Below are 72089 nucleotides of genomic sequence, written 5' to 3'. Positions count from 1 at the left end.
GTATAAACAGTGAGGCATATAATTATGAAAAGGACAAAGAAGGAAAATATCTGCCTTTGTCGTATGACGGTGTCATTGGAGTGGCACCAATTAAAGTAGCAGTTGGGCCCAGACCCCTGGATGCCCAAGGCCAACCAGGACCAGTCTGCCTAAGAACAACATATGTCCTGTTTCCCCACGTGACAAAATCAATTTATTGGAAATGTTGACAAAACTGACCCCCCGCCCCCCCCCAACACCCCCCCCCCCCCCCACCCCACCGCCCCCCACCCCCCCCACCCCCCACCCCACCAGAGCAATGAACTCTTTTGAGACAAATTGAGAGAAATGCGAATAACCCACCAATTACATAATCAGGACATAGCCGGTCTAGTACCAGCTAAAATGTCTGAGACAAAATGGCAGGAACTAGGTGATGGCTTACAGGACGGCATCTGCGACTGGTGCCAGTGAATTGGGGAATGAGAATGGGAGTAACACAGAATAAAGGGGAACCAGCACACGACAATGGGGAGAGAAAGTGGACATCCTATATAGTACAGTCAGACGTACGAGACCCAGCAAGAAATGATGCAGCATTCTTAAAAATGCTTAAAGATGGACTGAGCAAAGCACATCAGGATGTAATAGGGACAGGACTAGTCATGATGCAGGATTACGACTCCGAAATTAGATGGGCTACGGACATGGACAATCAACAGAAGGTTAAACTAGCCACAGCAGAGTCAGTGGCAGCGAGAGCAAAAACAGGAGGAAAAGGTGAGATTTGCTATAATTGCAACCGTCCAGGGCATAGGCACAATGAGTGCCCATACCCCGAAAAATGACAATAGGAGAAAGTGTGGGAACTGTAACAAGACTGGCCATGAGGCCAAGGCCTGTTGGTTGACCCGGGGAGGCAAAGCAACACAGGGTCCCAAACAACAATCGGTCCCTCCAACTGGACAAACATCCAGTATGGAGGACATGAACAAAAACCAACTGAGCGGGATAATCAAAACCCTGAGTCAGAAACAATAGGTAGCAATGGGTATGTGAGAACCTTGAAGGGACAATCTTAGGAATAGATATACTGAGTGAACTAAACTTATTAATAGATGTTCAAGACAAGAGAGTAATATGGAGGGACCTAGGGGAAAAGACCCAAAGTCCAGGTGCCCAATATGTGGCACAAATATCCAGCACGAAACCCCTAAGCCGGAATTGGAGCAAAGACGGCAAGTGGAGACCACCATGTGAGACGATAGACGGGGTTTGGGCAGAATCTAAACAAGACTGCGGACTGGTAAGGGTGGAACCGATTAAGATACCAGGGCCGGAACACCGAGCTCATAGGTAATACGCAATAAAACTAGAGGCAAGGGAAGCCATGCAGAATATAATGGTAAATCTAATAGAGCAAGGGGTGTTGAGAGAAACCATATCGACAACTAATTCCCCTATATGACCTATAAGGAAACCAGACTGATCATATCGACTGACAGTCGACTATACTGCCCTTAATAAAGTAACCCCACGAGAACACCCCACAGTGGAGAGTCCTTCCACGATATTTAACAGATTAAAACCCGAACACTGAATGTTCACAGTCTTGGACATTGCCAACAGTTTCTGGTCCATACCGTTGGATGGCGAGTCACAAGAAAAATTTGTTTTCACAGTGGAAGAGAAACAATGCACTTGGACCAGAGTCACACAGGGATTCCATGACAGGCCTAATATATTCCACCGTGTAATGAGTCAAGCCCCAGAATGACTGGATTTGGCAAAGTGCCAAAGTGCATGACAACAATATGTTGATGATATACTGACAGCCTCAGAGGATGAAAAGGGACACATGGGCGCTCTAATATGCACTTTGCAGACCCTAAAGGAAGCAGGATTTAAAGTAAATCTGAAAAAGACATAATTGGGACTACCACAAGTTAAATACCTGGGACATGAAATTCGTCAGGGTTGTAAGATAGTCCCCCAAGAAAGAAAAGCCACCACCAAAAACATGCCAAGACTGATAACCGTCAGAGGAGTGAGGAAGGTGTTGGGGCTATTTAATTACTGCAGAAACTTTATACCAGACTTCGCGGCAACCGTGGAGCCAATACAGTGAATAGTAAATGGAGGAAGGCCGACAACAGGAAAGGTAGAGTGGGGACCAGGAGAGGATAAGGCCTACACAGAGTTGAAGGCCGCCCTGGTATCAGCCTCGGCCCTTAGATTGTCCAATATGTCCCGACCATTCCACGTTCATTATACTGTGGATGGAAAATTCTACAATGCAGGAGTGTTACAGGAGTATGGCGGGGACATGAGGCCAGTAGCTTATTATTCCTCCCAGCAGTCCCCGGTAGCCCGAGGTATGGCAAGATGCATAGCCGCATTAGACTGTGCAGCATGGGCGGTCCGAACCTGCAAGCCGATAACCATATCAGGACAGACAGACACGCGATGTACACTGGTAGAGTTGCTGAACACAGGGAAATTAAAATCTGTCTCAGACAGTGGAAGAGCTGCATGGGAAGCAGTCCTAATACATAAAGATAGGCCAGTTCAGATAGTAAGGGATATTAGAGTAAAAGGCATATTAACGGAAGGGGACACACACGAGTGTCAGGCCACAATAGACAAAGAAGAACAAGAGACAGTCTCAGAAGAACTCCTGGGAAACCCCGACTACACTCTTTATGTGGACGGATCTCGACGATATATATATACAGAGAACCACATACAGGTTGGGCAGTGGTAACAGGAAATGGTGAAGTGGTAGCCAAAGCGGGGCTGGAGGGAAGCGTCTGAGCCCAGGTGTCCGAGCTGGCTGTGCTCACAGCAGCCTTGAAACTGGTACAAGGAAAAAGGGTTAACGCCTATACAGAGGGCCGATATGCTCTCGGGGTGATAGGTGATCACATGATAGCTTAGAGTAGGAGAGGATACATCACCTCAGCAGGAGGACACATAAGGCATGAGAATGTGGTGAGAAGATTGGTGGAGGCAGCACAAGGGCCGGCAGAGGCGGCCGTGATTAAAATAAGAACCCACCGACAGGGAGGAGCAGAGAGGAAATATGCTAGCAGACGAGACAGCCAGACCAGCAGACGAGAAAGAAACACCAACTCCAGTTGCCGCTGCAGCAGTGGGACCATGTGAAATAAATATTACAAATATACAGGATGAAGCTAGTGTGGAGGAGCAAGAACGATGAGCTAAGAAAGGAGCAGTTAGAGGAGAAGATGGGGTATGGAAGGAAGATATCTGAGTAATAGCCCCAGATTGTATCCAAACAAACCTACTAGAAATCTATCACAGCCCTGTGGGTGCCAGGCAATGTATGATAAGCTAACAAAAGATTGGTGGTGGAATTGAATGGGGAAGGATGTGTCCAAACACTGCCAGTGATGCATAATATGCAGACACTACAACCCCAGAAAGCTAAACAAAGTTAAAATGGCCCACAAATCAAGACCTAAAGGCCCATGGGAAAACCTGCAAATAGATTTTACCAGGCCTCTGTCTAAGAGTAGGGGCAAGAAATACTGCTTAGCAGTAATCGATCAATTTACCAGGTGGGCAGAGGCATTTCCCACCCGAGACTGCAGCCCAAATATGGGCATATGAAATAATTCCCCACTGGGAAAATTCACTTACAGATGGACTCAGACCAAGGTACTCACTTTACAGGGAAGGTTATGAAGGAAGCCTGTAAATTGTTAGGAGGCCAACAGAGATTCCATGTCCCATATCACCCACAAAGCTCAGGTATGGTCGAGCGAATGAATAGAACTTTAAAAACTGCTCTGGCAAAAGCTATTGCAGAAGCAGGACAAGGATGAGTAGATGTCCTCCCCTGTACACTCATGTGCCTACGTGCAACACCCAACTGGACAACTGGACTGACCCCATTTGAGCTAATGATGGGATATGCTATGTAACCACCAGAAGGAATATGGGCTGGTGCAGAGAAAGTAGAACCAGTAAGGGACCGTATTAAGAACTATGTACAACAATTAGATAACCAACTACGTGAGTTGAGACAGGAGGTGAAAGCACAACAAGACTTCCAAGATCAGGAAAGGAAGAATATGGGCAGTAATAAACCCAAGGTAGGGGAGAGAGTATATGTACGGGTGGCCCCCGAATGGGTAGGATTCACCCCTAGGTGGATAGGCCTGTACTAGGTGATGATGACCAGCGATACATGCGCTTGTGAGGATATGAAAGGAAAAGGGAGATGGAAACATTGATCGCAACTAAAACGTTTTACTGATCCACAGGACCAAGGAACCATGGACCCGGCACGACAAAAGACGAAGCCGTGTAGCCTATCATGTGTGCGTCGGCTATTTATCGAATACAATTTTAGCTGATTTTGTTTTACAGAACTGACTAACCGACTGGTGATGGCCAGAGTTATGCTTATCGCCAAACAGTATGGCCGCCATGAAAGCAATAATTTGGCGAGTCTGATAATCGGAACAATTCTCACAACAAGGGCAACAGAATGGGAAGAAATGGAATGCAGACCGAGATCCCCCAAAGGTGACTCTAAAATGGGTTTCACCTTGTGAACCAGTTACAAGTGTGAAAAGCAGGAGAAAGGGTGTTATACATGTAATGGTGCATGGGTAAGCTTAAGTCCAACACCATGTGGGCCGTGTAAACTGGCTAATGCTATCAGTATGATGAGATGCACATGAATGCAGCACGTACAGGGCCAAGTAGCGGGGGGATATGCTTGGGCTGCGAGGACGGGGTTATAAGATGGACTAATGTATACCGTGTTACAACATCCACCCCTCGACAATAACGTGGGAGCACACATCATCAACCATGACTATACCAATGATTACATCATGATGAGGACAGTACCGTTATGGTGCCCAGAATTGACTCTTAGCCCACTAAATGGACTGGTATTATTTATGGATAATGAGTAACTGTATAACAATGTAAAACATGAAATTGTACCGGTATTGCGGAGCCTAACAATGTTACAATGGCCTAGGTGTGGCGAATTTAACAGTATTAAGAAATTGTATGAAAGACTAGCAAAGGATATAATCAATAAGGCAGCTGATGCCACGGGATCAGCAAGGTTTAGAGGGCATGATGTTTTGACAGGAGTAAATAGAGGAATGTCCTTTGTGAATGTGTTAGACATACAAACTGTTCAGTCTAGTGGGGAATGACTAAAATGGGTACTACAGGGGTTAATGGAGAGAGGAAATCAAGCTGCCCAGACAGGAGTATGGTCAGGCACCTGGACAGTTACAGACTTGTTAAAGGGATAAGGGTAATAGAAAGTCATGCTGAGATTATTAACCAACTGAATGACAGAAACCTGGAACAGACTGGGGCGGGAGAAAAGAAAGACCTATGACACACTTGTGGCCAATGGGTAATAGGACAACTAAGACACAGCAAGGCTCAGATCAAATAAGGTGAGGTGCCCAAATGGATCAACAGTTCCTACCTCCATGACCTTGCAAAACAACCAGGTTTGGTGAATGCCTGCATTCTCAAAGGTATGACCAAGGTCTACCCGGTGGTCCAAGGCTGCACAGCAAGTACTAGCCCAATGGTGAGGGTGGTACTCATTACCCTCGTGGTCGAATCAGGCGTTCAACCATATCCTCTGCACCAAGTGGAAAACATTGGCCTGATCCAAGGGGAAAACTATTTTAGGTATCACACAATGGACATGTATGCCATTCAGAAGAATGGTATAATTAGAGGAGTATCCCTAAGTGGAGCTCACCGGAAAGGCAGCTTAACCACATGGCCACATCCCGCAGGCCAGGGCACAAAGGATGAACATGGTTATAACAGGACAAAGGGATGTATGCTGCAAGTATCCCACACCGATCATCACAATGCCCGCTCAGGGTACAAAGGCCAAGGGGAGGATACTGTGTCACTACTACTGAAGTCAAATGTCAATACACAGAACTTAGTGTAATATCACGATGCCAAATTTCTGCTTTAAACCCCAGGTCCCTGTTACTATTGGACAAACTAGACTGGTGTATATAAAATCGAGGGAGCTAGTTACTATAAATGTTACAGATCAGATAGGCAAGGGCCTGGAACAATATGAAGACCCCATGGGGACACCTATCCCCCACTTACCTGAACAATTACAAGAAATTAAGACTTGAGGCAGATTAGTGCAATGATACCATGTTTTGAAACATGCCCTAACGATTTTGAAGAAAGTTATGGAAAAGGCTCTAAGGGCCAGAACTTAGTGGGACCAACTGTAGAACTGGGCAGTAAGTGTTGAAACCCACCCTTGGATACGAATTATCTCCCACATCTTGGTAGTGTTACAGTTACTGTTAGCTATAGGTTGGGGAATTGCAGCCTGTGCAGCATGTAGGAAGAAACAGGCAAAGGAAAAAGCAAAGGCCTTGCTTAAGGAACAGCAAAACTTGTTGTTCGAGAACCAGTATCCAGGAGTATTGTAAGATATAGGATACATCCCAAGTCCTCCAAACTGTGTGCCTGATCACCACAACAGCGCAGAGGACCCAGGACATCATAGGATTAGGTTGGTTTACTTGGGCAGGGTAGCCAAGTGCCAAAAGAGGGGCCTGAAGTAGGCCTTTCAATCTTTACAGCAATTATGGGGTTATAATGGGTCCTGGATACTAAACTTATAGAGTATCACAAACATCTCCTGAGGACATCTTGCTGGATGATTGGTGCTTAGCACCCACTTTGATCCAGCAAGCCTGTTCTGGACAGACCTGCTCAATGCTGATGTTACTTCCACAACTGAAAACAATGGATCCTACCAAGATGAGCTGTCCCTGGTTCCCAAGTTGATCTTTGTGTGGAGGACTTCTCTCCTTCTGTGACAGGGGTGAATGGATGTTGTCTGGGGCCATTTGGTTGTGACAAGGGCCTCCTCCATTTCCTAATGAGATTACATGATGCTGGTTATCCTGTGTCATTGTTGTGATGTCCTAAATTCCAGTCCTTCCTAATGGTATCAGTTCTGTTGTAGACAGCACTGTGATTGCAACACAATTAGAATAGTATCTAAACTTCTTGAAACTCTGTATTGTTAGAGAAGTCTACTGGTTTACCATTAGAGATTGTCTCCCCACTGGTGTAAAAAATAAAGGCTGCTTGATGTTTGAACAAAAGGCCCTGTGTTGAGTGTTGCTTTAAAATACTCCACAACAACATTTCAATATTTACACATGTCATGAAATTACAAGTTCAGTCTTTCAGTTGGTTTCCTGATCCGTGTGGAACGCCGCATCTCCATGACTTCCGATTATTTGGCAGGAAACACATTCTCTGGAACCGTATTAACTTCAGGTACCTCATTAGGACTTGCAGTTCAGTGTCTTCCACTCCGACAGAGACATCGGGCAGCCTGTCCTTGGTTGACAACTTCAACAGGAACCACTGGTTACAGGTGGAACATCATTTTGTTGGGGTACCTCCCTTCATCTTGATCCACATGCCTATAGGTGATCCAGCCCTCCACTTCCACGTGGTATGGTAATGGTCCGGTCACAAAACTCACTTTATCAGGTAACCGTTTCAGTCCTCCACCAAAATTCCTTACATATACTGCTTCTCCAACAGTAAATTGTTGCTCACGGCTATGCAAATCATGTGTCACTTTTTGGTTCCCTTGACTTTCCTCCACCTTCCCCTCCAATTTAAGAAGTATGAGGTTTAGTCTTGTTCAAAGAGGGTGCCTCATCAGTAACTCAGCAGGTGTCATTCCTGTCGTAGTTTGGGGGGGGTTGTTGTAGTGAAATAGGAAAGAAGCAATTTTAGTTTCCAACGATTCACCTGTTAACTTTTTCATTCCCATCTTAAAAGTTTGTACTGCTCTGTCCGCCTGTATATTAGATGACGGTTGGTACGGTGCAGTCTTCACATGGTTGATACCATTCTAGCTGACAAGGCTTTGAAATTCAGCACTAGTCAATGCAGTGCCATTATCTGAGACGATTACTTCTGGCAATCCATGGATAGCAAAGCTTTGGCATAGTTGTTTCTATAGTAGCACCTGACGTTGGCAACTTAACCTCATGAACATCTAATCACTTGGAATGAGCATCTATGATCAGTAGAACAATGGTTCCAAGAAAAGGACCGATGAAATCTATGTGCAATCTCACCCAGGGTCTACCAGGCCACTCCCATGGGTGTAATGGGGCTGCCACCAGCAACTTTTGTAGCTGTTGGCATTGCACACAGTGTTTAACCACCCTTTCAATATCGCCGTCCATTCCCAGCCCCCAAAGATTCCCAGCCACTGACTCGAGACAGGACTGGATCACGATTCATTCAGTTTCTTATCTGCCTGGCACAGTCTGGTGAGGGATCCAGGAAATTCATCACCAATACGAGCTCTTGGGGCATTGGGACATTGCTCATTGTTCTCCGGTAAAGGAAGCTAACTGAGGGAATCGGCGTTTGCTATATGAATCCCTGGTCTATGCACAAAGGTGTCTTTATATGCCGCCTAAATTGGGGTCCATCTTTGAATTCATGCAGAAGCTATGGGAGGGATAGCCTTTTCCACACTAAACAGATCCAAAAGTGGTTGGTGGTCTGATGCTATCGTGAAATGTCACCCATGAAAGTATTGGTGGAGTTATTTTGCACCAAAAATAATCGACAGGTCTTCCTTTTCGATCTGAGAATATCCTTTTTCAGCTGTGGTAAGTGTCCTGGTACACACAGCCTTTCGGCCTCTCTGTACCATCATCCATCTTGTGAGATAGTATCACTTCCATTACATAGGGGGACACATCGAAGGTTAGCACCAATTCCTTTGTCAGGTCATAGCGCATTAACAAATTTGAAGAGTACAGGAGCTGTTTTACTTTGATGAAGGTTTCTACTTGGGGTGACTTCCAAACCCAACGCTGGTTTTTCTTTAGCAGTGAATGTAGAGGGGCTGGAACCTTTGATAAGCTTGGTAGAAATCAGCCATAATAAGTTACCATCCCGAAAAATGATTTAGGTTCTGAGGTGTTCTTGGGTGTAGGTGCCTCTCAGATTGCCTTAACCTTCTCTTCAACAGGGTGTAACCCTTGGGCATCTACCCGATGGCCCAAATAAATAACTTCATTTGCCTACAAAGTGTATTTTTCCTTCTTTAGGTGTACTCCTGCTTCTAAAAATTGTTTCAGGACTTCCTCTAGATTAGCCAAGTGTTCCTTTTCCAAGATCCAGTTATTAGTACAGCATCCAGGAAGACCACAACTTGAGGTAATCCTTATAGCAAGTTCTCCATCGTCCTCTGAAAAATGGCACAGGCCAAAGAAACACCAAAGGACAGGCGTGTGTATTGATAAAACTCTTTGTGGGTGTTTATGGTCACAAATTCTCAGGAGGCATCATTCACTTCCACTTGACTCATGTCAAGCTTTGTATACATTGTCCCTCCTGCTAGTTTGGCACAGAGGTCTTCAATCTTGGGAATCGGGTACCTGTCCAGTTCGGCTGCTCTGTTGACCGTTAGTTTATAATTCCCACAGATCCGGGCGGTCTGTTCTGGTTTTAGGACAGGAACTATGGATGCTGCTCACTCTGAGAACTGAACCGCTTTTATGACACCCAGCCCCTCTAGCCAGTTTAACTCAGCGTTGACCTTCTCTCTCAGAACGTATGGTACCAATTTTGCTTTCAAGAAGCGTGGAGTTGCTTCTGGGGCTACGTAAATCTTGGCTTGTAGGCCTTTGATTTTCCCAGTTTTTCCTTGAAGGCGGTGTCATTTTTTTAGCAGCTCAGGCAGTCCTCCTGCTCACAACTGGAAGATTTTGGACCAGTTTAATTTAATCTCTTTCAACCAATCATGACCTAGAAGGCTTGGTCCTTCACCTTCTGCCACCATCACTGGTAGTTGTGTTACTTGGTGTCTATAAACAGTTACTCTGGTGATACCTTTTACTTGGATTTCCTCACCTGTGTACATTTTCAGCTTGGCAGAACTTTATTCCAAATTTAATTGTTGAGCACCTTTATTTAAATATCTGAAAGTGTGTTCTCCTATTACAGTGGTAGAAGCACCTGTGTCTACTTCAATTTTTAAGGGTTTAACATTCACTTGCAATGTGACAGTAATTGGCTCTGTCTTCATAACTTTCATGCTGAATAAGGAATAAATGTCAGAACTGATTGTTTCTGGTCATCCACACGATATACCTCATTGAACTTTGTTGCCTGGAAGCCTATTTCAATCTCGTTTCTCAATGTTTCAATATGTATACTCTTCTGTGACAAAAGTAACACACCACCTTTTTAAGTTGCCGAATGTTAGGAGTATTACTGTTTCCATGTCGATAAAAATTATTTTTCAAATTTGTTGCTAAACAATTCCCTCTAAATTTTCGGTTAGAAGGGCCTATTTCCCGCTTTGCGGCAAAATCCAGCTTTTCGTGCCATATTTGGTTGACTGTTCCCACCCAACTAGGAAAACAGGACCATTTTGTGCACCTTAGATCGCTTGAGAATCCAACATTTTCTCTAACGCTTTCTTAAAATCAAGATCCACTTCAGCCAGCAACCTTCGCTGAATAGCATCCTCTTGCACGCCACAGACCAAACGATCCCTGAGCATATCATTCAAGGCTTCACCGTAATCATAATATTCCATTAGTTGTTTTAATTTCACCACATAGGTAACAATGGTCTCCCCTGGGGCACTATTCCCTGAATTGAACCTGAACCTCTGCATTGTGACTGAGGGCTTGGGTTGGAAACATCCCTTAACAAGGTCTACTAATTCACTAAAGGTCTTCGAATCAGAGGCACTGGGGGTCATCAACCTTCAAATTAAACTGCAGGTCTTGATCCCGCAAATACTCAGGAGAATTACTCTCCTCTTTTTCTTCCCCGGTGATTTTGTTGGTTTGAAAGTAGAACGCAAGACATTCTATATATTGAGGCAAGTGATCTCTGGCTGGTTCAAAGGAATCAAATCTGCCATACTATGGTATCTCAGATGAGTATACCTTCCTTTCTTTTTAATTATCTTAGATACTCACAATTGCTGGGCAAGGGACAGCACCGGATCTGATTTATCCTCGTCGCCAGTTTGTTGCAGAGTTGATTTTCTAAGCAGCTTTTCTTGGTGGAAACATTGAACTTTATTTACAAGACAGCAGCAGCAACTACATGTGTGCATCAAACTCTATGGGCAGAATTTTCTCGTCGGCGTGCAGGGGTGGGCCCCACACGCCAACCCATAAAATGACACGTGGTGATGTCGGGCGTGTGTCCTGACATCATCAAGTGCCATCATGATATTTCAGTGGGTGGGCACGTGAAGATCTCTGATGCGCACCCGCCATTAATTAACGGGCCAGTTAAGACCCTTGAGCCACTAATTGATTGCAATTTTTGGGGGCCCATGCAATATGCAGATCGTCACACAGACACAACAGGCAGGCGGGTAGGCCACATTTTTAAAAACCTCACCCATGGGCGGGATAAGAGGAGTGAGTGGAGTCGCAAGTGGACTTTGGTAGGTATTTAATGTTTAATCTTACTCCTACTTGCCTGTGTGAGCAGGAGTACTTCAAATCCCTTCACAGCTGCTTGGGCAGGAATAGCAGGCTTCAGGTCAGGACTCTGGAGTAAACATCATTCTTGGGGCCTTGCTGGTTTCAGGAAGCCTGCCCTTACCCTGGAAACAGGAGTTGTGCTTTCCACTGGAGGCACCTCCTCTGAGGAAGAAGGGAGGGCCAGAAGGTGGAGGAGGCCAGGAATCTATATTCAGCCTCCAGGGGAACCACCTTTGGGAGGAGAGGTGCAGGCACAAGGGGCACAGGGCCAACAAGAAGTGCAAAGTGGAAGGGGCCACAGAAGATGCCACTATCCTACTGCCAGGGTTTACAGGTGGTGATGCAGCTACCTCAATATGCCTGAGGTCCAGTGCCAAAGGAGGTTCCATCTCTCAAGGGAGACAGTGACTTTCATTTGTCAGGTGATAGGCCCTGAGATCTGCGCCAACAGTGTGGATGGGCGGCTCATGCCAGTGGCATTGAATGTCATGGCTGCCCTCAACCTCAATGCCTCCAGCTTTTTCCAGGGGCCGGTGGGTGATATTTGCGGAGTCTCCCAGTCAGCTGTCCACACTGTGTCAAGCAGGTGACAGACGCTCTGTTCAAGCATGCATGGACTTTCATTCACTACCACTGGGACGAGGCCAGCCAGACCGAGTGAGCCAATGGCTTCGCAGTGATTGCTGGGCTCCATTGCGTCCAGGGTGCAATAGACTGTACACATGTGACCATCAAGGCGCCAGCAGGTGAGCCCGGTGCCTTCATCAACAGGAAGGACTTCCACTCCATGAACGTGCAGATAGTGTATGATCACTGGATGCTGATTCTACAAGTCTGTGAAAAGTAACCTGGCAGCTCCCATGACGCTTACATCTTGAGGCATTGCCAGGTGCTGAGGCTCATCAGTGCTCCAGCCCGAATGGATGGATGGCTGCTGGATGACAAGGGCTCATGATACCTCTCCGCCATCCAAGAACAGAGGCCGAGCAGCGTTACTACAGGAGTCATGCCTCCACAAGGGCTGTGGTAGCTAGAACCATCGAGCTTCTCAAGATGTGCCAAATGAAACATCGTGAGACAGCGCGATGACTCAGGATGCACGCCAGTGTATCGGGCCCACCCCAGCATGCCGACTGAAAAATCCTGGCCTAGGGAAAGAGTTCGGCCAATTAGGGACCATAGAGGCAATTTGTGTGTGGACCCAGGAGACATGGGCACAGTCGTCAATGAATACTTTGCATTGGTCTTCACAATGGAAAAGGACAATGCAGATACAGACATCAGGGTGGGGAACTGTGAAATATTAGAGGAAATTAACATAGAGAGAGGTGGGGTACCAGCAGGTTTAGCGGGCTTAAAAGTGGATAAATGCGCAGGCCCTGATGAGATGTATCCCAGGCTGTTGAGGGAGGCAAGGGAAGAGATATCAGGGGCCCTGGCAGTAATTTTCAAATCCTTTCTGGCCACAGGTGAGGTGCCAGACAACTGGAGGGCTGCTAACATTGTCCCATTATTAAAAAAGGGAGGAAGGGTTAGACCAGGAAATTACAGGCCAGTCAGTCTAACCACAGTGTGAGGAAGTTACTGGAAAGAATTCGGAAGGACAGAATACATCTGCACTTGGAGAACCACGGATTAATCAGGGATAGTCAGCATGGATTTGTTAAGGGAAGGTCGTGTTTGACAAATTTGATTGAATTTTTTGAGGAGGTAACCAGGGGTGTTGATGAGGATAATGCATTTGATGTCGTCTACATGGTCTTTAGCAAGGCTGTAGATAAGGTCCGTCATGGCAGACTGGTCAAGAAAGTAAGAGCCCATGGGATCCAAGGCAAAGTGGCAGGTTGGATCCAAAATTGGTTGAGAGGCAGGAAGCAGAGGATGATGGTAAAGGAATGTTTCTGTGACTGGAAATCTGTTTCCAGTGGGGTTCTGCAGCGGTCAGTGCTGGGGCCCTTGCTGTTTGTGGTGTACATAAATGATTGGACTTAAATGTAGCAGGTATGATCAAGAAGTTCACAGATGACACAAAAATTGCTAGCGTGGTAATTAGTGAGGAGGATAGCAGTAAACTGCAGGAGGATATCAATTAACTGGTCTGATGGGCAGAGCAGTGACAATTGGAATTCAACCCGGATAAGTGTGAAGTAATACACTTGAGGAGAGCTAACAAGGCAAGGGATTACACTATGAATGGTAGGACCCTGGAAAATACTGAAGGTCAGAAGGACATTGGTGTGCTTTTCCACAGATCCCTGAAGGTAGCAGGGCAGGTAGATAAGGTGGTTAAGAAGGCATATGGGATACTTGTCTTTATTAGCTGAGGCAGTTCAAGAAGGCAGATCCCCACCACCTTCTCAGGGGCAATTAGTGATGGGGAATAAAAATGCTGGCCTATCCAGTGACTCCCATTTCCCATGAAAGAATTTTAAAAGTGTCCAGTTCAATTCCAGTGTAAATCCAGGCCATATCCCCACCTGTCACTGCAAAAGGCATTAGGAGGCAAATTCTGCTTCATCAGCTGATCAACTGTAGTGGCAGTACCTCAGGCTGTCCTTCTTCTGCACATCCATCAGATTACACAAAAGCAGGTCTCCTTGGCACTGCAGGGCCTGGCCAGGAATTGTCATTGGTGAAGAAGTCTAAACCTACTTAAAGGTTTATTTCCTAACTTCTTGTAATTTTCACAAATAATTAATTGTGAAACAAGTGCCTTGTAAATTTCAAACACTCAAAACTATCTATTGCAAACTCATGAAGTGGAAGCACAGCAGGGAGAAAAGGAGCAGCAGAGACCCCAGATAATAATGGCAAAGGGAGGGAGCACAGTGAGAACAGCAAAGGAAGAGAGCACAGCGATAGCAGCAGTGGCCCAAGAGCACAATGTGGATAAAAGGGGCAGCAGAACTAGTGAATCCAAGCACAACAAAAAATATTCAAGGTGTGAATTTTTGGAACAGATTCGAGGGGATTGGTTGGCATGTACTACTATTTGGATTTGCTTTTCCATCTCTACATTAACTAAGAAATTTAGTTTGTAGTCTATTAAGTTTTGGCTTGGTAAGGTTTAAGTAGGATTAAGACTAAGGTAAGTAATAAATTTTTATTTCTGGTAAGTTTAGATGGTAGTCCAAAAAATAGCTACATGGCAGGCCACCTCAGTCCCTTTGAAAGCACATCCTGTTTCATGTGGGAACTCCAGGACACTACTCCCAGACAATCACATGTGAAAGAAGTGTCATCAGCTGACCGAGCTCCAGGTTTTGGAGCTTGAGCAGCTGATGGTATTATTGAAATGCATACGCGAAGCTGAGAGATATGTGGATAATATATTTCAGGAGAGCACCCTGCAGCTCAAGGGGGCAGGCAGAGAGCAAATGGGTGCCAAACAGACAAAGAGGACTATGCAGGAACTGCAAAAGTCACCTGAGTACATCTCAGTCTCTAACTGATTGGTGAGGGTGCTGGTTCCCCTGGGGAGTGCAGCCAGACCCAAGGCTACTACACTCTAGGGGTGGAATCGTCCCAGATTTGCACTAAGTGCAGTAGCGGGCGGGTAAAACAACATCTTACCCACTGGCCACAATGGCGGGTTTTCATGCCATATCTACCCAAACCTGCTGCATTAGTTATGCATTCGCCAGAAACACTCTGTTTAGAGCCTGCCCACCACGCTTTCACCTCGTCGCTTCATCATGCCGGGCACCATATTTAAAGTCCAGTCATGTGCGCACATCTACATGCTTCCAGCCCATGACTACTGCAGGGAAGATGTCCACGAAAGGCAAAAAGAATCCAAGTTTAGCAATGCATCACTGGAACGCCTTTTGGATGCCGTGGAGGCCCACCGCAATATCCTCTAACCCCGCTCTGGCTGCAGGAGAGGTAGCAGCGTGACCAACCAGGCTTGGGAAGAAGTGGCACTGGTGATCAGTGCCAATGTTGCACAGAAGAGGTTGGCCACCCAAAGCAGATAGAGGATGAATGATCTCATCCATGCAGCCAGGGTATGACAACCATCTCATCATTCTAAACTCACACACTCAAGCCCATCACACATTTACTGGCATCTCACCTGCAGCCAGCTCAAGGGACATCACCACCCATTCTCACACACACACTCTCACATGTCTATCTAGCGTCTTCTCCTCGGGACACTGCCTCCTCAGCCCTCACCATCTTGAGGCCACTTGCACAGGTCAACATGTTTTTTTTTATTCATTCATGGGATATGGGCATCGCTGGCTAGGCCAGCATTTATTGCCCATCTCTAATTGCTCAGAGGATATTTTAAGAGCTGTGGGTCCAGAGTCATATGTAGGCCAGACCAGTAAGGATGCCAGATTTCCTTCCCTAAAGGACATTAATGAACCAGATGGGTTTTTACAGCAATCGCCAATGGTTTCATGGTCATCATCTGACTTTTAATTCCAGATTTTTATTGAATTCAAATTCCACCATCTGCCATGGGTCCGGGTCCCCAAAGCATTACGCTGGGTCTCTGGGTTACTGGTCCAAAGACAATACCACCATGACCCCATAACACCCTGGGTTACATTCCTTCCTCTTTTGTGCTGCAGCTTTTTCCCTTACCTGGGCCACTTCTCCCCCTTCACCAAGCAAGCCCTAGCCCGGCAGCCATTGAAAAGCCACCCCAGTATGACTGATCTGGTAGGTAAAGACCGTGCTGTAAACCCCCCTAAAAGTGATGTGGTGCTGTCTGTGAAGCCTGGCGTTGATAATTGCGAGTGCTGACCGAAGCAAGGTAGGCAAACCAACCCTGAAGTCCTGAGTGAAGTGCAGTTCGCGAGGTGCACATCATTTATGTGCTGCTGTGAAACGTGTCGGCGTGTTTTCCTGCTGACGGAGTGAACGATCCAGTGGTGGGGCACGATTCCAGCGGGTAGACCTAATAATGATGTGTTGCAATGAGATCCCCAACATCCAATGGTGGAAGATCGCGAACTGGTTTTATGTCGTCATGAAGCCAATCGCACTATATTGTCCACTCATGCCACCAAACACACTCAACGCCGGTGGGCATGAAAAATTCCGGCCTAGGTGGTTCAGCTGGTCAAGGGCAGGTATGCTGGGGTGTTGGCGGGTGGTGTTGAGGAGGCTGTGCAGGACAGGAGTGTTGGAAGGTGTTGAGGAGGCTGGTAAAGAAAGCAATAGTGATCAATATTTAGGTGAATTGGTAGGTATATCTGCAGCCACATAAGTAACTCCAGTATACCATGATGCCTCCCCGGTGCCGGGTATAGGATGCCAGTTAGTAGGTGTGGAACATTTTGTTTTGTAAGGACAGCAGTTCTTTGGATTAATAAGTTGAGGTCTGTTTCACTAAGACACTGATGAGACAGAGCAGCCAAACCAGAGATTAAGGATAAGTATGATTCCAATCACCTTCTAGTGTACATCAACTGAACTGGTTTTATTGTAGTTAAAGCTTGCCAGTTAATGACAGATATAACCGACCAGTTCGCAGATCAGGTCCAATACAAATATTTATTGAACAAATCGTATTAACAGACATCTCAGAATCACAGAATCACAGAATCACAGTGCAGAAGAGGCCCTTCAGCCATCGAGTCTGCACCAACACGTGAGAAACATCTGACCTACCTACCTAATCCCATTTACCAGCACTTGGCCCATGTTATGAATGTTATGACGTGCCAATTGCTCATCCAGGTACTTTTTAAAGGATGTGAGGCAACCTGTCTCCACCACCCTCCCAGGCAGTGCATTCTAGACCATCACCACCCTCTGGGTAAAAAGGTTTTTCCTCACATCCCCCCTAAACCTCCTGCCCCTCATCTTGAACTTATGTCCTCTTGTGACTGACCCTTCAACTAAGGGGGACAGCTGCTCCCTATCCACCTTGTCCATGCCCCTCATAATCTTGTACACCTCGATCAGGTCGCCCCTCAGTCTTCTCTGCTCCAATTAAAACAACCCAAGTCTATCCAACCTCTCTTCGTAACTTAAATGTTTCATCCTAGGCAATATCCTGGAGAATCTCCTCTGCACCCTCTCCAGTGCAATCTCAACGAATTGTTCAAGATGTTTAACAGGCTCAAAGCAGGATATATTTTAATTGAAATAAACTTCCCATAAACAGAGCAATTTTCTTCCCTCAAATTGTATTATAAAGTACTCAACATGACGATGACATTCTTGGGAATATTTTACAGGCCTGTGCAAACACAGCCCAGTTTCTCAGTGATACTTTATCATACGCGGAGGTCATGGGGTTGGATATCCTATCAGCTACTTGCAAATGTCAAAAGTGTCAAAAAGAACTGTCAAAAGCAACTGACAAGCTCCTGCCCTTTAAATCTTAGAAAAAATTTCTGGCATGTTTAAAAAAAAATTGCTTGCTATTTCACTCTGTTGACTTAAGCTTGAGGGTTACCATTACTAGATTAGTGACTTTGCAACCTTTATTATCATAGTGTGGTGCCTTCCATTTTACAATTTGATTGGCAGCTGCAATAGACACATGGACTTAATTTTATTTTATCTCAGCATGAGTCCTGATGTCTGCCCATTGTAGATGCTGGGTGATTTGGCATGGTAGGTGTACTAAAGGGTAATGGGTGGGAGTTGTGGGTTGGCATGAGTTGGCACTATGTGGCATAGGGGTTATAAAGGGTTGTTTACAGGGGCATAAGTTGTCATGGAGGATAAGAGAGGCATTGGAGTGTGTGGAGGGGTGAGGGGGTATGAAGGTGAGGGCTAGAGGGCTGTTTGGTGTTTTATTGCCTTTTCTAAAATCTTGGACACAGTGCCCGAGTACAGAGGTAGGCATTCTGCCCAGTCCACTGCCACACCTGGCAGCATCTGCCCTCATTCCCAGGGTTGTGGACATGACTCCCAGAGAAGCTCTCCGCCCTGGAGTGAAAATCCCCACTTCCAGGGCACTTTCTCCTGGGTTTGTGGAGCCAGAAATGTCCCAACTCTGCTCTCTCAACCCAGGAGCAAAATAACAGGCCATAGTAGTTAAAGAGGAGGAGCATGAAATATTGGATGGGATAAACATAATGAAAGAGGTAATATTAAGGGGTTTAGCATTCTTGAAATTGGATAAATCACCAAGCCTGTATGGAATATATCCCATGCTGCTAAGAGAAACAAGGGAAGAAATAGTGGAGACTCTGACCATTATTTTTCAATACTCTCTAGGTACAAGTGTACCGCTGCAGGACTGGAGGAATGCTAATGTTGGGCTGTTGTTTTAAAAAGGAGTAAGTGATAGCCAGAATAGTTACAGGCTAGTCAGCCTAGCCTCGGCAGTGGGAAAATTGTGAGAAACACTTCTGAGGGACTGTATAAATTGTCATTTAGAGAATCGTGGATTAATCAAGAACAGTGAGAATGGGTTTGTTAAGGAAAAGTTTTTTCTGACTGACCTAAACAATTTTTTTGAGCAGGGTAACAAGGAAAGCCAATGAAGGAAGCTTGTTTATAGTCCACATGAATTTTAGTAAGGTTTCTACATACGAGCTTACGAATTAGGAGCAGGAGCAGACCACTCAGCTCCTCGAGCCTGCTCCACCAATAATCATGGCTGATCTGATTGTAGCTTCAACACCACATTCCACATGCCCGCGATAACCTTTGACTCCCTTGTTAGGCAAAAATCTATCCCCTTGACTTAAAATAATCATTGACCCTGCCTCCACCACTCTCAGGGGAAGAGAGTTCAAAAGATTCATGACTCTCTGAGAGAAAATATATCTTCTCATTTCTGTCTTTAATGGGAGACCCTTTACTTTTAAACTGTGTCCCCTAGCTCTTCTTTCGCCCACAAGGGGAAACATCCTTTCAGCATTCACCCCGTCAAGTCCCCTCAGGATCTTTTGTTTCAATAACATCACCGCTCAATCTCATAAGCTCCAATGGTTACAGGCCCAGACTGTACAACCTTTCCCTGTAAGATAACGCACATCCCCATCCCAGATATCAGTCAAGTGAACCTCCTCTAAACTGCTCCTAACACACTTATATCTTTTCTTCAATAAGGAGGCCAAAACTGTACACAGTACTCTAAACGTGGTCTCACCAATTTGTACAACTTTGGCAAAACATCTCTACTTTTCTATTCTATCCCTCTGCAATAAACAACAACATTCTATTTTCCTTCCTAAGCACTTACTGTACCTGCACACTAACTTTTCCTGATTCATGTACCAAGACACCCAGAACCCTCTGTACTTCAGAGATCTGCAATCTCTCTCCATTTAAATAATGGGCTGTTTTTCTAAACTTCCTGCCAAAGTGGTCAAGATCACATATTTCACAATGTACGTCATCTGCCAGATTTTTGCCCACTCACTTAACCTATCTATATCCCTTTGCAGGCTCCTCATGTCTCCTCTTAACAACTTACTTTCCTACCTACAGTATCTTTGCATCATCAACAAATTTAGCAACCATACATTCAGGGCAGAATTTTGCCCCTGATGGGTGGGGGGGCTCAACCTTCTCGGCAGAGGCGGGGCAGCCGATCGCCACCGCCGAAAGGGGCTCCACCGCCATTTTAAGTGGGTGGGCCAATTAAGGCCGCCCGGCAGGCCACCCAACGGGAAGGGCTATGCGCTTCCTGTGCGGGGGGGAGGGAGGGATTCTCCAACTGTCAAAGTGCGCTCTTTCGCACATGCTTGTAAAACAGTGCACTGCTCCCTGAGACTAAGTGCTGTCTCAGGGAGATCGGTGAAAGCTTTATAAATGTCAAAAATAGAAAAATTAAGAAATTATTAAAATGTCCCCCTCATGTGAAATTTCACACGAGATGGGACAGGTTAATAAATCTGACTAAAACTTTATTAAACTTTTTAAAAACAGACATGAAACCTCATCCCGCCAGTGGATGAGGTTTGATGTTTCTTCAGAAGCCCGCAGGGGCTCCTGGCCTGCCCACCAACCTTAAGGTTGGACGAGCAGGGCCTTTAATTGGGTTAACTATCCTGTCAATGGCCTCAATTGGCCATTGAAAGGTCAGCGGGCTGACAGCTGATCGCGCTGTCCGCCTGCCTTCCTGAATATTTAAATGGACCGGGATGATGTCGGAGTTTCCTCCCAACGTCATCCTGCGTCATTTTCATGTCGGCGAGTGGGCCCGGCCCCCAACTCACCGATGGAAAAATTCTGGCCTCGGTCTCTTCATCCAATTCATTGATATAAATTGTAAATAGTTGAGGCCCCAGCACTGGTCCTTTGGCTCACCACTCATTACATCTTGCCAACCCGAAAAGACCCATTTATCCCCACCCTCTGCTCCCTATGAGCAAACCAATCCTCTATCCATGATAATATGCTACCCCTTGCACCATTGTAAGGTTTCAGAGCTTGGGGGCCACAGATATCTAAATAGGCAGTCGCCTAGTCATAAGCATGGTTTATTAAGTTTATCAAGAAACAACAGTTTAGATATGATTCATTAACTAATTCGACAGAAAAAAGTATACGGCCCATGACAGTTGTGGTTTACTAGTTCCAGACAGCAGACAACAGTTGGTGCGGAGTGTGTTGATGCCACCATCCTCCTCCTCCTTGTTCATCTTAAGAAGGTGGCTACCAATGAATATTGCAACCTCCTCGGCACCTCAGCAGTATACGATCCCTCAACAGTATACAATCCCTCAACAGTATACGATCCCTCAGCAGTACACCACCAGGACTTCCCCAAATATACCCTTTCTGGGGAGCTGGTAATTTACCCAGTGTCAGTCACTTATTCAAACTATTCTGACCAATGGACATAGAACAGGTAGGGTGTCAGGGTGGTTACCACCCACACCTCCTCTCCCTTCTACGTCATACTGCTTGAGATCAGCTTTTTGGGTTACATCATGTTGAGGCTCATTTTCTCATGCTTTCTGAATACTTGCATAATAAGGGGATATACAGGACACCATCTTAACAACAGAGATAAAAACAAAAACACTGCGGATGCTGGAAATCCAAAACAAAAACAGAATTACCTGGAAAAACTCAGCAGGTCTGGCAGCATCGGTGGAGAAGAAAAGAGTTGACGTTTCGAGTCCTCATGATCCTTCAACAGAACACTGTATATCCCCTTATTATGCAAGTATTCAGAAAGCATGAGAAAATGAGCCTCAACATGATGTAACCCAAAAAGCTGATCTCAAGCAGGATGACGGAGAAGGGAGAGGAGGTGTGGGTGGTAACCACCCTGACACCCTACCTGTTCTATGTCCATTGGTCAGAATAGTTTGAATAGATGACTGATACTGGGTAAATTACCAGCTCCCCAGAAAGGGTATATTTGGGGAAGTCCTGGTGGTGTACAGCTGAGGGATAGTATACTGTTGAGGGATCGTATACTGCTGAGGTGCTGTCGAAGGGTCATGAGGACTCGAAACGTCAACTCTTTTCTTCTCCACCGATGCTGCCAGACCTGCTGAGTTTTTCCAGGTAATTCTGTTTTTGTTTTACCATCTTAACAACGTTGGAATGTCAACATGGCAGTCTGAACCAAGTGACCTTGTCTGTTTCTATGGACTGTTTAAAAACTGTTGCCTTTTTTGAAAGCTTTTTAGGGGGTGTTTATTTCATGCAGAAAATATCTGTTTATTCAAGGCCTCAATTTCTTACATCATGAACTCTTATTTTACGTGGTAAGCTTGGATGTGGCACGTTGTCAAATGCCATCTGGAAATTTAAGTACTGCACATCCACAGGTTCCCCTTTATCCATGTTGCTTGCTACTTTCTCAAAGAATTCCGATAAATGAGTCAAACATGATTTTCCTTTCACAAAACCATGTTGGCTCTGCTTGATTGCATTGAGATTTTTAAGTGCCCCGCCATAACATCCTTAATAATAAATTCCAACAATTTCCCAATGTCAGATTTTAAGCTAACTGGCCTGTAATTTCCTGCTTCTGCCTCCTTCATTTCGTGAACAAAGAAGCCAGGAAAACAAGGAGATGGCTGAGACTTTGAACAAATATTTTTACCTGTCTTCTTGGTAGAAGACACCAAAGGCATCCCAATAATAGTACAAAATCAAGGAGCAATAAAGAGGGTGAAATTTAAAGCAATCACTATCACAAGAGAATAAGTACTGAGAAATCCAAAGGGATTAAGGCTAACAAGTTCCCTGGAGTTGATGGCCGACATTGAAGGACCTTTAAAACAAGTGGCTGCAGAGATGGTGGATGTGTTGGTTGTAATCTTCCAAAATTCGGTAGATTCTGGAAAGGTCCTAAAGGGTTGGAAACCACAGGTGTAACACCACTATTCAGGGAAGGGGGAGAAAGCAGTTAACTATAAGTCAGTTAGCCTAGCATTTGTCAATGGGAAAATTCTGGAATCCATAAGGAAATAGTAGCAAGATATATAGTTGGAAAGTGGGATTAGGTTGGATACCACTTTTTTGGTTGAGACAGGCAACACAATGGGTTGAATGGCTTCATAGAAATAATAGAAATTTACAGCATCAAAGCAAGCCACCTCATATTGTCTATTCCTAATTTCCCTTGAGAAGGTGGTGGTCCGGAGCCTTCTTGAATTGGTGCAGTCCACGTGGAGTGGTTGCACCCCCCCACTGGTGTTAGGAAGGGAGTTCCAGGATTTTAATCCAGCGACAGTGAAGGAACAGCGATATATTTCCAAGTAGGATGGTGAGTGACTTGAAGGGGAACTGGCAGGTGGTGGTTTTCCCATTTGTCTTCTCCCTTGTTGTACTTGGTAAAAGTTGTAGGTTTGGAAGGTGCTGTCTAAGGAGGCTTGGTGAGTTGCTGCAGTGCATCTTGTAGATGGTACACACTGCTGCCATTGAGCATTGGTTGTTGAGGGAGTGAATGTTTGCGGATGTGGTGCCAATCAAGTGGGCTGCTTTGTCCTGGATGGTGTCAAGTTTCATGAGTGTTGTGGGAGCTGCACTCATCCAGGCTAGTGGGGAGTATTCCATCACACTCTTCACTTGTGCCTTGTAGATGGTGGACAGACTTTGGGGAGACAGGAAGTGAGTTATTCACTGCAGGATTCCTAAACTCTGATCTGTTCTTGTAGCCACAGTATTTATATGGCTAGTCCAGTTCAGTTTCTGGTCCATGGTAACCCAGGATGTTGATAGTCGGGAATTCAGCGATACTAATGTTTTCAATGTCAAGGGAAGATGGTTAGGTTCTGTCTTGTTGGAGATGGTCATTGCCGGGTACTTGTGCGATGAAAATGTTACGAGCCACTTACCTACCCAAGCCTGAATGTTGTCCGACCTGGACAACCTAGACAGAGCTTCACTGTATATAGGCACAGACTGCTTCATTACCTGATGAAGTGCAAACAGAACTGAACATGAAGGCCAGAATTTTCTGGCTCCGTTGGCGCCAGCATCATGGCGCCAGGGAGGGGTGGGGGGACAATATGACGAGAAGGCCAAAAATCGGTTTCACGCTGGTGTGTAAGCCCAGTGGGATCATCCAATGGTGTCCGCCATGGTGGAATGCCAATCCCACGGGAGGCCAGCATGAACCCACTTTGCATCCCGCTGGTGGAAAGTAAAGCAAGGCCTGACCAGAAAACCATTATGCCACTGGGAAAACATGTCAGCCCAGAACATGTCTGGACAAGTGTAACGTGCAGAAGTCAAGACTGACCATTAGGGCCTTGCTGAGACCGCGGACATCCGAGGAGCAGAAGATGATGGAGACCTAAAGATACCGAACCCTGGAGGGACACCTGCATTGCATGCTGGGTGGATTCTCATGGACACGGCTCTGCCGTGAAGCAGCTCTTGGAAGGTGGGAGCTCTTCTCTGACGTCTGGGGTCTGCTTTGGGACATCACAGTCTTGGCCATGGGCCACGGTGAGGTGGTGGAGAGGAAGGTCCAGCTGTGAGTGGGAGAGGGAGGTGTACCAGAGGGGGCGGGGGGGTGAGATTGGGTGGTGGAGGAGACAGTACGGGGAGGAGATGTAATGGGGGGAAATGTGGAAAATGGGGAGGTAGGTGTAGGGAGGAGGAAGGGGTAAGGGAAGGAGTTTGTAGTGAGGAAAACATTCGGGGGGAGTAAGGAGATTGGATCGGGAAAAGGGGCCAGCAGGAGGAAGGAGTCTGGGGAGAAGGAGGAGTTTGCAGGGGGGAAGGATTAAGAGTGGAGTGGAAGTAAGGGTGGAGGAGGGAGCGGGGGGTGATGTCCAGGTGAACATGCAAGGGAGGGCTCTGTGGAGTCAATGACTGCCTCCTGGGGAGCGAACTGAGGGTGGGCGTGGTAGGAGGGAATGGTGAGTATGAGAGAGGACAGAATGAGCTCGGAGGGTGGGAGCGTGAGGGTGCAATAGTAACGGTAGAAGGGAAGGTGGAGACTTGGAGGCAGACACAGACCCTGAGGGTGGGAAGGTGGAGGTCGTGGAGGTAGATGTGGCTTGGGGTCGGATTCTCAGCGAGGTAAGGAGTGTGGACGTTCAGCTGTACATCCTGGAAAGACAAGGGTCCTGGTTGGTAGGTGATGGTGGGGATGTGGAAGGTGATGCCGGTGGGTCAACAGTGATGGGGTAAAGGACATGGTTGACCGGGGGAGGGGAAAGGATTGGGGAGCTGAGCAGAAATGTGACGACTACCATTTTTCTCAAATCAAGGGGAGGGGCCTCGTGTTGGATGGGCACAGGTGCAGCATGGGAGTGTGATCACTGGGTGGGCAGAGATGCAGCTCAGCTCAGATGAAGAACTGAAAGAGAACCCCAGCAGGCAGCATTGAAAATGCTCGGGACATTGGGGTGAAAATGAGGAGGAAAGCTCCACATGCGTGGGAGAGTGCTTGCATGAGACTCTGAAAGGCCCTGCTACACACACACTTCTCCCTCCAGAATCACTTGTGGTCTGGCTGTGCGCAGCTGAACTGCTTGTGGTGGGGGGAGGGGTGGGGGATGCATGGGGAGGCGTCGCGAAACCTGTAAATGAAGCTGAAAGACACCATTACACATTATTCAGTGTAAGTGAATGTATTTTCAGATTATAATGTGACAAAATGTCTTCATCCATGCAACCACTTGTAATCATACAGTCTTAACTTTTCTAGGCCTACTACCTCTTCTAGGTGCTGCTCTGACATCCACAGGAGGGGTAGAGACCGCCTGTTATGACTTCAGCGTAGGTCCTCTGGAGAGCTGAGGCCTGGAGGGCCCCGGTTTGCTTTGGCTGTCCTCCTGTGGCCCAGCTGCTCTCTCTGTGGTGACAGAGGATGAGGTTGAGGGGGTCACAGGCAAAGGGGACTCGGAGGGAGAGGACAGCCTCTGAGATTCCTGAGTGGATGGCCCGGTTCTGTCCAGCTGCGCTCCTCCTCCCTTTCAGTGCCTAAGGGCCCTGGCCTGACTCCTTGAAGGGGAGGAGCACCTGGAAGGACATCGACTCGCGTGCCACTCTGTTGAGGGCTTCCAACAATTCTGCGTGATATTAACCCGCCTTCTGCTAACTCTCCACAATGAGTTGGAAGGCGGAATCCAGAGGCTCGTCATCTGACTCGGACCTCCCAGGATGTAAAATCAGTAAGAACTGGTAAATAAGAGTACTGACGCAAACTGTTTCTCCCTTTGGGCTCACAGACACCTCTTCCCCAGCAGTCCTCCGAGTGCCGGGGAGCTCAGCTGAGCCTGCCTCCTCCTGCTGCAGGCTGCTTATTTCCAGCTCTTCAGTGGAGGAGGTGTCCTCTTGGCTGGTGGCAAGAACCTGGATGGAGCTGAGGGACTGGCAGGCTGAGGGCATCAGTCACTTGGCAGAGCTCCCTGAGAAGCATAGTAGAGATAATTAGTGAATAGCAGCAGAGACAATAGCAGGAGAGAGACCACTCACATTGGCATTGAGAGAGGATATAGGATCCTCACGTCGATTTTCACTGCAAACTTCACTATCGCCGCAGGCACTTTCCACATCCTCAGCAGTTAGCACGATGGCATGCTCCTCAAAGTATGTGAGCGGCCTAAACAAAAACAGAAAGAGAAATACCTGGAAAAACTCAGCAGGTCGCAGCATTGGCGGAAGAGAGCACAGTTGACTCAGACTAATGTGAGGGGCCTAACGTGGGCCACTCCATCCCCAGTCTGGGACCTCTCCCTGCTGTTGTAAGTCAGCTTTTCCTGCATGAAAATAGGTGGAGAAAGTGTGAGCAAGTCACATGGTACAGTGTGGAGTGTTTGTGTGGTGAGTGGAGACATGGACATGATGAGGACATGAGCTCCAGAGGATATGAGCCTGATGGACATGTGAGGGTGTGTGTGAGAGTTAGTGGTGTTGTCCCTTGAGGTGTGGGGTCCCTGTGGATGTGTGATGGGTTTTGAGTGTGTGGGTTGAGAGTATTGAGGTGGTTAACTTGCCCTGGTGGAATGGATGAGAGCATCCACGCTCTTCCTGCACTGGCTGGCTGACCTCCTCTGTGCTCTGGTGGTGCTGACCGCTGCTGCAACTGTCTCCCAGGCCAGATTGGTGACTCTGGTGGAACTCCTTTGGCCAGAGCGATGTTGGACGACATTGTTGCAGCTTTCTAATGCATCCAGCAGGTGCCCCAGAGAGGCATCCTAAATATTGGGGGGCTGCCATCTTCTTTCATTTCGGGGCTATCTGCCACCTGGAACAGTCCAGGTCTGTAGACATGGAGTAGGCTGCGCTCTGGTGCGCTTTGGATACAGTGCCCAGAGTGAGGAAACCATAAGACCATAAGACCATAAAACATAGGAGCAGAAATTAGGCCATTCGGCCCATCGAGTCTGCTCCACCATTCAATCATGGCTAATAAGTTTCTCAACCCCATTCTCACGCCTTCTCCCTGTAACCTTTGATCCCCTTACCAATCAAGAACCTATCTATCTCGCTTTTAAGTACACTCAATGACCTGGCCTCCACAGCCTTCTATGGCAATGAATTCCATAGATTCACCACTCTCTGGCTAAAGAAGTTTCTCCTCATCTCTATTCTAAAAGGTCTTCCCTTTACTCCGAGGCTGTGCCCTCGGGTCCTAGTCTCTCCTACTAATGGAAACATCTTCCCCACGTCCACTCTATCCAGGCCTTTCAGTATTCTGTAAGTTTCAATCAGATCCCCCCTCATCCTTCCAAACTCCATCGAGTATAGACTCAGAGTCCTCAAACGTTCCTCATATGTTAAGCCTTTCTTCCTGGGATCATTCTCGTGAACCTCCTCTGGACCCTCTCCAGGGCCAGCACATCCTTCCTGAGATACGGGCCCAAAATTGCTCACAATATTCTAAATATGGTCTGACCAGAGCCTTATAAAGCCTCAGCAGCACATCCCTGCTTTTATATTCTAGTCCTCTCGAAATAAATGCCAACATTGCGTTTGCCTTCCTAACTACCGACTCAACCTGCAAGTTAACCTTAAGAGAATCCTGGACTAAGACTCCCAAGTCCCTTTGCACTCCAGATTTCTGAGTTCTCTCTCCATTTAGAAAATAGCCTATGCCTCTATTCTTCTTAACAAAGTGCATGATCTCACACTTCCCCACATTGTATTCCATCTGCCACTTCTTTGCCCATTCTCCTAACCTGTCCAAATCCTTCTGCAGCCTTCCCGCCTCCTCAATACTACCTGTCCCTCCACCTATCTTTGTATCATCTGCAAACTTAGCCAGGATGCCCTCAGTTCCTTCATCTAGATCATTCATGTATAAAGTGAAAAGTTGTGGTCCCAACACTAAACCCTGTGGAACTCCACTAGTCACCGGCCGCCATCCTGAGAAGAACCCCCTTATCCCCACTCTCTGCCTCCTGCCAGACAGCCAATCTTCTATCCATGCTAGTACCTTGCCTCTAAAACCATTGGCTCTTATCTTACTGAGCAGCCTCCTGTGCGGCACCTTGTCAAAGGCCTTCTGGAAGTCCAAGTAGGTAACATCCATTGTCTAACCTAAACTCGTTACCTCCTCAAAGAATTCTAACAGATTTGTCAGGCATGACCTCCCCTTGATGAAACCATGCTGACTTTTTCCGATTTTACCATGCACTTCTAAGTATTCTGAAATCTCATCCTTAATAATGGACTCTAAAATCTTACCAACGACCGAGGCCAGGCTAATCGGCCTGTAATTTCCTGTCTTTTGCCTCACTCCCTTCTTAAACAGGGGGGTTACATTAGCAATTTTCCAATCCTCTGGGACCCTCCCTGACTCCAGTGATTCCTGAAAGATCACCACTAACGCCTCCACTATCTCTTCAGCTATCTCCTTCAGAACTCTGGGGTGTAATCCATCTGGTCCAGGTGATTTATCCACCTTCAGACCTTTCAGTTTTCCTAGCACCTTCTCCTTGGTAATGGCCACCATACTCACCTCTGCCCCCTGACTCTCTTGAACTTTGGGGATGTTACTCGTGTCTTCCACTGTGAAGATTGATGCAAAGTACCTATTCAGTTCCTCCGCCATTTCTTTGTTCCCCACTACTACTTCTCCAGCGTCATGTTCCAGCAGCCCAATGTCCCCTTTTGCCTCTCTCTTACCCTATATATATCTAAAAAACCTCTTGCAATCTTCTTTTATATTACTGGCTAGTTTACCCTCATATTTAATCTTCTCCCTCCTTATTTCTTTTTTAGTTGTCCTCTGTTGGTCTTTGTAGGCTTCCCAATCCCCTGGTTTTCCACTGCTCTTCGCCGCGTTGTATGCTTTCCCTTTAGCTTTTATGCTGTCCTTGACTTCCCTTGTCAGCCATGGTTGCCTCATCCTCCCTTTAGTATGCTTCTTCTTCCTAGGGATGAATTTTTGCTGTGTCTCCCAAATTACTCCCAGAAACTCCTGCCATTGCTGTTCCACTGTCTTTCCTGCTAGGCTCATCTCCCAGTCAATTCTGGCCAGCTCCTCCCTCATGCCTCTGTAGTTGCCTTTATTCAACTGTAATACTGTTACATCTGATTCCAGCTTTTTCCTCTCAAATTGCAAAGTAAAATCTACCATATTATGATCACTTCCTCCTAAGGGTTCCTTCACCTTAAGCTCCCTTATCAAATCTGCCTCATTACACATCACTAAATCTAGAATTGCCAGTTCCCTAGTGAGCTCCACCACAATCTGCTCCAAAAAGCCATCTCGTAGACATTCCACAAATGGAATGAGGTTCCCAGGGTGGGGGGAATGGGCCTGGAGGTGGGGTTGTCCAGGTGAACATGCAAGGGAGGGGCCTGATAAGTCCATGTCTGCCTCCTGGGGTGCGAACTGAGGGTAGGTGTGGTATGGAGAAAGGGTGAGAATGACTGATGGAAAAGTGAGGCGGTAGAGTGCAAGAGTGAGGGTTTGCCTGTAGCGATAAAAGGGATGGTGAGGGCGGTTGGTGGAGACTCGGAAGCAAACATGGACCCTGGGGGTGGGAAGGAGCAGATCGGGGAGGTGAATGTGGATTGGGGTGAGATTTTCGGGAAGGAAGGGAACGTGCACATTCACCAGGACATCCCCGAAGGAAAAGAGTTGTAGCTGGTAGGTCACAGAAAGGAGGTGAAAGGTAATGCCATGGGGGTCAATTGTGATGGGGGAAAGGGAATGGGTGACTGGGGGAGTTTAAATGACTGAGGAGCAAAAGTGAAACTGAAGGAATACCATGCTGTCCAAATTGAAAGTGAAACGAGAGTCGTTGTGGGCGAGGTCAGGTGCTGCATGGGACTGTGATCATTGGGTGAGCGGAGATACAGGTCAGCTCAGGTGGACAACTGAAAGCGAACCCCAGCAAGCAGTATTCAAAATGCTCAGGATGTTGAGGTGAGTATGATACATGAAGGATCCGCATGCATGGGAGAGTGCTTGCACAAGACTCCGAAGGCCCTGTCATACACACTTCTCGCTCCAGAATCATTAGTTGGCTAGCTGTCCCCTCTGCAGTGACAGAGGACGAGGTTGAGGGGCTCACAGGCAAAGGGGTCTCGGAGGGAGAGGACAGCCTCTGAAATCCCTGAGTAGGTGACACAGGGATGTCCAGCGGCCGCCCTCCCTCCCTTTGGTGTCCAGGGGCCCAGCTTGACTCCTTGAGGGAAAGGAGCTCCTGGAGGGACATCGAGGTGCAACATTTCCCTCTCGCGTTGCCATGGCAGGAACTCACCCATGATTCCTGTGATGAAGTGCAGATTTACACACCTCTCCACATTCTGCTGGACCAGGGTCTCCATGGCGCCCGCCATCCTCCCCAAGAAGGCCTCCATACTTGCACATGTGGGCACCACTTCATCGGAGAGCCTGTGGACGCACTCCTCCAACTGATATGTCACTCTGTTGAGGACTTCCAACATCTCTGTATGATGTTCCCCCGCCTTCTGCTGACTCTCTAGGCCCAAGTTGGAAAGCCAAATCTCAAGGCTCATCATCTGATTCGGACCTCACAGATGTCTCATCTCCAGCAGTGCTAGGGAGCTCGCACAAACCTGCCTCCTGCTGCTGTGGACGTGTCGGTGCGGTGACCACCAGATTGTGACCCCAAGCCTGCTCTAGATCTGGATCCCACTGAGGTGTGTGTCTCTGCGCTGGTGGAGGGTGCGGGTAAGCGCTGTGAGAATTAGTGATGATATCCTTTGATGTGTGAGATCCCTGTGGATGTGTGATGTGTTTGTGAGTGTGAGAATTGAGAGTGATGTGAAGAGTGAATTACCCTGGCGGAACGGATGAGACCATTCATCCTGTAGTGGCATTGGGTGGCTGTCCTCTTTTGCAGGACATTGCCACTGACCACCGCTGCCACTGCCTCCCATGCTGGATTGGTGATGCCGCTGCACCTCCTGCAGCCAGAGCGGGGGTAGAGGACATCATGGTGGGCCTCCATGGCGTCCAAAAGGTGCTTGACAGATGTGTCACTAACAGGGAGCTGCAGCCTTGTTGCCTTTTGGCGTCATGTCTTCCAAGCAGCAGTCGTGGGCTGGAAGCACTGAGAGGTGTGCACGTGGCTGCACTTTAAATATGGAACCCGGCGTGATGAAGTGGCGAGGTGATGGTGTGGCGGGCAAATGAGAGCCTGTCCATCATGTAAACAGTATGTTTCTCGGGAATGCATAATTAAAACGGCGGGTTTGGAATGATGCAGTGTGAAAAGCCGTCATTGTGGCTGGCGGATAAAGCATCATTTTACCTGCCCACTCCTGCACTTAGTGCAAATCTGGGACGATTCCGTCCTATGGCCTGAATTGCAGAGTCAGGACAATTCCTGGCTCCACAAACCCAAACCTGCAGAAAGTGCCCCGGAAGTTTGGATTTTTGCTCCCAGGGTAGGGGGCCCTGAAAGAGTTCGGAGGCAGCTGGGTGTAGAGGTCTCGGTACTTGTCAAAGCTTGAAAGAAAGACATAAAGCAAAAACACCCTTTCAGCCTCACCCCTCCAAACTCTCCCTATGTACCATTCATGCCAACCCATGCGATCTCTTGCCCTTCTACTCAACACCATGGCACCCCTACCATTCGTGCCAACATATGCCTTCTACCCATCCTGCATGCCCCCATACTCTCCATGCCAACCTATGCCCATCTACTGACACCCCATGACCCTCATACCCTCCATGTTAAATCATACCCCCTACTTATCCCCATAGTCCTATATAGCCCCAATGTCATCTCAGTGCCAACTCATGACAACCTATGCCTCCCACCCAACACACTTTGCCTTTACACACTCCATGCCAACTCATCCAGTATTCACAATGTGCAGACATCAAGACCCATGCTGAGATTAAATAACTTTCTTAATGCCTATCGATAAATTCACTACTTTTCAAAAAATCTCACATTGATAAAAACCCATTCACTATATTTACCTTCTTTTAATCCCGTATAAAAACAAGCATTTATATTCATAGTCCCACTTCAAAGACTTTGCCAGCACTTGGAGCTGTCAATCAAACTGTGAACTGATAGGAACCCCACTATGATAATGATAGGTTGAAACATTGGTCTTGCAGCACTAATCCTATAATGGTAACCCTCAGGCTTGTGTCAATAGACAGAGTGAAATAGCAAGCACTGAATTTTAACACTGCAAACAGTTTTTTTACAAATATTTCAAGGATGGCAGATTTAAATTCTTTGACACCTTTCCTTTGACAATTCTCTTTGGCAGTTCCTTTGACGGTTGCAATGAGCTTGACAGTTCCAATGAATTTATGCACTTTTTACGCACATTCCTGTCCATTATTGACTATCCCAAAGCAGCTCATGGAAGGAGGAAAGTGACCATTGAGGTTCTGCTCACAACGGATGATCATCGAGGGGTGGAGAGGGAGGTTGATTTGTGCTTGGGAGAGGAAGATGTACTAGGGGGCGGGAGAGAAAGGTTTAGCTTCGACTTGGAGAGGAAGACATATCAAGGGGGTGAGGAAGTGAGGGGGTTAATGATGTGTAAGGGTTGTGTAAGGCAGGGGGAAGTGGAATAAAGGTGTTGAGGGGAAGTTGGGTGGAGGAGGGACAATGGAGAAGGAGAGGGTAACTGGGGAGAAGATGGCAATTTGGGAGGTAGGTGTAAGGGGGGTGGGGGGTAGAATGTGTAAGGGAGCAAGTTTGGAAGGGGAAGGAGTGTGGAAAGGGGAAGGAGTCCAAGGGGGGGAGGAATGTCCATGGGTCAGAAGGGGTACAGAGAGGGGAAGGAGTAAGAGTGGAGGAAGAAGTAAAGGTATCTGAATGAGTCGGGAAGGGGAAAGGACTCAGTGCAGTGGGGGGGGTGGAATTCTGGTAGTGAGAGAGGAGTCTGGTGGGGGGGAAGAACTAATGGGCAGGAACCTGGTGGGGGCGGGAGTGATCAAAAGGTGTTCCAAGGGAGGAAAGAATTCGGAAGGGGTTGGATGTCCAGCTGAAGGTGCAAGAGAGGGGTCTGTTGAGTCCATGACCACCTCTTGGAGAGAGAACTGAGGGTGGGTGTAGCACGAGGGAATGGTGAGAATGACTGAGGGCAGAGTGAGATGGGAGGATGGGAGGGTGAGAGTTCCATGCTATTGGCAGAAGGGATGGCGAATTGGTGGTTGGTGGGGATTTGGAGGCAGACACAGACCCTGGGGGGTGCTGGGAAGGTTAATTTGGATGGGTGTGGGATTTACAGGAAGGAAGGGAACATGCACCTTCACCTCCACATCCTTGAAAGAAAAGAGTTGAGGGTGGTAGATCACAGAGGGGAAGTGAAAGATGATTCCAGGGGGGTTGGCAATGATGGGGAAAAGGAAATGGGTGACTGGGAGAGGGGAAAAGACTGAGTAGTGAAAGACAAATTGTAGCATACCATGCTGCCTAAATCAAAAGTCAAATGAGAGTCAGGGTGGGTGAGAACATGTGCTGCATGGGAGTGTGATCAGTGGGTGGGCGGAGATGCAGGTCAGCTCAGACTGACAACTGAAAGTGAATCCCAGCAGGCAGCATTGAAAATGTTCAGGACATTGAGATGAGTGTGATGTAGGAAAGATCCGCATGTGTGGGAGAGTGCTTGCATGAGGCTCTGATGGGACCTGCCCAACGCACACACACACACACATACACACACAAGCTCTCCCTCCAGAATCACCCATGGGCTGGCTAAGTGCAGCCGAACTGCTACTGGGGGTGGGGGTTTGCAGGAGGAGGACTCGCAAAGCCTGAGAATGAAGCTGAATGACAACATTACACAGTATTCAGTGAAGGCAAATATATTTCCACCAGACAAAACATGTTCACCCGTGCAACCAACTGTGATCAGAATTTCTTAACTTTTGAACACCTTATAATTCAGGTTGCTGCCCTGACATCCACAGCAGGGGTGGACACAGCCTATGCAATGGTTGGTCCTGTTGGTTCTGATGCCTACAGTATGGGTCCTCTGGAGAGCAGCGGCCTTGGGGCTTGTTCTTCTCTGGAAAGCCTTGGCTTGCTTTGGCTGTCCTCCTGTGGGCCAGCTGCTCCCTCTGCGTGACAGAGGATGAGGTTGAGGGGGATAACAGGTACAGGGGACTCAGAGGAAGAGGACAACCTCTGAGATTCCTGACCAGGTGACACAGTGGTGTCCAGCTGCCACTCCTCCTCCCTTTGGGTGTCCGAGTGCCTCAGCCTGACTCCTTGAGGGGAAGGAGCACCTGGAGGGATGACGAGGTGCCCTGTTCCCCTTTCGTGTCACCACTGCAAGTCTGCACATATCTTCACGTTCTGGTGGACCAAGGTCTCCATGGCGACAACCATCCTCCCCATGGAGACCCCCATATGCGCACATGTGGGCACCACTTCATTGGAAAGCAAAGCGGGTGCACTCCACCGACTTGTGTGTCTCTCTGCTGAGGGCTTCCAACAGCTCTATGTGATGTTCCCCTGCCTTCTGATGACAGTCCAGTGTGGGTTGGAAGGCCAAATCCAAAGGCTCGTCATCTGGCTCGAACCTCACGGTTGCCTCTTCCCCAGCAATCCTCTGAGTGCTGGAGAGCTCAGCTGAAACTTCCTCCTCCTGCTGCGGACACATGTCCATGTGGTGACCACCAGATTGTGAACCCGAGCCTGCTCTAGATCTCGGTCCCAATGACGTGTGTGTCTCTGAGTTGGTGGAGGGTGTGGTTAAGTGCGGTGACAGGTCTTCCGGGCTGCTTATTCCCAGCTCTTCAATTGAGGAGATGTCTTCTTGGCTGGAGGTGAGGGTATGGATGGAGCTGAGGGACTGGCTGGCTGAGGGTTTCAGTCACTTGGCAGAGCTCTCTGTGAACCAGAGTAGAGATAATTAGTGCATGGCAGCAGAGTCAAAAACAGCAGAAAGAACACTCACATTTGCATTGGCAGAGGGATGATGTGGTACAGGATCCTCACGAGGGTGTTCACCACTAACCTCATCATCGTCTCAGGCATGGTCCACATCCTCACCAGTCAGCATGATGGCATTTTCCTCAGAGTGAGTGAGGGAACTAATGTGGGCCACTCCAGCTCCAGCCAGGGACCTCTCCCTGCTGTTGTAAGCCAGCTTTTCCTGCATGAAAACAGATGGAGAGACTGTGAGCAGGACACATGGCACTGCATGGAATGTTTGTGTGGTGAGTGGAGACATGGACGGGATGAGGGTGCAAGCTCCAGAGGATTTGAGCCTGATAGAGAGTGAAGGTGTGTGTGAGAGTTAATGATGATGTCCCATGAGCTTTGAGAACCCTGTGGATATGTGATTGGTTTGTGAGTGTGTGAGTTGAGAGGTGATGAGAAGAGTGACTTACCCTGGCAGAATGGACAAAATCATTCATTCTGTAGCGGCACCGGGTGACTGTACTTTTTTGCAGGGAATGGGTGCTGACCACTGCGGCTACCACCTCCCATGTTGGGTTAGTGATGCTGCTTCCCCTCCTGTGGGGTAGAGGACATCACGGTGAGCCTCCACAGTGTCCAAAAGGTGCTCGAGGGATGCATCATTAAACAGGGGGACTTCAGCCTTCTTACCTTTTGGAGCCATGTCTTCCGTATACCAGTCATGGACTGGAAGCACTGAGAGGTGTGCATACAGTTGCACTTTAAATATGGAACCCGCTGTGAGGAAGCGGTGAAATGATGGCGTGGCGAGCAAATGAGAGCCCACCCGCCATCAAAATGGTGTGTTTTCCTGGAATGCATAATTAATGTGGCGGGTTTGGGACAATATGGTGTGCGAAGATGCCCTTGTGGCCGATGGGTAAAACATTGTTTATCCCACCAGCTACAGCACTTAGTGCAAATCTGGAATGATTCCATCCTCAGTTCTTTTCTGTATTTATCAATGTCTTAGTTGAAGTAATAATTGTACATCCAACTTTACTGAAGACAATAAGTTATGTAATTATTATGGAATGGGAATTAAAAGTTACAAGGGAACATTAATAGATTGTCAACAGAGAAACTACAAGAGCCATTGTAAGATTTTAAGGTGACATATAAAACCCTTCCCCAAGTTCCAAATTCTTAATTTCTAACATTAGGGTCCTAAATTGTGTCTGACCCAACAAGGTATGAATAACTAGTATTTATGAACCAAGTAGAATTTATTGGCCAGAATATTACGCTGTGTGTGTGGGCACATGTCCAACATGCCCGAACGTGAAATGATGCACGATGGTGTCAGGCTTGTGCCCCAACATCATCGCGCAGTCTTGTGATGTTTCGTTTGACGGGTGCACGCCAGAGTCAGCTCCATGCCTGCTGATAATTGAAAGGCCTATTAAGGCCATTAACAACCTCATTAACTTGAAATTTACGCTGCCCGTCCAACCCAACGGTTGGTGGGCAGGCAAAAAGGCGAAGCAGCCTCTTTACATTTTTAGGAAACCTAAAACTTTATTTTGGAATTAAAGACATGCTCCATCTTATGTCACAGAGTCACATGAGATGGGACATGTTTTATTAAATTCTTTACTGTCTTTATTACTTTTTTAAAAATGTGTTTCTATTTCCCTGAAGCAGCTCCGTGCCTCATGGAGATTGAAGCGTGCTTTCATGTGCATGTGTGAACTGTGCATCAGGCCTGGCTCTCCCTCCTCCCCCCCGCCTGCACAGGCAGTGCTGAGTGCTGTCACTCGTGATGCATGCTGGGCAGGCCTTAATTGGCCTGCCTGCATGAAATCGTGGTGCGGTATCGATTGTGGGCGGTGGTTGGCTTTCCAACCGCCCCTGCCCGCCCCCACTGAACCTGCCCAACGAGGGAAAAATTCTTCCCATTAAGCAAGAGTTTACTTGAATTTAACAAACAACAGCGAAGACAACTTACAAGTCCCTGATTCAAGTCAAGTTCCAAGGATTCCTTGAGCGTTACCAGCACAGGCAATCTCTTTCTCTTCTTCTGTCTTTGAAGTTATCTTGAAGAATCAGAAGATTCTTATCCAGAATAGCCAGATATCCAGAAGAATCATACCCCAGAAGCCACGGCTAAACTGTGTCAACAAAGATTCCAATTTTCCAAATTTTATCTTCATTCCTCATTCTTCAGGAATCCCTCATTTGGAAATAGTCCAAGTTCACCTCTTCCATCGGCTTAGGGTGCGGGTCATCTGATGTCACCCCACCTCTGTAACTAGAGTTATGTAGACTAAAGACAAATGTCCATTGTTTGTTTCCTGAGCCCCCAGAATTCATATTCCATTGTGAACAAATGATACGTTTCTTTTAGAAGCAGAGCCATTAAGAACAAATGAGCAGGATGAGGTTTCCTAAAGCTAATACACATTAAATAAAAACTTTATTTTGGAATTAAAGACATGTCCTATCTCATGTCACAGAGTCACATGAGGGGAGGTGTTTTATTAAATTTTTACAGTCTTTATTAATTTTTTAAAAATGCATGTTAATCTCCCTGAGGCAGCTCCGTGCCTCATGGAGATTGAAGCGCTCTTTCACGTGCATGTGTGAACTGTGCATCAGGCCTGGCTCTCCCTCCTCCCCCCCGCCCGCACAGGCAGCGCTGAGTGCTGTCACTCATGATGCATGCTGGGCAGGCCTTAATTGGCCCACCCGCATGAAACCATGGTGCGGTATCGATCGTGAGCGGTGGTTGGCTTCCTGACCGCCCCTGCCCGGCCCCACTGAACCTGTAACTAGAGTCATGCAGACTAAAGACAAATGCTCATCGCTTGTTACCTGAGCCCCCAGAATTCATATTCTTTTGTGAACAAATGTTACATTTCTTTTAGATGCAGGGCCATTAAAAACAAATGTTCATAACACTTCCTACCATAACGTCAAAACAGAAGGAAAAGCTTCCCTGTAATAGATGTTCTACCTTAAATAAAGTTAATCAATTAAATCAATGCATGGGTTTTGTTTAAAGATAGTGTCATCCTAAGTGCAAGCTACTTTTCAGCCATTTCTTCAAATATTGAGCTGCTGAACCCAGACTCTTAAAAGCTATTAAGATGCCAGGAAGCATTTCTTCACACAAAGGCAATAAAAATCTGGAATTTTCTGTTGTAAAAAAGCTGCTGAGGATTCTTTAATTGAAAATTTCAAAACTAAGATTTATGTTAGCAGAGGGTAATAACACATGGAGTAAGATATGTATGTCAAATGGAGTTCAGATGCAGGTTAGCCATGATCTTATTGAATGGCTGAACGCAGGATCCGGGGCTAAATGATTACTTCCTGTTCCTATGTTCCTTGTGGAAGCTTAAGCTTAAATCTGGTTACATAGAGGAGGTACTGTGGAGGCATTTGGTCTGTGGAACTGGACACAAACAAGTAGAGGAGAATTGGGAGACTGAGCAGCCACACTATCTGACTGTTTAGGATCTAGACATTAGCCCTGTGGGTTTATTGGAGAATTGTTAACCCCAAAATTAAGGTGCTGGTGTTGTAAGTGACAGCTTCTATTCAGAAGTTCAGTGGTTTACATGCTATGTTAATGCAGAATCTAATAGCTTCTATTCCAATTTGGGCTTTCTATAATGCAAAGCATGTCTGCCCTCTCACTCAAATTTCACTTGAAAATCTCACTTACAGGAGCATTTCAGCCCACTTTCAGTATTCATGACTCTAAGGTTTCAGCAAATAAAGTGTGGCACAATTCACATTGAGGATTTCACATTTCAGCTTTTTATTCCATTTTATAATAGAATGTTGTGCAAGGTATGGGTAAAAGCATTTTGCCCTTCTCTGAGCAAAGCAATTCGAAAACAGCTAATTGAAAGTAAAACAGAGCAGCAGTAGACCCCTCAACATTCTCAGCAGCTGTCATATTTTAAGTTTCGATGCCAATTATTTTCTGAATCCAGTCAAGGTATTTCTTTGAAATGAGAGTGTAAATCCCAGGCTTTTTGGGATCAGCACATCCACGGCCATGTGATACAATCCCTTTGTACATATTTTTGCAAATTAAAGGACCACCTGAATCGCCCTGGAAGAAGAAATATTAAAAAAAGAGAATCATTAAGTAGAATTGGTTAAACGTGTGCCTGTTCCGATTGAATATTGAACTGTGCTCTTAGTTTTAATGTACATGTTAAAACTTACAAAGATTTCAGAACGTTCATGCTGGGAAAAGAAACATGGGCCAGAATTTCACAGCCCCACCGCAGCATGTCTCTCTCTAGCGGATTTGGAGAGCCATTTAAACCTCCATTAAGTTTGGCAGGACTGTAATATCCTGCCAGACTGGACGGACTGTAATATCCGTTAAAATTAATCTGGCCGGTCCAGGAAATACAATTCATAATCCCTCACATATCCTGCTATTAAAAATGTTATCCAGGCCCTAATCAACCCATTCTTAAATTTGCTGCTACAATTACCACCCAACAGTCCATTCTACTCTTTGCTAATGTAGTTAAGCATAATTAATCTTTTGACCACCAAAAGAATGCTTCTAGATACTTACAAAACCAGAGCTCAGTGGAAGATCTTTCTCCATGATCTGGGCTATACTGAACCCCTTCTATCTATTCATATGCTAATCATGATATGCTTCCGCAATTACGTGTCCCTGCATTGGGACTTGCTGGAGTATCAGGAGCTTCTGCCAGCATATACTGTCACTTTTCCAATGGTTGTAAGAGGCTCAAGGGCACTTGTCATTTTATCGAATCATAGAAACTTACAACATAGAAGAAAGCCATTTGACCCAGCATCATTTTGGAAAAGTAATCATGCTTAGTCCCACATCTCCGATTTTTGTCGGTAATCCTGTAACTTCCTCATCCTCATGTACATGTCCAACTCCCTTTTCAAATTATTTATGGAATCAGCTTCCACTCCCTTTTCAAGTAAAGCATTCCAAATCCTGACAACCTTCTGAGTGAAAGCAATTTTCCTCAACCCTCCTCTAGACCTATCGGGCCGGATTTTAAATTTACGGCTATTGCCTACTGATCTACTTTCTTTACCTAAATCATGAAACTCTTCATCATCTTGAAAACCTGTCTTTGGCCACTTCTGAACCTTCCATATTCCCAGGAGAATAGTCTAATCTTTCCAGCCCATTGGCATAACTGAAATCCTCCATGCCTGGTAACATTCTGATAAACTCCTATATTTCTTCTAGTCCCTTTGTATCTTTCCTGAAGTGTGATGCCTGGCATTGTCCACAATATTCAATCTGAGGCCTAATCAGTGATTTACAAAGATTTCACATGATCTTTTCACTTGTATATTTGATGCCCCTGGGGCACTATTTATTGCATTCCTGGAGGTTCAGGTTACTATAGTGATGGGAAGTCGACTTGATACAGGGCATATATATAAAATTCAGGAAAAAACAAGAAATATAGGAAGGATGGTTCTTCCATGATCAGGGTGTCTTATGTTTCTAAGACTGTGGACCACCCACGAGGTATCGGTTTATCTTTTTTTCAGTTCATTCTCGGGATGTGGGTTTTACTTCCAAGGCTGGCATTTATTACTCATGCCTAGTTGTCCTGAGAGGGTGGTGATACACTTCTTTGACACAACAGAGTGGCTTCCAGGCCACTTCAAGGTCAGTTAAGAGTCAAACTTGATGGTGTGAGATTGGAGTTGCATATAGTGCAGACTGGGTAAGGACAGCAGATTGCCTTCTGCAAAATAAATCAGTGAACCAGTTGGGATTTCAGAGACAATCCAAAAGCTTCCTTGTTATTTTCATTGATTTTAATGAATACAATACACTTACTGAGCATGTGTCTTTTCTCCCTTTGCTGTCACCAGCACAGATCATGTCCTTGGTCACGACAGGTTTACGATTGTAATAATCCTTACTGTTGCATGTATTACGATCTATGACATTTAGCTCCACTTCTTGAAGTGTGTCAGATAGTAATCTGGAACCTACAGTTGTTACTCCCCATCCTGCCACATCGCAGGAAGTTCCGGGTTTCACATCCACACCCTTATCCTTTGGTAGTTTGAGCAGTTTCACATATTTGTTGATCTTTGCTTCACTGGACAGCTGTGGTACAATAAGAATAAATTAATATTTTTGCTCCTCAAAACATGAAGATCTTACAGTATTGATCTATTCCAAAGGAGCACTGTAATTTTCTCCTTGTAAGGAACCTGCCTCAAAAATGCCTCCCCTCTTGGATTGAATCCTCTGACTTTGATCAAGCAACAGTTCCATGGGCACTGACCACCCACTCCAGCTGTTGTTCATCATGTATGGACCGGGATGGTGATTGTTGTTATCTGAAGTATCAGAACACAGCCCAAACCAATTCTCATCAAACATGTGCACAGCAGAAATCACTGGCCAATCTGGAGCAGGATGCCCAGTTGATTATTTTTCTAAGGGTGCTTGAAGCCATTTAAAGGTTACCAACCACTGTCCCAGCTGGCAGTAATGAACTTGATACTTGAGTTTTCCTGATCTGTATGTGTGATGTATTCACTCTTTTCATCCACATGTGGGTAACCACATCAATGCATTTTAATATCTATCATCGGCTCTCCTTTGGCAATGTGTATGTACGGTGGTTTGGAATAGATAGCATTTTCCAATTCTTTTCTGAAAACCAATGAAAGGAATGTGGGATTTGGGTAAAAAGTGGCTGATTGCATTCAATGTTAGTTAAGTGTTAAGTGATATATTTTGTTTTTAAAAGTCCAAGGGATATTGTTGAGCCAATATAAAACCATAATAAGACTTCAATTAGAGAACTGTGTACAATTGGCCACAACACTACAGGAAGGATATTGAGGCTTCAGAGAAGATACAACATGGAGAGGAACCATGTGTCTTTTTAAAATCTTTTCATGAGATCTGGGTGTCGCTGGCAAGACTGGCATTTGTTGCCCATCCTTAATTGCCCAGAAACTGTCTTGGATCCTGAAATGACCAGGCTATTTCAGAGGGCAGTTAAGAGTCAACCACACCACTGTGGATCAGGAGTCACACATTGGCCAGACCAGCTAAGGATGACAGATTTCCTTCCCCAAAGATCATTAGTGAACCAGGTGGTTTTGCACAACAATCGACAATAGTTTCATTATCACCATTACTGAGATTAACCTTCAATTACATATTTTATTAATTGAATTTAAGTTCCACCAGCTGCTGCGGTGGGTCTTGAAACCATATTAGCATTAGTCTGGGCTTCTGGATTACTATTCTAATGATGTTACCATTGCATCACAATCACAATCTCCCCTGATATACAAAAACACAGCATATGAGTTAGGATGCTTCCTGATATGAGGTACTACAAATGTGAAGAAAGACTTGACAAATTGGTATCTTTTTGTTAGAAGGAATATGGGACAACATGATAGAAGCATTTAGAATTGTGAAAGGATCAGACAGTTGTACAGAAGCAGAATCTTTCCAAGAGTTGGGAGCTCCAGAATAAGACTAAATATAAAAGATTTTGAAGTGGAAATAGGTGAAATGTTTTTACACAGAGAGTTGTGAGGCTGTGAAATTCACTTCCAATCTTAGTGGCTGAAACAGAAACTATTCTGACCTTCAATATTAGGGTGAATAGGTAGATGAAGGAAAAGGGGGTGAGGGAATATGGGGACAGAGTAGATAAATGTGGTTAGGATTATTTGCTCACACCGGCAAGGAATTTCCTCAAATGGCATAATTAGCAAGATAGGTCAAAATTTACACTGTTTTTAGAGGGTGAAAGAGAACATGATGAAATACTAGGGGTTACTATTGACCAGGAACTGAACTGGACCAACCATATAAATACTATGGCTCAAGAGCAAGTGAAAGACTGGGAATTCTGCAGTAAGTAATTCATTCCTGACTCCCCAAAGCCTGTCCACCATCTACAAGGCACAAGTCAGGAGTGTGATGGAATATTCTACACTTACATGGATGAGTGCAGATCCCACAACACTCAAGAAGCTTGACACCATCCAGGACAAAGCAACCCGCTTGATTGTCTCTGCATCCACCACCGTAAACATCCACTTTCTCCACCACTGACACACAGGAGCAGCAGTGTATACCATCCACAAGTTACACTGCAGGAATTCACCAAGGTTCTTTAAACAGCCCCTTCCAAACCCATGACCACTACCATTTAGAAGGACAAGGGCAGCAGATATATGGGAATACCACTATCTGCAAGTTCCCCTCCAAGGCACTCACCATCCTGACTTGGATATTGGAATACAAAGTAATATTTCAAAATTTGCTGATTATACCGGAATTGGACACGTGGTAGACAGTGAGAATGATACCAAATAACTGCAACTGGATATAGATAGGCTATCAGAATGCGCAGACAAGTAGCAGATGGAATTGAGTGCAGAGACATACAAGGTGATGCATTTTGGCTGAAGGGATAGGGAGCTTAGAGTCAGTAAAGACTTAATTACACAATTTTAAAGTGTGCAAATATACAGAGGTACCTGGGTGCGCATGTGCATAGATCTTTGAAGGGGACAGGACATAGTAAGAGAGTAGTTAACAAAGCAAATTGGATTTCAGTTTCATAAATAGGGGTATTGAATACAGAAGCATGGAGGTTATGCTGAATCTTTTTGAAGCTCAGGTTAGGTCACAACTAGTGGGGTATTGCAACTGATTGGATTGGTCTAGAGAACTGGCATTTACTTGATGGGTTAATGGCCTCCTTCTGTACCGTATTGACTTTATGGCCTCATGACTCTACTTTTTGAGGACAGGACTTATCTGGACATTTTCTAACATTGTCAGTTAAATGCCAGTATTGTAGCTGTGCTGGAAAAGTTTGACTAGGAGTGTGGCTAGTTCTGGAGCACAAATCTTCAACCTTTTCTTTACTTAGCATGTTCTGTATTTTCTATTTTTTAATCATGTGATGTAAACCAAATTGATTGAAGATTTGGATCTGTGATGTTCATGACCTCAGGAGGAGGTCAAGATGAATCATTCACTCAGCACTTCTAGCTGAAGATGATTACAAAATGTCAGCCATGTCACTCATGTGCTGGACTTTACCAGCAATGATGACAGGGATGTTTGTAGATGTGGCAGTTTTCTCATTAGTTGTTTAATTATTCACCATCATTGATGATTGAACATGATAAGAATGCAGTGCTTTGATCTGATTGGTTGGTTGTGGGATAGTTTAGCTGCCTATCGCATGCTGCTTCCACTGTTTCGAATGCAAGTAGCCCTGTGTTGTAGCCTCACTAGGTTGGCACCACATTTTTAGGTATGGCTGGGGCTGCTCCTGCAATGCTCCCCTACACTCCTCATTGAATCAGAGTTGGTCTTGTGGCTTGAGGCGAAAAGGTTGGTAAAAGACAATGGCGCCTAATTCTTATCAAATGACCCTGGCTGAAAACCAACATGATCAGGATGAAAACAAAAACAGAATTACCTGGAAAAACTCAGCAGGTCTGGCAGCATCGGCGGAGAAGAAAAGAGTTGATGTTTTGAGTCCTCATGACCCTTCAACAGAACTCATGAAGACAAGTTGAGGCTCAGCTGTGATACCTCCTCAGGGTCAAGCAGCTAGCTGATACTCATTATCAACACTCCCATGTGAAGAACTGTATCACAAGAACTGTAATCGTCTGCATGTCTGAGTCTCAATGTTTGACAGCACGTTAACCAATAAAAATATTGGTGGACCTCACTAAGTATTTTCCATTAAATCTCCTCAAAGAGATTGAAGAGGTAAAGCTGTTACTTTTCTGTGAAATGAAACACCGCTGTCTTTCTAAATTAATAGTTTTAAATATTCCAAATAAACCAGAAAGAAAGAAATAAAATTCATACTTGGAGTAGCATGATGTCATTTTCTGTAGTTTCTCTGTTAAACTGTGGATGGGGATGTTGCTCCTGAATGTTAAATTCTTGTTGGCTCGTCTCATTCCGTGAAAGAGAATGTGCTCCAAGAACTACTCGAAGGTATTGAATTTCCTGTCCTTTCCTGGATTTCATCAGAAAGAGAGATAATTATTCTTTGCTTTCATTAAAAAGGACAGTTTTCAAAAATTCAGAAGAATAAGTACAATCAGGATTTCAAACAGTGTACAAGTATCAAGCTGAAAAAAAATTAACCAGCCCTTACTATTTATTATTGTTTTCATTCTTACGAATCTCCGATGCAGAAAAAGGCTACTCAATTCAACTGGCCTATGCTGGGTGTTAACACTCCAAATGAACTTGCTTCAACTCTACCTCTTCCTATTCTGTTCCCACATCCCTCTATACACTTCTCCCTCATGTAAGCAAAGCTTCTGCATTTCTTGCAAAAACACAGTGAGGCAGATTATCATAAAAATGAAAACACAAATTGTTGCGATTAAATGGCAGCTCAGTCAGTAACCAAAACGTTGGCATTTAAGTGGAATTTTTTATCAGATGCTGACTGACCTGTTGTGCCTTTCCAGAATTCTCTGTTTTTACTACGAATTTCTTGTAATGACATTTTTTTTCTTTTGATCTCTACTATAAATGCTGTGGTTTAGTATTTTGTGAAGAAAAGCGTCGACAGATGGAGACCACAGAATCACAGAATTGTTACAGCACGGAAGGAGGCCATTCAGCCTGTCAGTCTGCACTAGCTCTCAGTAAGGACATTTTACTGAGTGCCATTCCCCTGCTTTCTTCCCGTAACCCTGCACATTCTTCCTTTTCAGATAACAATCCAATTTCCTCTTGCAAGCCTCAGTTGACTCTGCCTCCACCACACTCAGACAGTGCATTCCAGACCCTAACTGCTCGTTGTGTGAAAGCTTTTTTCCTTATGCCACCATTACTTCTTTTGCCAATTCCCTTAACTCTGTGCCCCATATAATGTGGCTTTTAACCAGAGAATGGGAATAAAATGAAAACTGTTTGGTAAGATATTCACTCTAGAAAATCTAAATGAGGTTAAACATTTGTTGTGGGAGTACATCCTATCTATAGTGACCTACAAAGTTTGTGAAGTCAGGTGGTCATTCCTTAGTTTCTGTGCCCCTGTTGCTCTCCCAGACCACTAGGGGCACATTTAAATGCCCGCCATGCCCCAGAGGATACGTCCAGCAGAAGAGCAGCCAACAGGGGATTACTTGGGGGCAGGGGAGAGCTAGGAACCCTTCCCCCTGAAAGATAGCACTATTAACCCAATCAGCCCCATTCTAATGGGGTTTCATTTTGACAAATGTCCTCTTTACTTTTGTGACCTGGACCCCCAGCTGGGACATATGTCATTCGGTGGTCGATCATGTTCACACTGATGGGTCACAGTAGCTCCCAATGTTGGGGATCCCAGCCCCAGTCCACATCCTCCTATTTCACAAGGCCCCACATTATCCCTATCACAAAACCCAATATATGCAGGTCCCAACCTAATTTCTGGCCCTGCCACTGCACTTCCAATGAAGGATTGCTGAAGTCGACCCTCTTATGTTCAGTTCTGCCCTAACCAATTTTCCAACTGCATGCTACTGTCAGAGAGCCTTACTTATGTTTTCCTGATACTTGCAGCCTGTAGTAAGGCTCCGCACCAGGAGGACATATGCATAAAATTATCCTCACAGAATACTTACTGACAGACTTTAATTTGATAAGAGGAGTTAGTGTCACCAGAACATTAAGTCATGTAAGCTATTAAACTTGGAATAAACTTGGATGACTGGCTGATCAAATTAATTCATGTTCATAACCAGAAAACTATGGGCAGAATTTTCCATTCTGGAACTAAGTCCTGTGGAGGGGCTGGGGGTGGGGATGGGGAGTGTTTCCCGCTGCGGAGCCATCTGGGAATTCACGCCGTATCGTGTGACCCTGGCCTCATTGATTGTGCAGTCAGGAGTCTCCCGATGTACAATGCAGTGGGCGGGCTAGATGATGCGCGCACCACAGTCATATCTGGGCACCATATTTAACAGGTGCCCAGACATCAACTGACCTTGGGGAGGAGATGGCCCAAAGGGGACAGGAGCTCCAGCACCCAAATGTAGCAATGCCTCCGTGGGCATCCTGCTGCACCAAGTGGAGACCAGGAAGGACGTCCTCTATCCAGAGGATAGGAGGAGGAGGCTGAACAGGGAAATGAACCCAGCATGGCAGGATGTCTCCAGGGGAGTCAGTGCCCACTGCGCCCACCGAAGGACAGCCCTGTAATCCCTGCAGTGCAGGAAGTGGGTGAATGACATAATCCGCTCCGCCAAGGTAAGTGAACCCGCAACTGCTCAGGCATCATCATCAGGCAGATGCGGTGGAGGCCCTCAAAAGAGTGGCACTCGAGGCGGAGGAATTTGTCTGCCTGCTCTCTGATGAAGTGGCGCATGCATGGAGGTCTCCATGGGGAGGGTGGGGAACTCCATGGAGACCCTGGTCCAGCAGATTCTGCCAGAGATGTGCGCAGACCTGCACTCCATCGTAGCCATGGGTGAGCTTTCGCAGTGGCTACGTGAGAGGAGTTGGGGCACCTCGACCTCCCTCCAGGTGCCCCTTCCCCTCAAGGAGTCAGGCACTCGGGCACCCAAATGAAGGAAGAGCAACAGTTGGACACCCCTGGGACCTCCAATCAGCACTCTCTGAGGGTGTCCAGCCCATCCAAATCCCATTGCCTGTGACCCCTTCAGCTTCATCCTCTGTGACTGCAGCAGGAGCAGCTGCCCCACAGCAGGACAGCCAAAGTAAGCTGGGGGCCTCCAGGCCCTGGGTCTCCAGAGGGCATTCCAAGACAAAAGGGCAAACTGGTCAGCAGGCTGCCTCCACCCCTGCTGGGGATGTCAGGGTAGCACCTAGGAGAAGTAGTAGGGAACAAAAGATGAAGAAGATGTGATTTCAGATGTGGTTGCACAAGTACACTATCGTTGTTAAACTTATCGCAATTGTGTAAATGTAGTTCACATGCACTTTAATCATGTCTGATGTCTTCTATTTGTGATAGTCCTTAAGCCTGTGCATGCCCCACCCCAAGCCCCAACCCCCACCATCTTCTGAGGGACACCCCATGTCCCCAAGAATCATGCATGTGCAGGGAGGCAAAGGTCTTTGTGAGGGCCCTCGTGACCAACGTGCAAGAAGTCTCTCGCGCAAGTTGAGCTTTTACATTCATACTCTCATCTGTCCCAAGGCCCTAGCATTGTAAGTACTATATGCTGGGTTTCCCCTTCAGTTCTTCAGGTCAGATGACCTGCATCTCTGCCCACCCCGATGACCCAACTACCATGCAGTATCTCGACATCTCCCCCATAAGGCTCTGCATAGTTTGCCCCCAAGGACACACTCATTGACACCACTGCTGCATGTGCTGTTCCAGGTTCCGGTCACCAGAGGCCTCCATCTTCCATCCCAAATCCCAGAAGCTACCCTAGGCCATCTTCAGGTAAGTGCCAACATGTACACTCCACATTGGTCCAGGTGTGAACTGGATCGGAGTGGTTTCCCACTGGCGATGCAGATGATTGGGGAGTTTTTGGGTGGTGCTGATTCTGGTCAGGCCTTCATCTGTATCCCATCAAATGGATACAATTCGGTTTCCCACTGGCCTCTGGTGGGAATGGCGACCCGCCATGGTAGGCAGGAGTGGAAGATCCACCTTCATTTTAAGTTTGTAGGAAACCAATTTTTCAGCTCCTTCCGTATTGTCCACCCCCGACTGCTATCAAACCCACTAGGGAGTCTGGAAAGTTCCACCCTATGATTTTCTTGTAATCTAACAATCATCAATCAAAGTAAACAATTAGATTTAATTTTTTTATCTTTTCAAGGAATATGCTAACAGAAATATAACAATAATGTTGTAACGTCAGTGTTTCAAAGCAATTATTTGATGTTGTCTAGGTATGGGAGCTAAGTGGGTAATAAACTAAAGTTAATAATCATAACAATGTTTCACATACACATGTACACATTATAACCTACAATTCACAGTGTGCTGCAGTCAATATCCATCCACTTCTGATCAAAGCCCCTCCACACCAATGTCCATAGCTCTTCCATCCCTTGTCGTAAACTTGGATCGATGCCATATAAGGTTTTGAATGGGGCTTAACTTCGCGGCCTCCGATAATTTCCACGCCATTATCTGTATTAAAATTATGTAGAAGATAATGAAAGGCTGTTTTATGAGTTTAAACAAGTACTGAATGATTATATGTACGTCTTTACATATGTGAATATAGAAGGAATCATATTTTTAAGGAAGGTGAGGGGAGAGTGACTGTCCTTGACATTAAGCCTTATTTCACCGATTGAAGTCAATGAGAGGAAGGGGTAAAACTCTCCTCTGGTTTCAGTCATACCGAAGATGGTTGTGATCTCAGATCCAAGACATCACTGTGGGAGTTCCTCAGGGTACTGTCCTTGGCCCAACCATCCTTGAACCTACTTCATCAATGACTTCCCTCCAAGGTAGGTTCAGAAGTGGGGATGTCCGTTGATGATTGCAGTGTTCAGTTCTACTACAATTGCTTACATGATGAAGCAGTCTGTGCCCACACAAAGCAAGGCCTGGACAACATCCAGGCTTGGGCTAAGTGGTAAATAACATTCAAATCACAGAAGTGTTGGGCAATGACCATCTTTAAAAAGAGAGAGTCTAACCAAGCCCCCCTTAACATTCAAAGGCATTACTATCACTGAACCCTCCACCCACCCCCACCATCAACAAAATTGAGTTCAAAATTGACAAGGAGGAAGTTTGCCGGTCCTTAAAGTTGACAAGGCACCGGGACTGGATGAGATGCATCCAATGATATTGAAGGAAGTGAGAATAGAAACTGCAGGGGCACTGGCCATAATCTTTCAGTCTTCCCTAAACTCAGGGGAGGTGCCGGAGGACTGGAGCATTACAAACATTACACCTTTGTTCAAAAAAGATTAGCTCAGCAATTACAGACCAGTCAGTCCAACTTCAGTGATGGGCAGGATTCTAGAAGCAATTATTCAGGATAGAATTAGTAGTCACATGCAAAAATATGGGTTGATAAGGAAGAGCCAGCATGGATTCCTAAAGGGGAAATTGTGTTTAACTAACTTGCTGAAGTTTTTTGAAGAGGTAGCAGAAAACGTTGATGAGGGTAATACTGTTGATGGTGGTGTACATGCACTTTCAAAAGGCATTTGGTACAGTGCCACACAACAGACTTGTGAGAGGCATTTCAAACCTACCTTGTTTTGATGAGTCAAAGCCTCCAGACCTGCTGTCTCCAATTCAATTAAATCCCTTACACACACACACACACATAAAAACTATCCAAACATCACTATTAACCCACTTTTACAATAAATCACAATAATATGATGAGAATTATTATTCTTTCGTGATAACTCGAGAAGCTTAACAGCATCTTGGACAAAATAGCCCATTTAATCCACCAGTTTAAACATTCATTCCCTCCAACTCTGGTGCAAGTTGGTTACAAAATGCACTGGAGTAACTTGCAATGGCATCTTTGACAGCACTGCTCAAACCCACAACCTAGGCCATCTAGGACAAGGGAAACAGGTGCATGGGATCAAGACCATAAGACCATAAAATGTAGATGCAGAAGTAGGCCATTTGGCCCATCAAGTCTGCTCTGTCATTCAATGAGATCATGGCTGATCTGATAATCATCAACTCCACTTTCCTGCCTTTTCCCCATAAACCTTGATTCCCTTACTAATTAAAAATCTGTCAATCTCAGCCTTGAATATACTTAATGGCCCAGCCTCTACAGCTCTCTGCGGTAAAGAATTCCATAGATTGATGACCTGCTGAGAGAAGAAATTGCTCTTTATCTCTGTTTTAAAAGGACATCCCCTTGCCCTCTGGTCCTAGACTCTCTCACAAAGAGAAACAACCTGTCAGCATCTACCCTGTCAAACCCCCTAAGAATCTTATATGTTTCAATAAGGTCGCCTCTCATTCTTCTAAACTCCAATAAGTACAGGCCCAAACTACTCAACCTCTCCTCATAAAAAAAATCCCTTCATACCCAGGATCGACCTAGTGAACCTTCTCTGGACTGCCTCCAATGCCAGTATATCTTCCCTTAGAAAAGGGGATCAAAATTGTTCACTGTATTCTAAATGTGGTCTAACCAATGCCTTATATAGTTTTAGCAAGACTTCCCAATTTTTATACTCCATTCCCTTTGAAATAAAAGCCAACATTTGCCTTCCCTATCACCTGTTGAGCTTGTATGTTAGTTTTTTAGGATTGATGCACAAGGACTCCCAAATCCTTCTGTGCTGCAGCCTTCTGCAGTCTTTCTCCATTTAAATAATATTCAGCTCCTCTATCCTTCCTGTCAAAGTGCATAACCTCACATTTTCCCACATTATATTCCATCTACCAAGTTTTTTTCCCACTCACTTAAACTGTCTATATCCCTCTTTAAACTCCTTGTGTCATCCTCGCCACTTGCCTTCCCACCTATTTTTTGTCATCTGCAAACTTAGTTATAGTACATTCACTTCCCTCATCTAAGTCGTTAATATATATTGTAAATAATTGAGGCTCCAGCATTGATCCCTGTGGCACTCCAGTAGTTACAGGTTGCCATCTGGAAAATGCCCCCCTTGTCCTAATTCTCTGTTTTCTATTAGTTATCCTTGCTAATATACTACCCCCAACACCTTGGGCTCTTATCTTATTAAGTAGGCTTATGTGCGGTACCTTATCGAACGTCTTTTGGAAATCCAAATATATTACATCGATTGGTTCCCCTTTTTCTATCCTGCTTGTTACCTCCTCAAGGAATTCTAATAAATTTATTAGGCATGATTTCCCTTCATGAAACCATGCTGACTCTGCTTGATTAGATTATGTATCTCTAAGTGCTTTACAATTGCATCCTTTATAATAGACTCCAACGTTTTCCCGACGACAGGTGTTAAGCTTACTGGCCCATAGTTATCTGTTTTTTGTCTCCCTCCATTTCTGTATAAGGGTGTTACATTGGCCATTCTCTAATCCTCTGGGACTTATCCAGAATCGAAGGATTCTTGGAAGATTACTACCAGTGCATCCAATATCTCTGTAGCTACTTCCTTTAATATCCTAGGATGCAATCCATCAGGTCCAGGGGGCTTATCAGCCTTTAGCCCCATTAGTTACCCTAGTACTTTTTCTTTAGTGATAGTTATTATATTTATTTCCTCCCCACCTTTTGCCCCTTGATTATTTTGTATTTTTGGAATGCTATTAATATCTTTTACCATGAAGACTGAAGCAAAGTATTTATTCAAATCTTCTGCCATTTCCTGGTTCCCCATTATTATTTCCCCAGCCTCATTCTCTAAGGGGCCTATGTTCACTTTGGCCTCTCTCTTCCTTTTTATATATTTAACCATCTGTCTTTATCTTACCTGCTAGTTTACCCCCAAAGTTTATTTTCTCCCTCTTATTGTTTTTTGGTCATCATTTGTTGGTTTTTAAAACTTTCCCAATCCTCCGTCTTACCATTAATCTTTGCCACATTGTATTTTTTTTTCTTTCAATCTGACACTGTCCTTAACTTCCTTAACATGGTTGGTTTAACCCCTTCCTTGAATCCTTCTTCCTCACTGGGATATACCTTTGTTGTGAGTCATGAACTATTTTCTTAAATGTCTGCCATTGTTCATCAACCATCTTTTCTGCTAAATTGCTTTCCTAGCCGACTCCAGCCGACTCTGCCCTCATTCCATTGTTATAACCCTTTTTGAAGTTTAGCACAGTTGTTTCTGTCCCACGTTTCTCGATCTCAAACTGAATGCAAAATTCTACCATATTATAATGTTCACTGTTTCCTAGGAGATCCTTTACTCTGAGATCATTTATTAAACCTGCCTCATTACGCATTAACAGATCCAAAATAGCCTAATCCCTGGCTGGATTAACAACATATTGTTCTAATAAACTGTCCTCAATACACTCATGTCTACCTCTGCCAATTTGATTCTCCCAATCTACATGAAGATTAAAGTCACCCTTGATTAATGTACTGCCTTTTTTTACATGCCCTCATTATCTCCTGATTTATTCTCTATCCTACAGTATAGTTACGATGGAAGGTGAACAGAATAGGGGAGGTGGACACTCCTGATCCTCAGTGCCCCACAATGAAACCTAAGAAAAATAAGTTCTTGTCAGGTCCTTTCCTGCCCTCGGATCCACTTTCCGGGAGATTTGGCTTGGTGGGGTAGCTGACACTGCTCCTGGGCTCAGTCTTCGATCTAAAAATGCATTTGGGCGCATTGACGATGTTCAATGGAATAAGTAATAAAATGAGATGTAAGGTATTGCTAATTCCACATCACTTGTTATACACCATCATAAATTTACCCCCAGGAGAGTGACAGTAACAACTTAGTTTTGGCATTGAATATCATCAAGTAGTTAGATAGCAAAATATATTTTTTTCTCTGAAAAATACTCTTACATTTGCTACTTTGATAGAAAACTATTTTTGTGCTTCCTAAAATGTTAAGAAATAAAAGTACATCAAAAGGGAAGTAAACGTCTATTGTAATAGATACAGAAAGGGATAGGTATTAATATATTAGATGTTGAGAGTTTAGGTTAATTATTGCAAAAGGCTTCAAAAATACTCATTACCATTTAAATATTATTAAAATAAATCCTAATATAAATGCACAAAGTATAAAATTTGCTTATTTTGTTACTTACAGGTTGGAGTTAGGGAAACCACAATCAAAGAAATGAACAAAGCACTTTGCAATGATTTCATTGTAGCTTCTCTTGTGATTACAAGTGAAGTTCTCATGTAATTTATAATAAACTGAAAGGGATGTGGTTTGTTCCCTTTGATGTCATCTCTAAGAAGTTATATTCTTTCTATTGTGAATCTTTTCCATTTACAGCAAGCCACATGACAGCGCCCAAAGCTGACCAGAGTATCATAACCAATATTAAGGCATCAGTAAGAGGAAACTGGAGTTTCTTGAAAGTCTTTGAATCTATCATGTCATACACAACTTGATATTTCCAATGAAATGTATTCATGATGCATATGCAAAATTTAGGGCACAATCATCCCAGATTTGCACATAGTGTGGATGTTGGCGGGAAAAAGGATGTTTTGCCCATCGGCCACAATGGTGGCTTTTCGCACCGTATAGTCCCATTCCCAGTGCGTTCTGCCTCATTAATTATGCATTCACAGAGAACACGCTGTATTGCTGGCAGATGGGCTCAGATTTACCTGCCATGCTGTGACCCCAGCGAGGGCACTGGTGAGAAGTGACTGAAGCATTCTGGGAGAAGTCATCGCAGTCACCACGACTGAGGAGGGAATCGAGGAGGAGGGCTCTTGCACTCAATAGGAGGAAGGGCATCCAACAGAGGGCACTGGTGAGAAGTGACTGAAGCATTCTGTGAGAAGTCATCACAGTCACCACGACTCAGGGGGGAATCGAGGAGGAGGGTTCTTGCACTCAACAGGGGGAAGGGCATTTAACAGAGGGCACTAGTGAGAAGTGACTGAAGCATTCTGGGAGAAGTCATCGTAGTAATCCGACTCAGGAGGGAATCGAGGAGAAGGGCTCTTGCACTCAACAGGATTATGCCAAAGAGATGGGGCCCAATATCCCATCCAATTACCTGCTCTCTGACATTGATGTTTCTGAATCAGGAACCACTAGGAGAAAAGTGGTGGTAATCTCTGGCACCATGGCAACAGGCTGGCTAGTTCATTCACTGGAGCAAGAGAGCCTTGGAGTGGCTGTCTCTCCCTCATTAAAGGCCCCAATCTCCATCCCCTGAAGGCCCAATCTTGTGCAAGGTTTTCAGTAAAAATATTCCCGTTCTGCAAAATTTTCCTGCTCCCATCAAGATCAGCCTCACCTCTTCACAGTGCTGCAGCAGGTATCCCACTGGAATGCAGCACCAGCCCCATCCTCCTCATCAGAAGCAACATGGTCCCTATGTGTGGTGGAGCCCACCCTGCACAGGTAATGCTTTCTCAAATGTGGAAACTGGGTCAGGGGCTCAGCAGGGTCAGGATGGCAAAAGGAAATTAAGCTTCATCTATAATGAGAGGAATGAAATCCATTTCACTGCATTCCAGCTATAAAATAATAACATAGTTGGTCCTATCCACTGTATAAATATCTCAAGGTTTCCCCTTCACTAAAACTACAACAATTCTACTCCCCTATATTATACTTAATATTATACATGTTAATGTTGTTACAATCCCTGTAGAGACTGATAACTTTTAAAAAGAAATTAATTTCCCAGCAACGGACAGAAAGGGCCAAATGACAAGATTTCACACTTAACATGTCTACTTTAACAAACAAACCAAAACCAACCTAGATCAAACATTTCTTGACAGGCAACTAATCCATCGAACTAAAAAAAAGATACTTTTGCATTAACTAACTAATGCTACTGAAATACATCTTCTGAAACACTTCTATGCAGTACCTCGCTTCTGGCAGATATGTAGCATTACAAGAACAATTGCACAGTCCCTCCCAGCTCCCCTGCAGGCTCTCTCCTCCCTGCCACCCCAAGATTAGCTTCCAGTGTACTTCAACAATCTTTCCACTCAGCTCGAATTTTTCAGATCCAAACATCACCAGTCAGGCACATCTTGGCGACTCCCTTCCTTAAATCCCCAAGAGTCCCAACTGTTTTGTTCCCTTTCTTTTTAACAGAAACTGAATTCACACCAATATCCTACTTGGCTGTTCAACAGCAGTTGACCTTTATTGAAATATTCCGAAACTGGCACCCAACGCTTCATTAGCTTTCTGTTTGAACTTCTCTCCCCATGGTCACTGGATCACATGGGTATGTCTCCAAACAGGTAAAGTTCCTCATCCCTGGAACCATTTTTGTGAATCTATTCTTCACTTTCTCTAATACCATCGCATCCGTCCTATAGGGTGGCACCCAGGACTGGCTGAACCAGTGTTCTATACAAGTGTAACATCGCTTCCTTACTTTAGTACATGATGATCCTATTGTTAAATCTAGGATACTATATGCTTTCATGTCTCTGCCATACCTCTTTTCAGAACATTCTGTGTTGAATTTTCCATACCCACTGGCATTGGGGGTCGTGACAGATGTGTGCGGACAATATGGCAAGAAGGCCAAAAATTGGTTTCACGATGTCGTGAAACTTCAATGGCAGGTCACATTTACCGCCATTGCACATTGAGAACTCCATTGTAATACATTTGCATGTCATTATAAGCCTAGCTCACTGGAATCACCCCCAACACTGGATTATCCGAGCATGTCAGCGTGATTGCACATAAGTGATGTGCACTTGGTGAGCTGCACATGACTCAAAGCTTCAAGGTTTGTTTTCCTACCTTTCCTTGAGCAACACTTGCAGTCATCAGCACCAGGCAGCACCACACCACTTTTAGGGGGATTCATGGGGAGGCATCTACCTACCAGGCCAGCCATAAGGCGGGGGTGGCTTTTCAATAGCTGCAGGGTTGCTTGGAGAAGGGGAAGAAGTGGTCTCAGGCAAGGGAAGAGGCTGCAAGGCTGGGGCTATCCTGGGGAAGTGGGGGTATCCCAGGGTGTGTGTTGGGGCATATATTGACCTGTGCAAGTGGCCTCAAGATGGTGAGGGCTGAGGAGGCCGTCTCCAGAGGAGATGAGGCCAGATGGACCAGATGTGAGAGTGTGTGAGGGAGTGAGTGGTGATGTCCCTTGAGCTGGTAGTGAGTGAGATGCTAGTGAATGTATGATGGGCTTGTGAGTATGTGAGCTTAAAGTGATGAGATGCTTGCCTTAACCTGGCGGCATGAATGAGATCATTCATCCTCTTTCTGAACTGGATGGACAACCTCTTCCATGCAGCATTGGCACTTTCGTGTGCATGCGCAAAAGAGCGCACTCTCGTTTCTGGGGAATCCACCCCGCGCGCACAGGGAGTGCATAACGCTTCCCGTTGGGCGTCATGCTGGGCGGGCCTTAATTGGCCCACCCACGTAAAATGGCAGTGGGGCCCGCTTCTCCGGTGGGGATTGGCTCCCTGTCCGCTGGGGATTGGGTCAGGCCCACCTGCCCGACAAGCAGAAAATTCTGCACCGACGCTAGGAAAAGCCATTTTGAATTCTACGGTCCAGGGTATTGTGTTGACTTGCCTGGATCTGTTTAAATCTATTTGTTTTAACTGTTGCTTAACAGAGGTGTAACTGGAAGCCAGATTAATTAGGGGTTTTAGAATTTATTGTAGTAGTATGTATGTGCTTGAAATCTTTTCTTTTGTTAATAAATGTTTTATTTAGTTTTGTAAAAATCTCTAGAGTCTTGGTGGACTTATTACTACTGAATTCAGGGCGCATCTCGAAATGAAGTACAAATTGCAAAATGTTGTGTCCACCTGATTAAATTTCCCATGTGGATTTGATCTGCCTGGCAGACATCATCTGCTGCATCATAACACTAAGTTCTTTTGAAGTTCTACACTGTCCCCCTCAGAGTTTACAACACTCCCAAGCTTCATATCATTCACAAACTTTGACATTATCCCCTCCACGCCAAGATCTAGATCATTAATATATATATGGAAAAGCAAGATTCCCAAAACTAACCCCTGTGGAACTCTACTACAAACCTTCCTCCAGCCCAGAAAATATCCATTGACCATTGACTCTCTGCTACCTATTTTTCAACCAATTTTGTATCCACGTTGCTACTGTCTCATTTATTCCATGAGAAATAACTTTTCTCACAAGTCTGTTGTGTGGCACTGTATCAAAAGCCTTTTGAAAGTCCATGTACACCACATCAAAGAGCATTACCCTCATCGACCTTTTCTGTTACCTCTACAAAAAACTCCAGAAAGTTAATTAAACACAGTTTCCCCTTTGGAGGTCCATGCTGGCCCTTCCTAATCAACCTGTATTTTTCCATGTGACTACTAATTCTATCCTGAATAATTGTTTCTAGAATCTTGCCCACCATTGAAGTTAAATTGGCTGCTCTGTAATTGCTAGGCTTATACTTACAACCTTTTTTGAACAAGGGTGTAATGTTTGCAATTCTCCAGTCCTCTGGCACCTCTCCTGAGTCTAGGGAAGACTGAAAAATTATGGCCAGTGCCCCTACAATTTCTACTCTCACTTCCTTCAATATCTATGGATGCATCTCGTCAATTTAAGTACCGACAGTCTATTCAACACTTACTCCTTATCAATTTTGGACCTTTCTAGTGACAGAGTTTCCTTGTCTGTTACCATGGCCTAAGTAGCATCTACCTTCTTCGTAAAGGTGGATGCAAAGTATTCATTTAATGGCCCCTTCGTCCATGAATAAATTCCCTAAACAGCCCTACTCCTCCTTTTACTACCGTTTTACTATGTTTATGCCTATAGAAGGCTTTGAGTTTCCCCTTTACATTGGCTGCCAGTTTTTTCTCATAATCCCTCTTCACTTCTCTAATATGCTTCTTCACCTCCCCGCTGAACCTTCTGTATTCCTCTTGGTTCTCGATTGTGTTTTCTCCCTGACACCTGTCATAAGCTGTCAATTCTTCTGTATTTAATTTCTATCTCATAGAAACATAGAAACATATGTAGATGTAGATGATATACTAACAGCCTCAGAGGATGAAAAGGGACACATGGGCGTTCTAATATGCGCTTTGCAGGCCCTAAAGGAAGTAGGATTTAAAATAAATCCAAAAATGGCATAATTGGGACGACCACAAGTTAAATACCTGGGACATGAAATTCGTCAGGGTTGTAAGATAGACCCCCAAGAAAGAAAAGCCACCACCAAAAACATGCCAAGATTGATAACCGTCAGAGGAGTGAGGAAGGTGTTAGGGCTATTTAATTACTGCAGAAACTTTATACCAGACATCGCGGCAATCGAGGAGCCAATACAGCGAATAGTTAAGGGAGGAAGGCCGACAACAGGAAAGGTAGAGTGGGGGCCAGGAGAGGCGGCCGTGATTAAAATAAGAACCCACCAAAAGGGAGGAGCAGAGAGGAAATATGCTAGCAGATGAGACAGCCAGACCAGCAGACGAGAAAGAAACACCAGCTCCAGTTGACGCTGCAGCAATGGGACCATGTGAAATAAATATTACAAATATACAGGATGAAGCTAGTGTGGAGGAGCAAGAAAGGAGTAGTTAGAGGAGAAGATGGGGTATGGAAGGAAGATTTCTGGGTAATAGCCCCAGATTGTATCCAAACAAACCTACTAGAAATCTATCACAGCCCTGACCACAATGGGTGCCAGGCAATGTATGATAGGCTAACAAAGGATTGGTGATGGAACTGAATGGGGAAAGATGTGTACAAACACTGCCAGCAATGCATAACATGCAGACAGTACAACCCTGGAAAGCTAATCAAAGTTAAAATGGCCCACCAATCAAGACCTAAAGGCCCATGGGAAAACCTGCAAATAGATTTTACTGGGCACCTGCCTAACAGTAGGGGAAAGAAATACTGCGAATGAATAGAACTTTAAAAACTGCTCTGGCAAAAGCTATTGCAGAAACAGTACAAGGATGAGTAGATATCCTCCCCTGTACACTCACGCGCCTACGCGCAACACCCAACTGGACTGACCCCATTTGAGCTAATGATGGGATATTCTATGTAACCACCAGAAGGAATATGGGCTGGTGCAGAGAAAGTAGAACCAGTAAGGGACCGTATTCGGAACTATATACAACAATTAGATAACCAACTACGTGAGTTGAGACAGGAGGTGAGAGTGCAACAAGACATCCAAGATCAGGAAAGGAAGAATATGGGCAGTAATGAACCCAAGATAGGGGAGAAAGTATATGTACGGGTGGCCCCCGAATGGGTAGGATTCACCCTAGGTGGATAGGCCTGTACTAGGTGATGATGACCAGCGATACATGCGCTTGTGAGGATATGAAAGGAAAAGGGAGATGGAAACATTGATCGCAACTAAAACGTTTTACTGATCCACAGGACCAAGGAACCATGGACCCGGCATGACCAAAGACGAAGCCGTGTAGCCTATCATGTGTGCAACGGCTCTTTATCGAATACAGTTTTAGCTGATTTTGTTTTACAGAACTGACTAACCGACTGGTGACGGCCAGAGTTGTGCTTATCCCCAAACAGTATGGCCGCCATGAAAGCATTAATTTGGCGAGTCTGATAATCAGAACAATTCTCACAACAAAGGAAACAGAACGGGAAGAAATGGAATGCAGACCAAGATCCCCCAAAGGTGACTCTAAAATGGGTTTCACCTTGTCAACCAATTACAAGTGTGAAAAGCAGTAGAAAGGGTGTTATATGTGTAATGGTGCATGGGTAAGCTTAATTCCAACACCATGTGGGCCGTGTAAACTGGCTAATGCTACAGTATGAAGAGATGGACATGAAAGCAGCACGTACGGGGCCAAGTAGCAGGGGGATATGCTTGGGCTGCCAGGACGGGGTTATAAGATGGACTAATGTATACCGTGTTACAACACCCACCCCTCGACAATAACGTGGGATCACACATCGTCAACCATGACTATACCAATGATTACATCAATGACAAGGACAGCACCGTTATGGTGCCCAGAATTGACTCTTGGCTCACTAAATGGATAATGAGTATAATAACTGTATAAGAATGTAAAACATGAAATTGTATCGGTATTGCTGAACCTAACAATGTTACAATGGCCTAGGTGTGGCGAATTTGACAGTATTAAGGAATTGTATGAAAGTCTAGCAAAGTAGATAATCAATAAGGCAGCCGATGCCACGGGTTCAACAAGGTTTAGAGGGCATGCTACATTCCACCGCAGGGCAAAGAGAGGTTTAATCAATGATGTTTTGACAGGAGTAAATACAGGAATGTCCTTTGTGAATGTGTTAGACATACAAACTGTTCAGTCTAGTGGGGAATGGCTAAAATGGGTACTACAGGGGCTGATGGAGAGAGGAAATCAAGCCGCCCAGACAGGAATACGGTCAGGTACCTGGACAGTTACAGACTTGTTAAAGGAATAAGGGTAATAGAAAGTCATGCTGAGATTATTAACCAACTAAATGACAGAAACCTGGAACAGGCTGCGGTGGGAGAAAAGAGAGACCTATGACACACTTGTGGCCAATGGGTAATAGGACAACTAAGACACAGCAAGGCTCAGATCAAATAAGGTGAGGTGCCCAAATGGATCAATAGTTCCTACTTCCACGGCCTCGCAAAGCAACCAGGTTTGGTGAATGCCTGCATTCTCAAAGGTATGACCAAGGTCTACCCGGTGGTCCAAAGCTGCACAGCAAGTACTAGCCCAGTGGTGGGGGTGGTACTCATTATCCCCGTGGTCGAATCAGGTGTTCAACCATATCCTCTGCACCAAGTGGAAAACATTGGCCTGATCCAAGGGGAAAACTATTTTAGGTATCACACAACGGACATGTATGCCATTCAGAAGAATGGTATAATTAGAGGCGTATCCCTGAGTGGGTCTCACTGGAAAGGCAGCTTAACCACATGGCCACATCCCACAGGCCAGGGCACAAAGGATGAGTGTGGTTATAACAGGACAAAGGGATGTATGCTGGAAGTATCCCACACCGATCAACACTATGCCCGCTCAGGATACAGAGGCCAAAAGTAGGCAGGGTACAGAGTACACTGCGTCACTACCACTGAAGTCGAATATCAATACACAGACCTTAGTGTAATATCATGATGCCAAATTTCTGCTTTAAACCCCAGGTCCCTGTTACTATTGGATAAACTAGACTGGGATATATAAAATTGAGGGAGCTAGTTACTATAAATGTTACAGATCAGATAGGCAAGGGCCTGGAACAATATGAAGACCCCATGGGGACGCCTATTCCCCACTTACCTGAACACTTACAAGAAATTAAGGAGACTTGAGGCAGAGTAGTGCAATGATACCATGTTTTGAAACATGCCCTAACGATTTTGAAGAAAGTTATCGAAAAGCATCTAAGGGCCAGAACTTGGTGAGACCAACTGTAGAACTGGGCAGTAAGTGTTGAAACCCACCCTTGGATCCAAATTATCTCCCACATCTTGGTAGTGTTACAGTTACTGTTAGCTATAGGTTGGGGAATTGCAGCCTGTGCAGCATGTAGGAAGAAACAGGCAAAGGAAAAAGCAAAGGCCTTGCTTAAGGAACAGCAAAACTTGTTGTTCGAGAACCAGTATCCAGGAGTATTGTAAGATATAGGATACATCCCAAGTCCTCCAAACTGTGTGCCTGATCACCACAACAGCGCAGAGGACCCAGGACATCATAGGATTAGGTTGGTTTACTTGGGCAGGGTAGCCAAGTGCCAAAAGAGGGGCCTGAAGTAGGCCTTTCAATCTTTACAGCAATTGTGGGGTTATAATGGTTCCTGGACGCTAAACTTATAGAGTATCACAAACATCTCCTGAGGACATCTTGCTGGATGATTGGTGCCTAGCACCCACTTTGATCCAGCAAGCCTGTTCTGGACAGACCTGCTCAGTGCTGATGTTATTTCCACAACTGAAAACAATGGATCCTACCAAGATGAGCTGTCCCTGGTTCCCAAGTTGATCTTTGTGTGGAGAATTTCTCTCCTTCTGTGACAGGGGTGAATGGATGTTGTCTGGGGCCATTTGGTTGTGACAATGGCCTCCTCCATTTCCTAATGAGATTACATGATGGTGGTTATCCTGTGTCATTGTTTTGATGTCCTAAATTCCAGTCCGTCTTAATGGTATCAGTTCTGTTGTAGACAGCACTGTGATTGTAACGCAATTAGAATAGTATCTAAACTACTTGAAACTCTGTATTGTTAGAGAAGTCTCCTGGTTTACTAGTAGAGATTGTCTCCCCACTGGTGTAAAAAATAAAGGCTGCTTGATGTTTGAACAAAAGGCCCTGTGTTGAGTGTTGCTTTAAAATACTCCACAACAACATTTCAATATTTACACGTCATGAAATTATAAGTTCAGTCTTTCAGTTGGTTTTCTGATCCATGTGAGACTTCTGATTATTTGGCAGAAACCAAATTCTCTGGAACTGTATTAACTTCGGTTACCTCATTAGGCACAGGCAATCCAGTGTCTTCTACTCCGACAGAGACATCGGGCAGCCTGTCCTTGGTTGAGCAACTTCAACAGGAACCATTGGTTCAGCAATGGTTACAGGTGGAACATCATTTTGTTGGGGTATCTCTCTCCTTCTTAAATGATCTACATGCCTATGGGTGATCCAGCCCTCCACTTCCACGTGATACGGCAATGGTCCAGTCACAGAACTCACTTTACCAGGCAACCGCTTTGGTCCATTGAAATTCCCTATATATGCTGCTTCTCCAAAAGTAAATTGTTGTTCACGACTATGCAAATCATGAGTCGCTTTTGGTTCCCTTGACTTTTCTCCACTTTCCCCCCAGATTGGGGAGTAACAGGCTTAGTCTTGTTCAAAGAGGGTGCCTCATCAGTAACTCAGCAGGTGTCATTCCTATCGTAGTTTGGGGGGGGTTGTTGAAGTGAAATGGGAAACGAACAAGTTTAGTTTCCAATGATTCACCTGTTAACTTTTTCATTCCTGCCTTAAAAGTTTGTACTGCTCTTTCCACCAGTCCATTAGATGACGGTTGGTATGGTGCAGTCTTCATATGGTTGATACCATTCTAGCTGACAAGGCTTTGAAATTCAGCACTAGTCAATGCAGTGCCATTATCTGAGACGATTACTTCTGGCAATCCATGGATAGCAAAGCTTTGGCAAAGTTGTTTCTATAGTAGCACCTGACATTGGCAACTTAACCTCATGAACATCTAACCACTTGGAATGAGCATCTATGATCAGTAGAACCATGGTTCCAAGAAAAGGACCGATGAAATCTATGTGCAATCTCATCCAGGGTCTACCAGGCCACTCCCATGGGTGTAATGGGGCTGCCACCAGCAACTTTTGTAGCTGTTGGCATTGCACACAGTGTTTAACCACCTTCTCAATATCGCCGTCCATTCCTGGTCCCCAAAGATTCCCGGCCACCAACTCGGGACAGGACTGGATCACGAATCGTTCAGTTTCTTATCTGCCTGGCACAGACTGGTGAGGGATCCAGGAAATTCATCACCAATACGAGCTCTTGGGGCATTGGGACATTGCTCATTGTTCTCTGGTAAAGAAAGGTGACTGAGGGAATCGGCATTTGCTATATGAATCCCTGGTCTATGCACAAAGGTGTCTTCATATGCCGCCTAAATTAGGGCCCATCTTTGAATTCATGCAGAAGCTATGGGAGGGATAGCCTTTTCCACACTAAACAGATCCAAAAGTGGTTTCTGGTCTGATACTATCATGAAATGTCGCCCATGAAGGTATTGGTGGAATTTTTTTACATCAAAAATAATTGACAGCTCTTCCTTTCTGATCTGAGAATATCCTTTTTCAGCTGTGGTAAGTGTCCTGGATACATAGTCTTTTGGCCTTTCTGCACCGTCGTCCATCTTGTGAGATAGTATTACTCCCATTCCATAAGGGGGACACATCGCAGGTTAGTACCAATTCCTTTGTCAGGTCGTAGTGCACTAACAAATTTGAAGAGTGCAGGAGCTGCTTTACTTTCATGAAGGCTTCTTCTTGGGGTGACTTCCAAACCCAACGCTGGTTTTTCTTCAGCAGTGAATGTAGAGGGGCTGGAACCATTGATAATTTCCCATCACTAAAAATGGTTTAAGCTCTGAGGTGTTCTTGGGTGCAGGTGCCTCTCCAATTGCCTTAAGCTTCTCTTCAACAGGGTGTAGCCCTTGGGCATCTACCCGATGGCCCAAATAAATGACTTCATTTGCCTACAACGTGTATTTTTCCTTTTTTAGGTGTACTCCTGCTTCTAAAAATTGTTTCAGGACTTCCTCTAGATTAGCCAAGTGTTCCTTTTCCGAGATCCAGTTATTAGTACAGCATCCAGGAAGACCACAACTTGAGGTAGTCCTTGTAGCAAGCTCTCCATCGCCCTCTGAAAAATAGCACAGGCCAAAGAAATACCAAAGGACAGGCGTGTGTATTGATATAACTCTTTGTGGGTGTTTATGATCACAAATTCTCAGGAGGCATCATCCACTTCCACTTGACTCATATCAAGCTTTGTATACATTGTCCCTCCTGCTAGCTTGGCATATAGGTCTTCAATCTTGGGAATGGGGTACCTGTCTAGTTTGGCTGCTTTGTTGACCGTTAGTTTATAGTTCCCAAAGATCCGAACAGCCTGGTCTGGTTTTAGGACAGAAGCTATGGGGGCTGCCCACTCTGAGAACTGAACCACTTTTATGACACCCAGCCTCTCCAGCCAGCTCAACTCAGCGTCGACCTTCTCTCTCAGAACGTATAGTACCAGTCTTGCTTTCAAGAAGCGTGGAGTTGCTTCTGGAGCTACGTAAATCTAGGCCTGTAGGCCTTTGATTTTCCCAGTTTTTCCTTGAAGACGGTGTCAATTATTTTAGCAGTTCAGGCAGACCTCCTGCTCACAATCGGAAGATTTCGGGCCAGTTTAATTTAATCTCTTACAACCGATCATGACCTAGAAGGCTTGGTCCTTCACCTTTTGCCACCATCACTGCTGGTTGTGTTGTTTGGTGCCTATAATGAACTCTGGTGATACCTTTTATTTGGATTTCTTCGCCTGTGTACATTTTCAACTTGGCAGAGGTTTCTTCCAAATTTAATTGTTGAGCACCTTTATTTAAATATCTGAAAGTGTGTTTTCCTATTACAGTGGTAGACATAGACCTGTGTCTACTTCCATTTTTGAGGGTTTACCGTTCACTTGCAATGTGACAGTAATTGGCTCTGTCTTCCCAACTTTCATATTGAATAAGGAATAAATGTCAGAATTGATTGTTTCTGGTCATCCACACTATATACCTCATTGGACTTTGTTGCCTGGAAGCCTGTTTCAATCTCACTTTGCAATGTTTCAATATACACCTTTTTAAATTGCCAATTGTTGGGAGTATTATTGCTTCCATGTGCATAAAAATTATTTTTCGAATTTGCTGATAAACTATTCTAAATTTTCAGTTAGCGGGGGCTATTTCCCACTTTGCGGTGGAGTCCAGCTTTTTGCGCCATTTTCGGTTCACTGTTCCCACCCAACTCGGAAAATGGCATCATTTTGTGCACCTTGGATCACTCGAGAATCCACCACTTTTTCTAACGCTTTCTTAAAATCAAGATCCACTTCAGCCAGCTACCTTCGCTGAATAGAATCCTCTTGCACGCCACTGACCTAATGATTTCTGAGCATGTCATTCAGGGTTTCACCCAAATCACAATATTCCATTATTTGTTTTAATTTCGCCATATAGGTAACAATGGTCTCCCCCAGGGCTCTATTCCATGAATTGAACCTGAATCTCTGCATTGTAACTGAGGGCTTGGGTTGGAAATGTTCCTTAACAAGGTCTACTAATTTAAAAGCAAAATACTGCAGATGCTGGAAATCTGAAACAAAAAAAACTGCTGGAAAAACTCAGCAGGTCCGACAGCATCTGTGGAGAGGAAGACAGAGTTAACGTTTCGAGTCCTTTTTGACTCTTCATCAGAACTAAAGACAAATAGAAACGAGGTGAAATATAAGCTGCTTAAGGGGGGGTTGGACAGGTGGAAACTGGATAGAAGGCCAGTGATAGGTGGAGGCAAAGGAGAGATTGCCAAAAATGTCATCGGCGAAAGGTCAAAGGGGTGTTGGTGGTGGTGATACTGGCTAAAGATTGTGCTAATGGTAACATTAAGGGTAGAAAGCAAGATGAGCAAGTGACAGATAGCCCTAGTGGGGGTGGGGTTGAGAAAGGGGATCGAAATAGGCTAAAATGTGGGGATAAAGCAATGTGGAAATAAATTGCAAAAATAATAATAGAAATAGGTTGGAAAAGAAAAATATATATATTTTAAAAATTTATCTAATAATTATTAGAAAAAAAGGGGATAAAAAAGGGGTGAGGATGGAGGATAGAGTTCATGATCTGAAGTTGTTGAACTCAATATTCAGTCCGGAAGGCTGTAAAGTACCTAATCGGAAGATGAGGTGCTGTTCCTCCAGTTTGCATTGAGCTTCACTGGAACAATGCAGCAGGTCAAGGATGGACAGGTGGGCATGAGTGCAGGGTGGAGTGTTGAAATGTCAAATGACAGGAAGGTCTTAGTCATGCTTGCGGACAGACCAAAGGTGTTCCTCAAAGCAGTCACCCAGTCTGCGTTTGGACTCTCCAATGTAGAGCGGACCACATTGGGAGCAGCAACTGCAGTAGATCAAATTGAGGGAAGTGCAAGTGAAGCGCTGGTTCACTTGAAAGGAGTGATTGGGCCTTGGACGGTGAGGATGGGGGAAATAAAGGGGCAGGTGTTGCACCTTCTGCGATTGCATGGGAAGGGGCCATGGGAGGGGATTGAAGTGTAAGGGGTGATGGAGGAGTGAACCAGGGTATCCCAGAGGGAACAGTCCCTACGGAATGCTGATGGGGGGGAGGGGGGGGTGAAGGGAAGATGTGTTTGGTAGTGGCATCATGCTGGAGTTGGGGGAAAGGGCGGAGGATGATGCTTTGGATGCAGAGGCTGGTGGGGTGATAAGTGAGGACAAAAGGGACCCTATCATGTTTCTGGGAGTGAGAGGAAGGTGTGAGGGCAGATGCGCAGGAGATAGGTTGGACAAAGTTGAGGGCCCTGTCAACCACCGTGGGTGGAAAACCTTGGTTAAGGAAGAAGGAAGACATGTCAGAGGAACTGTTTTTGAAAGTGGCATCATCGGAACAAGTGCGACGGAAGCAAAGGAACTGAGAGAATGGGATGGAGTCCTTACAGGAAGCGGGGTGTGAGGAGCTGTAGACGAAGTAGCTGTGGGTGTCGGTAGGCTTGTAATGGATATTGGTGGACAGTCTATCATCAGAAATGGAAACAGAGAGGTCAAGAAAGGGAAGGGGAGTGTCAGTGATGGACCATGTGAAAATGATGGAGGGGTGGAAATTGGAAGCAAAATTAATAAATTTTTCCAGGTCCAGATGAGAGCATGAAACAGCACTGAAGTAATCATCGATGTACCGGAGAAAGAGTTGTGGGAGGGGGCCTGAGTAGGACTGGAACAAAGAATGTTCCACATACCTCATAAAGAGACGGACATAACTGAGGCCCATGCGGGTACCCATGGCCACATCTTTTATTTGGAGGAAGCAAAGCGAGTTTCAGTGAGAGAACAAGTTCAGCCAGACAGAGGAGAGTGGTGGTGGATGGGGATTGTTCAGGCCTCTGTTCAAGGAAGAAGCAGAGAGCCCTCAGACCATCCTGGTGGGGGATGGAGGTGTAGACGACCAGTGCATGGTGAAGAGGAGGCAGTTGGGGCCAGGGAACTGGCAATTGTTGACATGATGAAGGGCGTCAGAGGAATCACAGATATAGGTGGGAAGGGACTGGACAAGGGGAGTGAGAATGGAGTCAAGATAGCAAGAAATGAGTTCCGTGGGGCAGGAACAGGCTGACATGATCGGTCTGCTGGGACAGTCCTGTTTGTGGATTTTGGTTAGGAGATAGAAGCGGGTTATCCAAGGTTGGGAGACTATCAGGTTGGAAGCGGTGGAGGGAAGATCTCCAGAGAAGATGAGGTCAGTGACAGGCCTGGAAACAATGGCTTGATGTTCGGTGGCGGGGTCATAGTCCAGGGTGAAGTAGGAGGAAGTGTCTGAGAGTTGGCGCTCAGCACCTGTGAGGTAGAGGTCAATGCGCCAGACAACAACATCACATCCCTTGTCAGCAGTTTGATAACAAAATCAGGGTTGGACCTGAGAGAACAGAGTGCGTCAAGTTCAGAAAGATACAGGTTAGAGTGGGTGAGAGGATCAGAGAAATTGAGATGACTGATGTCACGCCGACAGTTCTCAATGAAAAGATCAAGAGAAGGTAAGAATACAGAGGGAGGGGCCCAGGTGGAGGGAGAATATCGGAGGTGGGTAAAAGGATTTGTTGAATGGGGGAGGACTCCTGCCCAAAGAAGTGAGCATGGAGACGAAGGCAGCGGAAGAAGAGTTCAACATCGTGCCGAGCCCGGAATTCATTGAGGTGAGGACGTAAGGGTATGAAACTGAGCCCCTTGCTGAGCACTGAACGTTCAGCATCAGAGAGGAAAAGGTCAGCGGGTATAGTAAATACACGGTCAGGGCTGGATTAAAAGATGGATGTGGTCAGAGGCGCGGGAAGGGTTGGAGCGTCCTGGATGAGCGTTGTGCTCAATGAGTTGTTGGAGCTTGGGTTCCTCATCACCTGAAAAAAAGAGACCAAGTTTCTTGTTAAGGTGTCCGATGAGACGAGGAATAAAATGAAACTGGGAACAAGGACATCTTTGAGATTGGATGAGTCAGTGCTGCTGGAGGGAGAGGTTGAGTGTGTTAATATGGCAGTGCATGGCACTGAGTGTGGATCTCAGGATGCGACGAGAACAGCAGTCCGGGGAGTGTTGTATGTCCCAGAGATACCTGTAATCCTAGGTTGTTTCAAAACATGAGGGATGGAACTCTAGTTGGAATCCACATGGGGTAAGTCAGAGACGGAGACAGTCACTGAGGAAAGAAATATGGCTGTTAAAGCGAGTTTTAGTAAACACCTTGTCAAACACCAGGAGAGAAATGGAAAGCAATGAAGGTGAACAGGGCAAAAGAGACAAGCAGAAATCCTGTCGGAGAGAAGTGCAGTACTTCTTCAAGGTAGGCATTCCTGGAAGAGAAGTGGCAGTCAATTAAACACTAAGATAAAAGCAAAGTACTGCAGATGCTAGAAATCTGAAACAAAAACAAAAATTGCTGGAAAAACTCGGCAGGGCTAACAGCATCTGTGGAAAGGAAAACAGAGTTAATGTTTCGAGTCCAGGTGACTCTTCATCAGAACTAAAGTGAAATAGAAATGTGAAGTATAAGCTGTTTAAGGGGGTTTTAACAGGTGAAGCTGAATAGAGGACCAGTGATAGGTGGAGACAAACGAAGGACTGTGAAAGATGTCATAAACAAAATGTCAAACGGGTGTTGACGATGGTGATTTTAGCTAAAGGATGTGCCAATGGTGACATTAAGGGCAGAAAGCAGGACGAGCAAGTGACAGATAGCCCTCGTGGGGGTGGGGTGGTGGGAGGGGATCAAAATAGGCTAAAAGGTGGAGATAAAACAATATGGAAATAAATTGTAAAAATAATTTACTACAAATTCTATTAATTCACTGAAGGTCTTCAAATCAGGGGCACTGGGAGTCATCAACATTCAAGTTAAACTGCTGGTCTTGCTCCCACAAATACTCAAGAGAATTGTTCTCTTCTTTTTCTTCCGCGATGATTTTGTTGGCTTGAAAGTAGATCGCAAGATGTTCTATCTATTGAGGCAAGTGATCTCTGGCTGGTTCAAAGGAATCAATTCTGCCATACTATGGCATCTCAGATGAGTATTGCTTCCTTTCTTTTTAATTATCTTAGATACTCACAATTGCTGGGCAAGGGACAGCATCGGATCTGATTTATATTTGTCGCCAGTTTGTTGCAGAGTTGATTTTCTAAGCAATTTTTCTTGGTGGAAACATTGAACTTTATTTACAAGACAGCAGCAGCAACTATATGTGTGCATCAAACTCTATGGGCAGAACTTTCTCATTGGCGTGAAGGGGCGGGCCCCACATGCTTACGTGTAAATGACGCGCAGTGACATTGGGCGTGCATCCTGATGTCATCGCACACCATCATGATATTTTGCTGAGCGGGTGCGCGATGTTCTCTGATGCGTGCCCATCATTAATGAACCGACCATTTAAGGCCCTGAGGCACCAATTGACGGTGATTTTTCAGAGCCTCTGCGATCTTTAGATTGTCGCACGGGTGCAACGGGCAGATGGGTAAGCCACATTTTTAAAAACCTCACCTACAGGTGGGATAAGAGGGGTCAGTGGGGCCGCGAGTGGTCTTTGGTAGACATTTAATGTTTAAACTTACTGCTACTTGCCTGTGTGAGCAGGAAAACAAATCTCTTCACAGCTGCTTGGACGGGATTAATAGGCTTCGGGTCAGGACTCTGGAGTAAACATCATTTTTGGGGCCTTGCTGGTTTCCGAAAACCTTCCCTTAGTCTGGGAATGGGAGTTGTGCTATCGACTGGAGGCACCTCCTCTGAGGAGGAAGGGTGGGCTAGAAGGGAGAGGAAGCCAGGAGTCCATATTCAGCCTCTAGGGGAACCATCTTTGGAAGGACAGGCGCAGACACAAGGGGCACAGGGCCAGCAGGAAGTCCAAGGCGGAAGGGGCCACAGAAGACACCGCTATCCTGCTGCCAGGGTTTACAGGCGGCGAAACAGCTACCTCAATATGTCTGAGGTGCAGTGCCAAAGGAGGCTCCATCTCTCAAGGGAGACAGTCAACTATATCTGTCAGATGATTGGCCCTGAGACCAGCTCTGACTATATGGGTGGGCACCCCATGCCAGAGGCTCTGAAGGTCACAGCTGCCCTCAACTTCTATGCCTCCACCTCTTTCCAGAGGTTGGTGGATGATCTTTGCGGAGTCTCTCAATCAGCTGTCCACACTTGTGTCAAGCAGGTGACAGAAACTCTGTTCAGGCGTGCGTTGACTTTCATCCACTACCACTGGGACAAGGCCAGCCAGACACAGTGAGCCAGAGGCTTCGCGGCCATTGCTGGCTTCCCCCGCATCCAGGGTGCTATAGACTGGCCATCAAGGCGCCAGCAGGTGAGCCCAGTCAACAGGAAGGGCTTCCACTCCATGAACGTGCAGATAGTGTGTGATCACAGGATGCAGATTCTACAAGTCTGTGCAAGGTACCCAGGCAGCTCCCATGACGCCTACATCCTCAGACACTCCCAGGTGCC

The 72089-nt window shown here is 45.5% G+C and overlaps 1 protein-coding gene across 1 annotated transcript; it reads right to left on the bottom strand.

Annotated features, from left to right (window-relative positions):
* Nucleotides 1-39000: 39000 nt before the first annotated feature.
* LOC121281477 (granzyme K-like) lies at nucleotides 39001-54001 on the bottom strand. The gene is made up of 5 exons (XM_041194424.1): nucleotides 53929-54001; nucleotides 49194-49356; nucleotides 45105-45258; nucleotides 41061-41336; nucleotides 39001-39311 (listed from the first exon to the last, which is right to left on the bottom strand). Exons 1-5 carry the CDS (start codon nucleotides 53987-53989, stop codon nucleotides 39156-39158), a joined length of 810 nt encoding a protein of 269 aa, XP_041050358.1. The 5' UTR covers nucleotides 53990-54001; the 3' UTR covers nucleotides 39001-39155.
* Nucleotides 54002-72089: the final 18088 nt, after the last annotated feature.

This window comes from Carcharodon carcharias, chromosome 1, assembly GCF_017639515.1.
Source record: "Carcharodon carcharias isolate sCarCar2 chromosome 1, sCarCar2.pri, whole genome shotgun sequence".
Classification (NCBI taxonomy): Eukaryota; Metazoa; Chordata; class Chondrichthyes; order Lamniformes; family Lamnidae; genus Carcharodon; species Carcharodon carcharias.
Note: the sequence above shows the minus strand (reverse complement) of the source record. Positions and strands in the feature narration are given on the sequence as shown.

Coding starts and splice junctions, on each gene's coding strand:
- LOC121281477 (XM_041194424.1), bottom strand. CDS start 53,989: ATGAAATCATTGCAAAGTGCTTTGTTCATTTCTTTGATTGTGGTTTCC. Junction 45,259..49,193: donor ACTGCAGCACACTGTGAATT/GTAGGTTATAAT, acceptor GATGAAATCCAG/GAAAGGACAGGAAATTCAAT. Junction 41,337..45,104: donor ATGACATCATGCTACTCCAA/GTATGAATTTTA, acceptor ATTGTACCACAG/CTGTCCAGTGAAGCAAAGAT.